At 35.6% G+C, this 72,089-nt stretch overlaps 1 protein-coding gene across 1 annotated transcript; it reads left to right on the top strand.

Annotated features, from left to right (window-relative positions):
- Positions 1-48,117: 48,117 nt before the first annotated feature.
- LOC129881598 (uncharacterized) lies at positions 48,118-53,000 on the top strand. The gene is made up of 3 exons (XM_055955758.1): positions 48,118-48,621; positions 51,052-51,385; positions 52,669-53,000. Exons 1-3 carry the CDS (start codon positions 48,179-48,181, stop codon positions 52,876-52,878), a joined length of 987 nt encoding a protein of 328 aa, XP_055811733.1. The 5' UTR covers positions 48,118-48,178; the 3' UTR covers positions 52,879-53,000.
- The last annotated feature ends 19,089 nt before the right edge of the window (positions 53,001-72,089 follow it).

Raw genomic sequence — 72,089 nt, 5'->3', positions numbered from 1 at the left:
ATAGTCCATGCTTTACATACTCGGTACATTATCCGTACTGACCCCCTTTTTTAGGGGGGCTGCATTACATACCCGCAGGTACAGACGCTCGATTTGTTGATCCACTCGCCTAGGACATCCACCCTGTTGGTTAGTAGTGCTCCTTTGTTTGGAGCCTTATTTTGGTACCAACTTTTGTGTTGTACATTTGTACATATTGGTTAAGGGTACGATGGGGCCCTGTCCCGTCATATGACTAGGCTATCGTTATGTAGAGGTCTGTAGACTTGTGATGTGGGTTATGTATATATATTTTGGGCTTTGTGTTCCATGATGGCCTTAACGGCCCTTTTGTGCTATATCTGTTCTCATGCGCTCTCTAGAGACCCTTTTTGACTCCTACTTTTGTCTATTCTGCTAACACACTAAGTGGGGCTAAGGGTACGTATGGGTGCCCAACTCGGACACCAGTCAAGACCTAAAAAGTTGGGTCATGACAAAAACTATGAAGTAAACCCTAGAAACTAAGAACAATAATTTTTAATCTATAAGACTAAGTTGTAATATTCTTCTACTAATGATTCGTAACCGTAAAAATGTCGTATATATATAATATGATCGAAATCCTAATCATAGTTGGACTATATTTTTACTGGGTCATACCAAGTTTGGTAGATAGAGGGGTCATGGTGTGGGGCCCATTAAGCAATGTTTTGGTTGGCGCATTGTCTATCTTAGACCCTTCCTTTTGTTTTAAGTCTCTGAAGTTTAGCTTGTACATGTTCAATGTGAGACTCATCTCATGGGTCTTCCTATAGCTAATTTTAGTCTGCATTACTTTGTTTTGCTTTTGAATCCATCCTATGAGTCTTTTCTTGCAGTTTTTAGACTAGAATCAACATAACTAAATTTTTTAGAGCTTGACTTAAAATATATTTCAAGGTAAATTTCTTTCATAGATGTAATATTATTCAGTTCCATTGAGCCTAAACTGAATTTTTTGGCCACTATTTTGCATACTTAATTTTACCATTTGTAATCCTTTATTTTGGCACCCTCGTGTCTCCCTAGTAGCTAATGAAAAAGAAGTATATGCTAAAATCCTATGTTTAGGGGACGAATATTGAATGAAGTGTGATGTAGGCAAAAATTTGAGTTTGGCGATTTGTGCACCAAGAAAAACAAAGAAGATTTAGCTAGAATCATGGAGCATTGTAACCTTCAAAATTTAAAATACTTAAGTAAATTAATGGATAAATGAATGAAAAGAAGAAATCTTTGCCTAGTGATTGATGATGGAATCAATTATGAGTTGTATTTCTATACAAAGTCTTTTATTTTGAGTCTTTTTGTTTTTGTTATTTTTAAGCCTTAGTGTGTAATTATACAAATCCTATCTTGGGTATGGTTGAGTGTAAATCCTGTGCTTAGTGAGTGCTTTTCTTGAAGACAAATAATTTATGTTTGGGGGTTTGATGAGTTTTGTATTCTATCAATATATTAGACTCAATTTCATATATTATTGTTATGTTTTAATGCTAATTGAGGGGATTTTAGGTCCTAGTTCTCTTGTGTGTAGACATTTTTTGAAAAAAATCAAGTTTGAAGGATTTCAAGTTTAAAATTATTAAAGCACACCATCAAAGGAATTAATCGACGTTCTGCAAGATCCAATTGGTGTCTCACCAGCTAAATGCCAACTTGAATGGAGAAAAACTACAAGAGCTAGTTGGAGTCTCAAATTTAATGAAGAGCAATTGTGTCTTTTCTCAAGTTCGGTTCAATGAACCTAGAAACAATTAGGGAAAAATTCAACCCTATAAATACCCAAGTTCTTTGAAATTCCCTCATTCACACTCATTCTTCTAAATATTTCACTAAGGCAAGGAAGCCGATTCTCTCAAAGTTTCTCTCCAAGTTCAAGCGAGGGTTCTAGATTTCTTCAAGATTTGTTCTTCAATTCTTAGTGAATTCAATCAAGGTATGTGGGGATTTATTTATGGGTTCCTTTCACCCATGAAGTTCCAAAGTTTTCCCAAAGTTTCTTTCAATTCTCAATTGATTATGAACTCTAGTTTTAATGAATTGCATTGGGCTATTTCAATTTCATTTTGAATTGTTATCAATGATTATTCTAAGTATGTGTCTACATGAGTTGTGTGATTTTAAGTTGAATTACGAATGCCCATGCATAAACCTATTTCTAAGTTATGATTATGAAGTTAAAGATGATTTCCATGAGTTGATTATAAGTTCAATGATTTTCAATGAAAGTTCTATGATTTAAAGTTGATATTTATGATTTTAAAAGATAAAGTTAAGATGATGATCAAGTTATTGTCAAAGAAGTTATTATGGTGTGATAATTCCAATTCTCATACAATCATATTAAAGATGGTGATAAGTACAATTCTCACTGAAGTTATGGATTCTTATGAGTTATTAAAGTTAATGAACTATTCCTAATATATTCTATAAAGATAGATTGATAGGTAGTTTCTATCTTTCCCTATTATGTTATGATAATGTTTTATAAGTTTTTATTGAGATATTGAGTAAGCACCGAGTTTAGTTCGGTAACACAGTTAGTTACCCAAGGGAATCCTCATAGCAACCTAAAGTCCCAAACTATGTTGCCCGTGTAAGATTGCCTTTATGGCCTAGTGGATTCACATATAACACAATTTAGTTGAGTTGAGATGAGTATTATGACGGAGTATACCCAAGAAAAGTAGCCTCCCCCTTCTTGATGAGGGTTCTATCAGATTCTATGTAATAGATCGCATGATCTTAGATGTCGGTTAAAGGTCTTATCCCATACAAGTTGAAGTTACGCTATGAGTTATATGATATGCATTGACCATGAGTTTCATATGTTTTCAAGTTTTTTAAGCCTTACTTATATTTATTATGATTAGTCATGCATCTTATGGCATATTGTTTACTTTCTTTACTTGTTCATGTATACCTCACATACTTAGTACCTTCAAACGTACTAATGCATATTTTTCCTACATTGTCTAATAATGTACGGGCGGACGACACTCACGACAATCATATTCGTGACTAGAGTTGATTAGATATCAAGAGTTGGTGAGTCCTTATCTTATTGAGGGCAATGAAATTGTTTCTTGTTTCTATTACCTGACTTCTTATTGATCGAGTGAGATAGGAGCTTGTCCTAGGTCCCCATCAAATATAAGATTAGAGGCATGTTTAGATGCTATGTGATGTAGTCTAGATTGGACATCTATTGAGCTAATTTCCCTTAGTCCTATTCTCTTGAATTGATTACTTTTGATTATATTAATATTTTTCTTTACCTTATGAATGCGATATACGCTAAGATGTCTTGGTTGCGGTCCTTCACATCCCGATCGTCGTATTGAAACTTGGCCCTAGTTTGGGTCATGATAAACTTGGTATCAGAGCACAAGGTTTAGAAGGGTCCTAGGGAGTCTAACATGCCATATTGAGTAGAGTCTTATTCATTGGTGTGAAGTGCGCCACATCCATGAATAGGAGGCTAAACATCTTAGGAAAATCTCACTTCTTTCATGATCTATGTTGTGCGGTAGAGTGGTTAAGTCTTTCCCTCTAACGCTTGTTCTTTGCGATTTTCAGAAAACACCTCTGTAAAGGTACCCCACTAGAAGGAATATTGTGGAAGAGAAGAAATAAGCTTCACATGACCACTTGAATGACCAAGTCTCCAATGCCGAGTTTTGATCGGCTTTCCAAGTACTTCCTCAAGCCGTTACGGCCTAACTTAACCTTGAAGGGGGTGCTCCCTTGAACCCAAATGTGGTTATAGCGGCGAAAGTGTTCATGATTTCATGAGGTTGAATCCTTCGAAGTTTTGGAGTTCCAAGGTGGAAGAGGATCCACAAGAGTTTATTGATAGCATACACAAGATTGTGGATATTATAGGGGTTAGCCCGGTTGTGGCCATGTACCAAATGAAGGGTGTTGCTCAAATTTGGTTTGATCAATGGAGAGGTAGTAATTCTATTTTCCAAGGTCAATCCATTTCATGCCTTAAAGCTCAAAAAATGATTTTCAAGGGTTGTATCTATCATTTTGTAAGGGTTAGGGATAAAAATTCTAAAGCCCCTACTCTAGAGTCGATCCCCATTATTAACAAATTTTTGGATGTGTTTCCCAATGATCTACCTGGTGTTCCTCCTAAAAGGGAGATTAAGTTTGGTATATACCTTCTTTCGGATACTCAACCTATTTCTATTCCTCCTTACCGAATAGCCCCAACAGAATTAAAGGAGTTAAAGGACTAATTGAAAGACTTTATAGACAAGGGTTTCATTAGATTGAGTATATCCCCATGGGGTGCCCCATTTTGTTTATTAGAAAGAAAGATGGTTCACTACGTATGTGCATTGACTACTGGAAATTAAACATAGTAACCATCATGAATAAATACCCAATTTCGAGGATAGACGACTTATTTGATTAATTGCAAGGGCAAGTTACTTCTCTAAGATTGATCTTCATTTCGGTTATCACCAATTGAGGGTGAGGAAGTGTGCTATTCCCAAAATGGTATTATGAACAAAGTATGATCATTATGAGTTCCTTGTTATGTCATTTGGTTTGACTAATACCCCCGCAAAATTCATGGACTTGATGAATAGGGTGTTCAAGCAATATTTGGACATGTTCATAATTTTGTTTATTAATGACATTTTGGTTTACTCTCGGAATGAGGAAGAGAATGCTAATCACTTAAGGATTGTGTTACAAACTCTAAGGAAAAGTAATTCTTTTCCAAGTTTAAAAAATGTGAGTTTTGGTTGATGGAGGTGGCTTTTCTTGGTCACATCGTGTCCAGTGAAGGGATTATAGTTGATCCTAAGAAAATCGAGGAGGTTAAGAATTGTCCTAGAACATTATCTCCTTCAGATATTAGAAGTTTCTTAGGACTAGCCGGATACTATAGGAGATTTGTAGAAGGATTCTCATCGATCTCGTCTCCTTTGACTAAGTTAACTCAAAAGAAGGTAAAGTTTCATTGATCGAAAGCTTGTGAAAAGAGTTGAAAGATCATCTTACTAACGCTCCTATCTTGACCTTGTCGGAAGGGTCCAATGGTTTTGTTGTATATTTTGATGCTTTAATGGTCGGACTTGGTTGTGTATTGATGCAACATGGTAAGGTAATAACCTATGTTTCTAGGCAACTTAAGGTACATGGACGGAATTATCCAACCCATGATCTTGAATTAGCGCGGTGGTATTTGCCTTGAAGATTTGGAGACACTATCTTTATGGTGTCCATATGGATGTGTTCATCGACCATAAGAGTGTAAAATATGTGTTTAAGAAAAAAGATTTGAACCTTCAGCAAAGGAGATGGATTGAATTATTGAAAGACTATGACATAAATGTGTTGTACCATCCGGGCAAAGCTAATATGGTTGTTAATACATTAAATAGATTTTCCATGAGTAGCATTACACAAGTTGAAGAAGGTAAGAAATAATTCGTTAAGAATGTTCATATATTGACACGTTTAGGTGTATGGTTGTTGACTCTGATGATGTAGGTATCCTTGTGCATAATGATTTGGAAGCATCGCTTGTGGAGGATGTAAAGGCCAAATAATACCATGATCCGATATTATTTGAGTTAAAGAAGTTAGTTGCCAAAAAAACCAAAGAAGCTTTCTCCCAAGGGGGAGATGGTGTGCTTCGTTATCAAGCCCGGATGTGTGTACCTAATGTGGATGGGTTAAGAGAGTTGATATTAAATGAGGCCCATAGTTCCCAATATTCAATTCATCTGGGTTCCACCAAGATGTATCGTGATTTGAGGGAAGTGTATTGGTGAAATTGCATGAAGAAGGACACAGTGGAATTTGTAGCTAAGTGTCCAAATTGACAACAAGTTAAAGTTGAGCATCAAAATTCAAAAGGTTTAGCCTAATATTGAAATTCCTACTTGGAAGTGGGAAGATGTTAATATGAACTTTGTAAAACAGGTTTGCCTCGTACTAAGAAGCAACATGATTCCATTTGGGTTGTGATAGATCGGATGACTAAGTTAGCTCATTTTCTACCGATTAAGACTTCTTATGGTGCTAAAGATTATGTTAAGTTGTATGTTTGTGAGTTGGTAAGACTTCATGGAGTACCTTTGTCCATCATATCAGATTGAGGTACTGAATTCACTTCACACTTTTAAAAGTCATTTCAAAAGAGTTTCGGTACAAAGGTAAAGTTAAGTACCGCTTTCCATCCTCAAACTGACGGTCAAGCCGAAAGAACGATCCAAACTCTAGAGGATATGTTAAGAGCGTGTGTGATTGATCTTAAAGGAAGTTGGGATGAACATTTGCCATTGATTGAGTTTGCCTACAATAATAGTTATTACTCTAATATCCAAATAGCTCCTTTTGAAGCCTTATATGGAAGAACATGTAGATCCCTAGCGGGATGGTTTGAAGTGGATGAGATGGCATTAATTGGTCCAAATTTGGTGATAGATGCTATGGAGAAGGTAAGACTCATAAGGGAGAGGTTGAAGATGTCAAAAAGTCATCAAAAGTCCTATTCGGATGTTAGGAAAAGAGAGCTCAAATTTAAGGTGGATGATTCGGTCTATTTGAAGGTTTCTCCCATGAAGGGTGTAATATCTTTTGGTAAGAAAGGGAAATTAAGTCTTAGATATGGTGGACCTTATAAGATATTGACACGCATTGGCAAGGTGGCTTATGAGTTAGATTTTCCACTAAAGCTAAGTATGGTTCTCTCGGTGTTTCATGTGTCTATGTTGAAAAAGTTCATAGGTGACCCAAATTCCATTGTACCATTGGAAGATGTAAGCGTTGAAGATAATTTGACATATAAAGAAGTTCTGGTGGAAATCTTAGACCGACAAGTTAAGAAGTTAAGAAACAAAGAGGTTATGCCTGTCAAGGTGTTATGGAGGAATCAACAAGTAGAAAGTGCTCTTGGGAAGCGGAGGCAAAAATGATGAAATGATACTCGTACCTCTTTTCCTTTACTCAAGTCTAATATAGTAAGTTGTTCTTATTTAAATTGATTGAACTCTTACGTATTCAGTTCCTCCTATGTCATTCATATGCATGCATGTTCATGAAAGATGATTTAAAGTTATAATTTATGTTAAGTTTGAAATTTTCATGTTCTATTCATTTTAAAATGTTATTATTATCATGTTGGGTTGCTAGTCCTCTTTCCATGTCCTTCCTATGATAATTTAATCTCATACAAGGATGACTGTTCCTAAGAGGGAGATATTATAAGACCTCGAAAGTCAAAAAGTTGGAGCCAAGTAGAAAATTCTAAAATTTATGAAATAACTCATGTTTACAAGTCCCTCTACGACTCGTAGGAATGAGTCATAGAGTGAGTCACACGAGTTCGTCCATAACCAACCTCAGGTGACACCCTTCAACTCAAAAGGATGAGGTGTAGGCGTGTCTATAAATCATATTAAACAATCATAACTCAATATTAGAGGCCATGTTTCAGAGGTGACTCAACGTCAAGTCTACAGCTTGAGAGGATGACTCGTAGGAACTTTTACGAGTCGTAGAAATGACTTATAACCAAAGTCCTGAGTCTCTCAAGTTTGAAGGTTTTGAGACCTGCAGGATGAGTCCATGTTATATCTCGAGATATGTTTATGGGTCATGACATGACCCATTTGCAATCTTCAGAGGCTTGAAAAACAAAATTAGACTTTTCTCAGACCTGCAAGACGAGTCGTCTTAACGACTCGTCCTCTCTTCTACGACTAGTAGAGTTGATCCATATGGTCGAAAGTTTAGATTTAATGAAGGAAAATTATGTCTTTTCTCAAGTTCAGTTCAATGAAACTAGACACAATTAGGGTCAACTTCAACCCTATAAATACCCAAGTTCTTTGAAATTCCCCCATTCACAAGTCATTCTTCTAAATATTTCACTAAGGCAATGAACTCAATTCACTCAAAGTTTCTCTCCAAGTTCAAGCGAGGGTTCTAGATTTCTTCAAGGTTTCTTCTTTAATTCTTAGTGAATTCAATCAAGGTATATAGGGATTTATTCATGGGTTCCTTTCACCCATGAAGTCCCAAAGTTTTTCTCAAAATTTCTTTCAATTTTTAATTGATTATGAACCCTAGTTTTGATGAATCGCATTGGGCTGTTTGAATTTTATTTTAAATTGTTATCAATGATTATTCTAAACATGTTTCTACATGAGTTGCATAATTTTAAGTTGAATTATAAATGTTCATTCATAAAGCTATTTCCAAGTTATGATTATGAAGTTAAATATGATTTTCATGAGTTGATTATGAGTTCAATGAATCTCAATGAAAGTTCTATCATTTAAAGTTGAGATTTATGATTTTAAAAGATGAAGTTAAGATGATGATAAAGTTATGATCAAGGAATTTATTATAGTGTGATAAGTCAAATTCTCACACAATCATGTTAAAGACGGTGATAAGTATAATTCTCAATGAGGTTATGGATTCTTATGAATCACTAAAGTTAATGAACTATTCTTAATGTATTTTATAAAGATGGATTGATAGGCGTTATTATCTTTCCCTATTATGTCATGATTATGTTTTATGAGTTTCCATTAGAATATTGACTGAGTACCGAGAGGTATTCTAGATGGGGTTCGATCCGGTGATGCAGTTAGTTACCCAAGAAAATCCTAGTAGCAACCTAAAATCCCAAACTACGTTGCCCATGTAGGATTGCCTTTATGACAGAGTATACCTTATCAAGGTAGCCTTCCCCTTATCGATGAGGGTTCCATAGGATTCCATGTAATAGCTCGCATGGTCTTAGATATTGGTTAAAGGTCTTATCCCACATAAGTTGAAGTTAAGCTATGAGTTATATGATGAAGTTTTATGATATGCATTGACCATGAGTTTCATATGTTTTCAAGTGTTTTAAGCCTTACTCATGTATATTATGATTGGTCATGCATCTTACGACATATTATTTACATTCCTTTACTTGTTCATGCATACCCCCACATACTTAGTACATTCAAATGTACTAATGCATATTTTTCCTACATCGTCTCATAATATAGGGTAGGACGACACTAACAACCATCTTATTTGTGGCTAGAGTTGATTAGATATCAAGAGCTGTTGAGTCCTCATCTTATCAAGGGAAATGACATTGTTTCTTGTTCTATTATTTGACTTCTTCTTATTGTTCGGGTGAGCTTATCCTAGGCCTCCATCAAATATTAGACTAGAGGTATGTTTAGATTCTATGTGATGTAGTCCAGATTGGACATCTATTGAGTTAATTTCCCTTAGTCCCATTCCCTGGAGTTGATTACTTCCGATTATATTAATATGTTTCTTTACCATATGAATGTGTGTATGATAATATGGCTTTTTTGGGGTCCTTCGCATCTTGATCCCCGTGTCACAACTTGGCCATAGTTCGGATCGTGATACCCTGAACATTGAAAAGTTGGAAAATGAGGAAAAAAGATGAAATCCCAAAAAATCACAGCTTTTGGCACCAGGTGATGACCATGAAGGCCATCACAGTCCGTGGTCCTCACCACGCATCATATTATGCCACTGTGGTAGAGTCCCAAAACCTCAGTCCTGAAAGGAAGGGACCATGACAAGGGACCATTAGCTGTGGTGCCCTCCGTTGAGACTCCTCCCTTAAGGTCCTCAAAATATTTCCTAAGATAGGGACCACGTTTGACCACCACGGGCTGTGTTGCATTCCATGAACCGTGGTGGTCGCTCCTATACTGATCCTGCACTATGCCTGTGATTCACGAATCATGAAGGTCTCCATAGAGGAAGTCCTGAAACTCTTCTCTACAACTCTAAGATTTCTCCTCCAATTAAATTACCATAGGAAACCTGCATGGACCGTAGTTCCCTTAACAGTCTGTGGTGTGTCCCGTGGTGGCACCCCACTTTCAATCTCTTTTTCAAAAAAGTTGAAGGCACTGACCACGATCACCACCACAGACTGTGGTGAGTTATACGGATCGTGGTAGTCATCTACGTGTTCTAATTTTTAGTTTTAATGATGGGTATTTTAGTCATTCTCTATGTTTTCATTAATGTATGTGGACGTTTTTGGGACTAGATTGATGTCACGACCCAAGTTGTCATGACCTAACCCCATAGGCCATGACAGGTACCCGAAATGGACACACACGTGTACCCCGGCCAACTATACATAACCTGTCTCCTGTTTATACTCAAAATATACTAATAGGTAAGAAAACATACAAGCTGACAAGGTTGTTATAACATATAGGGGTATTTCGTAATACACATATACGCAAGCTGACAAGGCCGCCACAACACAGGGAACGCCCTAAATCATAAGTCATATCAGTACAGCTATACATACACACATATACAACTCATATACCACTCATATACAACTCATATACAGCTCATATATAACTTATATACAACTCATATAAAACTCATATACAGCTTATATACAACTCATATACAACCCATGTACACACAACCCACATACATACAACCCACATCTGTATCTACAGATCTCTAAGAGTAAGAACAACAGTAACATAAGGCAGGACAGGGCCCCCGCTGTACCCGTGAGCAAAACAAATATATAAAAATATATACCTCCAGGTTTAGTACCCAAAATCAGGCTCCAGCACAATGGATCACTTCTGGACCGCTGAGTGGGACTCATATGCTGGCAGATCCCCAAACTGTGTACCTGTACCTGCGGGCATGAACACAGCCCCCCCAAGAAATGGGTTCAGTACGGTATATGTACTGAGTATGAAAAATATAACATAGCATAACTAGAACTATATTTGAAATGGAGAAGCAGGGAATAAAGTATACTATAAAAGAAGCCTCTGTACCTGTACTCTGTGAATCATAAAAGCATGCATGTTCAAATTATATCATATAGCCGGCCCTATCAGGGGTCCGGTGGATACATCTGTAAGATAATCACAACCCAGTGCCATCACCACCTTATCACGACACATTGTCATATATATATACATACGTATCCCATCCCTCTAGTGAGGGGCTCGGTGGATAATGCAATTCCCAGCCTGGGACTCAATGAAAGAAGTATTAAAGTATACACGAGTAGAGTAGTGAGTAACTATATGAAGTTTAAATCATTATTGGAGACTCGATAGTGTATGAAGGTTAAGCCAGCGTCTAAGAATCAGGGTAGTAATATAATCAGCTCAAGTACCCTCTAAAGGCAATTAAGGCTATATTAATTAGCATCTCGGGGTCCTCAGACACATACCCAAGTAGTGCCAACCATTTGAGGATTTCAGAGTATATGTATTCATATAGTCTCTCTGATTAGAAACCTGTATATTCATTATCTTCTTAATGTATAGTAAGTTCGAGGAAAGTAGTTCAACTACAGTGAGAGTTCACTATCCAGAAGAGAACAGAAGACATTTAGGAATGGAATTACTTCAGAGATTGTATTACCTTTTACTTACCTCTAAGACATGCCAAAAGAAAGAGAAAGAATAAGCTTTACACCAAAAATATGCCAAGAGAAAGCTTCACATACCTCTTATGGGTTATTCTTTATTCGTTCGCCTCGTCGTCCCGTGAACCTAGGTAACATGAAAGAAATACGAGTATCAACATCCTTATACCTTTCAGCATCTTACATTACTTACGAGTATTCAAAAAACCCATTTCCTCGCTCGCCTTCTCGACTTGTTCTTTAACTAGTTAAGGCGTTAACGGAAATCAGACAGCACCTCCCCTATAATATGTCCTATCCAAATTACCAATCACGTCCCTAATACCTAAAGATAACCAACAACATAACCAGCAGCTCATATATATATAAAACATGGAAACACTATACAATACAACCTCCGAACGACTCGCTCGAAATTATGACATCCAAAATAGGGTTTCTAGTTTCTATTTTGCGAAATCTTTAACCAGACGAAGTGGGGGGGGGGGTCGTGTGGCTACAACCAGAAGCTCCCCCACCTATTGTATGACACATTTAGTCCCTGAAACACACCACACAACCAGAAGCAGCCTCCACCCACACAATGACTCATTTCGACTATAATTTAACTACGATGACTTCAATTTCGATCATTTCTATTGTCGAGCATTTCTACAACCTTTTTTATACTTAAAAAGTATAAAAGGTATATAATACACTACATAACAACCCCATAAAGTCCAAATTTAAAGGAGAAGCCTTACCTTACCCGAAATTGGCCAAAGCTAGCCAAAATTACGCCTCGGAACTTCTTTAGTTACGCTGAAACTGCGTGGACTGTTTGTTGTCCATTTTGGATGAACCAAGCCATGTTTTATACTTATAGTACCTCCATATCATTGTGTTATACGCTGGATAATTAATTTACGGAGAGAAATCGGAACGTACCTATTTTTTTCCTCCAAGCCGTCACATTTTTCTCTCTAAGCTAGGGTTTGCTTTTCTTTTTTGTTTACTGAAGATTTTTGGATAAGGGACTAAAATTATGAGTCATTTAGCATGTATATAAGGGCTTCCTTGGAGGTGACACGTGTCATCCCCTTAGGGTTACACGTGTCCAGCCATGATTGGCCACCTTATCTATGCAGCCTCTTAGGGGATGCCACATGGAAGTGGGGCCCACCTCCCCCAAGCAGGTGGGTCACCTACTTGCTTGAGGTGACACCACGTGTCACTCCTCCATTGGCTGCCATGTGTCTTCTTTTTCTCTTCCTCGTGGGTTCGTAATATCATCTTATTTTAAGAGCCTATATAATCCATGCTACGTAAGCTTGGTATGTCCTCAAATATCTCAAGTATATAAGACTTCTAAGTTAGTAGCTTACGTAGGTAAATAGAGTCCTACGACTCATTACTTGGCCTCCAACTCCTTCCAACTTCTCTTGACCCTATTTCCAACCTTCCCTACTATGGGGTATCACATTCTCCCTTTTTAGAGTTGTTTGATAGTGTTGTACTCACATGATAACTTCTAAGTAACTTAAGGAACATTTTGAGCTCAAGAGTGTGGGATGTAACATCCTTTCCCCCTTTAGAACATTCATCCGCGAATGTTAAATAAACTTCTCTAAAGACTTTATACAGATTGAAGGGAGGTTTCTTTCTATTGCGATACACCTGTTTTCATCCAACTAATTAATATATAAGTTTCAGGAGTTAGGGTTACTTGTAGATGTCGAGAACAGGTATGGATACTTGTATTTTATGTCCTCTTCATCTTTCAGGTCATTTTTTCACGATCCCTATTCTGCTACAGCACCTTGACAGAAGCTACATCCTTAGTCCACAGTCTTCTGATTTGCCGATCCAAGATGGTGATAGGTTGCTCTTCATAGGCTAACTCCTTAGTGATCTGGATATCATCTACGGGGTGTACTCGGGATGGATCACCCACACACTTATGAAGTATTGACACATGAAATACTGGATGTACTACTTTTAGATCCGTTGGTAAGTCTATCTCGTAGGCAACTTTGCCTACTCAGCAAAGGATCAAGTAGGGGCCAATATATCTCGGACATAGCTTCCCTTTCTTACCGAACCTCATTACCCCTTTCATGGGTGATACTTTCAAGAATACCCATTCGCCCACTTTGAATTCCAAAGGTCAATGTCTATTATGTGTGTATGACTTTTGTCGACTCTGGGCAGCTAATAATCTCTCCCAAATAAGATTTACCTTTTCTATTGCCTATTAGACCATATTTGGGCCTATTAGTTGTGTTTTGCTAACATTGAACCAGCCAATAGGTGACCTACACTTCCTGTCGCATAAAGCCTCATATGGCGCCATCTAGATGCTGTAGTGATAACTGTTATTGTAAGCAAACTTGATAAGTGGTACATGATCATCCCAGTTACCCTTGAAGTCCATTATACAGGCTCGTAACATATCCTCTAGTGTCTGAATAGTGCGCTCGGCCTGTCCATCATTTTGGGGATGAAATGCCATGCTAAGGCTTACCTGTGTTCCTAAGCCTTCTTGGAATGACCGCTAAAAGTAGGCTGTAAAATGGGCTCCCTAATCCGAAATAATAGATGTGGGAACTCCGTGAAGCCTTACTATTTCCTTGATGTACAATTTTGCATAGTCCTCAATCGAGTATATGGTCTTGACTGGGAGGAAGTGGGCTGATTTTGTCAACCTGTCTATGATAACCCATATGGAATCCTACTTCCAGAGAGTACGAGGTAAGCCAATAATATAATCCATGTTAATCGCTTCCTATTTCCAAGTTGGAATCTCTATTTCCTATAGCAGCCCACTCAGTTTCTGATGTTCAACTATAACTTGCTGGCAGTTCAGGCATTGGGCTATGAACTCTGCGATATCCCTTTTCATACCGTCCCACCAATATAAACATTTGAGGTTGTGATACATCTTGGTTGACCCCGAATGAATAGAATAACGAGCATAATGTAACTCTCCCAGTACTAGCTATTGTAAACCTGCAACTTTCGGTACACAGACTCTACCTTAATATCGTAGTATCCCACCAGCCATGATTTCAAATAGAGTTTTTCCTTTTTGGAGAGTTTTATCCCTATACTGTGTTAGAACAAGGTCCTGGTACTGGCATTGTTTTACTTTTTCCATGATCGAGGATTCAGCAACTCCTTGAACAAAAACCCCATCATCACCCGAATCAGCTAAGCGGACTCCCAAATTGATGAGCTAGCAAATGTCATGAGTTATCTCTTTCTGTTCTGGTTGTACATCTCCCCAGCTACCCATTGATTTACGTTTGAGCACATCCTCCACCATATTTACCTTCCTTGGGTGGTATAAAATGTCGATGTCATAGTCCTTCAATAACTTCATCCACCTTCTCTGCCGTAGGTTTAGCTCCTTCTGATTAAAAATATACTGGAGGCTTTTGTGGTCCGTATAAACATCAATATGTACACCATATGATAGTGTCTCCATATTTTGAAGGCGTGGATCACCACTGCTAATTCCAGATCGTGTGTTGGATAATTCTTTTTATGCTTCCTAAGTTGTCGGGAGGCATAAGCTATAACTCTGTCGTTCTGCATCAGAACACATCCTAGCCCACTACTGGAGGCATCACAATAAATAATGTAGTCGTTTGGTCCATCAGGGAGAGTTAGAACATGAGTTGTATTCAATTTTTCTTTTAACAACTAGAAGCTCCATTCACAAGCATCAATCCATTGGAACTTAACCGTTTTTTGAGTCAGCCTTGTTAAAGGTGCTGAAATGGAGGCAAACTTTTCCACGAACCTCCTATAGTATCCTGCTAACCCCAAAAAGTTATGTACCTCCGTAGGGGTTGTAGGTCTTAGCCAAGCCTTTACGGACTTAATCTTCTGCGTATCAACCTGAATACCATCAATCCCAATAACATGCCCCAGGAAAGACACTAAAGTTAACCAAAATTCACATTTAGAAAACTTAACGTATAATTTCTGGTGTTGGAGTATCCCCAGTACCACCCATAAATTATCTGCGTGTTCCTTCTCTAATCGTGAATAGACCAAAATATCATCAATAAATACGATCACGAACAAATCTAGAAACGGTTTGAACACTCGGTTCATTAGATCCATAAATACTGCTGGGGCGTTTGTCAACCCAAAAGACATCACTTTGAACTCATAATGCCCATACCGGGATCTGAATGAGGTCTTTGGAATATCTGCCTCTCTTACCCACACCTGATGGTAGCCTGACCGTAGGTTTATCTTTAAAAAGCACTTAGCGCCCTATAGCTGGTCAAACAAATCATCAATCCTAGGGAGGGGATATTTATTCTTAATTGTTACCTTGTTCAGCTTTCTGTAGTTAATGCACATTTACAGCGATCCATCTTTCTTTTTAACAAATAGTATCGGCGCTCCCCATGGTGATGTGCTGGGCCTAATGAAGCCCTTTTCTAACAAGTCCTTCAGCTACTCCTTTAGCTCCTTTAACTCCCCGGGTGCCATTCTATATGGGGGAATAGAGATAGGCTGAGTATCGGATAACATGTCTATAGTGAACTCTATCTCTCATTCGGGAGAAAGGCCTGGAAGTTCATCTGAAAACACATCTGGATATTCATTAACCATGGGCACCGACTGAAGAGTTGGCACCTCTGCTTCCAGATCATGCACGCGGACTAAATGATAAATGTACCCCTTTCTGATCATTTTCCTTGCCTTAAGGTATGAAATAAACCTACCCTTCGGCGACATTGTTTTTCCTAACCACTCGACAATTGATTCATCTGGGAACTAAAACCGAACTACTTTATTTCTACAGTCTACGTTGGCATGACAAGAAGCTAACCAATCTATACCAATAATAACATCAAACTCCACCATATCTAACTCTATCAAATCAGCCAAGGTATGATGACTATATACGTTTACTGGGCAATTTCTATATACCTATTTTACCACAATAAAGTCCCCTACTAATGTAGCCACCTCGAATGATTCTATTAACTCAGTCTTAATTCCAATCTTATTAGCAGCAAAAGGAGATATATATGATAACGTAGAGCCTGGATCCATCAACGCATATATGTCCTAAGAAAAGATTGATAATATACTTGTGACCATATTCGGTGACGCTTCCTGGTCCTGTCTACTAGCTAAGGCATATACCCAGTTAGAAGGACCGCTAGAACTGGAAATTCCACCACGGACTACTGGTATCTGGATGCCCCGCCCTATCGGGTGCATAGACACAGAAGAAGAAGAACCCGCAACTGACCCAGTTGGCTGAGCCATACCACTTGGAGTACTTTTAAATGGACATTCCCTCAAAATATAGCCTTGGCGTCCACAATAAAAACAAGCACCTGTAATCCAGTGACATTCTCCAGAATGAGGTTTTTTACAATGGGGATACTAGAGTATCGGTGGTCTTGACTATCGAGAACTTTGGTTCACCTGTGTACCTGAAGTTCTGGAGCTTTGACTGGCCCCCGAATATCTGGTGCTCTCAATTCTTCCACCTAGAAACTATGGAGGTACACTCCGAGCTGGCTGGGAGGGATATCTACCAAACTGCTGGAACCGTCCACTGCGAAATTCCCCCAAATAACTAGTTGACTTAGGCCTCTTAGGTTGACTTCTCTCCAAATCTCTATCGAGCTGACGCCTTCTATGTCACTTTTCTACCCCTTGGGCATATGCTTGTACCCAGGAGATATCTATGCCGGGCTGGGAAGCCATGGCCATACAGCTATCAACCAGATAAAGATCCAAACCCATGACATACTGATGCACCCTATCTGCCATATCAGCTACAACTATGGGGGAATATCTTGCCAATGAGTCAAACTCGAGGCTATAGTCTCGAACACTCCTGTCGTTCTACTTCAACTATAAGAATTTATCAACCCTGGCTCGTTTCATCTCTAGAGGCAAAAAGTGGCTGAGAAAGGCTTCTTTAAATTCATACCATTCATCTGGAGGAGCACCCTAGCCCCTTGACAACTCCCAAGACTCATGCCAATTAGTGGCTACGTCACATAGACGATAGGAGGCCAATTCAACTAACTCAGTCTTTGAAGCCCTAATAATTCATAGTGTATGCTGAATTTGTTGAATGAATTCCTATGAATCCTCTGTAGATCTCGATCCATTAAATTCTGGAGGGTTACAGGCTAGGAAATCACAGACCCTCAAGCTATCTTATCTATTGGCATCATCTAGGCCATGCCTCTGAGCTTGTCCTACCATCAATCCAGTCAGCAACTACACTGCATCTCTCACAGCTCTTTCTTCCACCCTGTGCTGTGGGGTTGGAGGCTCCTGTACTGGAGCTTTGGGATCTGCAGCTACTGCTACTCTAAACTCTTCTGGGGGCAGCGGCATGGTAGAGCTCACCGATTAAAGTACAATCCTCAACATAGACTAGGCACGGGCCCTAGTAACTCTCGTGGTCTGACTAGTTTCCCCCGCTACTGACTTGCCCTTTTGGGTAGCGATCGCTTTCCTTGGAGGCATTACTGTAAATATATAGGTCGGTTAGTGAAGGGTCATCCTAAAAATATAGCTCTATCACATGATCTAAGATAAGAAAGAAGGTAACATCCTAAATATCCTGTAGCCTCCTGTTTATAGATGTGGTGCACAACACACCGATAAACAAGCCTCTACTAGACACGATCTATGGACACTCTAAGAAAGAACTGCTTTGATACCACTTCTATCAAGACCTAACCCCATAGGCCATGATGGGTGCCCGAACTGGACAAACACGTGTACCCCGGCCAACTATACATAACTTATCTCCTGTTTATACTCAAAATATACTAACAGGTAAGAAAACATACAAGCCGACAAGGCTGTTGTAACATATAGGGTCATTCCATAATATACATATACGCGAGCCAACAAGGCCGCCACGACACAGGGAATGCCCCAAATCATAAGTCATATCAGTACAGTTGTACATACACACATATATAACTCATTTACCACTAATATACAACTCATATACATCTCATATACCACTAATATACAACTCATATACAACTCATATATAACTCATATACAGCTCATATACAACCCACGTACACATATAACCCACATACGTACAACCCACATTCATATCCACAAACCTCTAAGAGTAAGAAGAATAGTAACATAAGGCGGGACAGGGCCCCCGCTGTACCCGTGAGCAAAACAAATATATACATCAAGGTTTAGTATCCAAAATCAGGCTCCAGCACAATGGAGCACTTCTGGACCGCTGAGTGGGACTCCTATGCTGGCGGATCCCCAAATTGTGTAACTGTACCTACGGGCATGATCGCAGCCCCCCCCTCGAGAAAGGAGGTCAGTACGGTATATGTATTGAGTATGAAAAATATAACATAGCATAACTAGAACCATATCTGAAACGGAGAAGCAGGGAATAAAGTATACTATAAAAGAAGCCTCTGTACCTGTACTCTGTGAATCATAAAAGCATACATGTTCAAATTATATCATATAGCCGGCCTTATCAGGGGTCCGATGGATACATCTGTAATATAATCACAACCCAGTGCCATCACCACCTTATCATGACATATCATCATATATATATATACATATGTATCTCGGCCCTCTAGTGAGAGGCTCGGTGGACAATGCAATGAATTATGCACTTACTATTCTCGGCCTGGGACTCAGTGAAAGAAGTGTTATAATATACACGAGTAGAGTAGTGAGTTACTATATGCAGTTTAAATCATTATTGGAGACGCGACAATATAAGAAGGTTAAGCTAGCATCTAAGAATCAGGGTAGTAATATGATCAGCACAAGTGCCCTCTAAAGGCCATTAGGATTATATTAATTAGCATCTCGGGGTCCTCAAACACATACCCAAGTAGTGCCAACCATTTAAGGATTTTAAAGTACATGTATTCATATAGTCTCTCCGATTAGAAACCTGTATATTCATTATCTTCTTAACATATAGTAAGTTCAAGGAAAGTAGTTCAACTACAGTGAGAGTTCACTATCCAGAAGAGAACAGGAGACATTTAGGAATGGAATTACTTCAAATATCGTATTACCTTTTACTTACCTCTAAGACATGCCAAAAGAAAGAGAAAGAATAGGCTTTAAACCAAACACATGCCAAGAGAAAGCATCACATACCTCTTATGGGTTATTCTTTATCCGGTCACCTCGTCGTCCCATGAACCTAGGTAATATGAAAGAAATACAAGTATCAACATACTTATACCTTTCAGCATCTTACATTACTTACGAGTATTCATAAAATCCATTTCCTCGCTCGCCTTCTCAACTAGTTCTTTAACTAGTTAAGGCGTTAACGAAAATCGGACAGCACCTCTCCTATAATGTGCCCTATCCGAATTACCAAACACGTTCCTAATACCTACAGCTAACCAACAATATAAAAATCAGCTCATATATATATAAAACATGGAAACACTATACAATACAACCTCCGAATGACTCGCTCGAAATTACGACATCCAAAATAGGGTTTCTAATTTCTATTTTGCGAAATCTTTAACCATACGAAGTGGGGGGGGGTCATGTGGCTACAACAAGAAGCTCCCCCACATCCTTTATGACACATTTAGGCCCTGCAACACACACCACACAACCAGCATCAGCCTCCACCCACACAACGAATCATTTCGACTACAATTTAACTACGACGACTTCAATTTCGATCGTTTCTATCGTCGGGCATTTCCATGACCTTTTTTATAGTTCCAAAAGTATACAAGGTATATAATACACTACATAAAAACCCCATAAAGTCCAAATTTAAAGGAGAATCCTTACCTTACCCGAAATTGGCCAATGCTAGCCAAAATTATGCCTCGAAACTTCTTTAGTCGCGCTGAAACTGCGTGGACTGTTTGCTGTCCGTTTTGGCTGAACCAAGCCATGATTTTATACTTATAATACCTCCATATCATTATGTTATACACTGTATAATTAATTTACGGAGAGAAATCGGAACGTACCTATTTTTTTCCTCCAAGCCGTCACATTTTTCTCTCTAAGCTAGGTTTTTCTTTTCTTTTTTGTTTACTGAAGATTTTTGTATAAGGGACTGAAATTATGAGTCATTTATCATGTATATAAGGGCTTCCTTGGAGGTGACATATGTCATCCCCTTAGGGTAACACGTGTCCAGCCGTGATTGGCCACCGTATCTATGCAGCCTCTTAGGGGCTGCCACATGGCAGTAGGGCCCACCTCCCCCAAGCAGGCGGGTCACCTTCTTGCTTGAGGTATTGCCATGTGTCACTCTTCTATTGGCTGCCACGTTTCTTCTTTTTCTCTTTCTCGTGGGTTCGTAATCTCATCTTATTTTAAGAGCCTATATAATCCATGCTACATAATCCTGGTATGTCCTCAAGTAGGTCAAGTATATAAGACTTTTAAGTTAGTAGCTTACATAGGTAAATCGATTCATATGACTCATTACTTAGCCTCCAACTCCTTCCGACTTCTCTTGACCCTATTTCCAACCTTCCCTACTATGGGGTATCACATTCTCCTTTTTTAGAGTTGTTTGATAGTGTTGTAGCTTAGGCGACTGACATGATAACCTCTAAGTAACTTAAGGAACATTCCGAGCTCAAGAGTGTGGGGTGTAATACAAGCCTAGGGCCTAGACATGACATGGCGAATGAGGAACCCAAAAGTACCTCAAACAAGCTTCTTAGCATTCTCTTATCCTTTCATAGGTAATGACAATAAATAAATAAATAAAAATTATAATAGTAAATCTTTAACTTACATATGTCCAACAATACCTCTAACTTTTAGATTTAACGGGTCTAAGACAAGTCTCTAGCTCACCCTCAATCATAATAGAAAGAAATAACATAGAAAGTGTCAAAAGATCCCAACATATCATAACCTAGAAAGATAAAGGAGTATTTTTCCCAAATTATTAGAACTCACCAAAAATAGTCTTCAAACAAAATCTCAACTAGCCACGTGGAGGAGAACGAGGAGGAGCACCGGTCCCTACATGGTGATATCATGTAGGCAAAAGGGCAGCGTTAGTACTTTGAATGTACTAAATATGTAAGTATGCATGAACATTGAGGAAACATTAAAATATTTATGTAAATGAAATATAATGCAATGCATGCATAATAAATCAAATAGATATCCTTGAAAACATTCATTTTATGGAAAAATGACCATAACCGACATTTAAGACCATGCGAGTTAATGAAATCCAACATACCCCCCTACGTTGGCCGGGGAGACTACTTTCTGGGTAGAACTCCGTCAACTTCATTCATTTCTTTAACTTTAATCTTTAAGGGCTTTCATGGATCCATTAGTATAAGCCTACAAGGGCTCCTATATTGGCATATAGTTAATGAGACAAGGGGTCGCTACTAGGATTCCCTTACCGAATCTCACCTCAATGCCCCATTCGGTGCTAAGTTAATCCCACAAAATAGTTTAATACTTCAAAATATTCATAGCATATAGATTGAGAATTCAAAATATTATATTAGGTAGAATAGCTCATTAAAACCTTTGGTTATTCAAATATGCAAGAATTGTCCTTATTTCATAAAGAATCCGTCATTCATATCATTTCGATCATTTTTCATTTCATAAGACTCCCTTTTGATCATAAATATTGCTTTCATAAACATTCATTTGGAGTCAAAGCTTTCAAATCAAGCTTTATTAAAAACATAGTAAAACTAGGTGGATTCAAATCACTTCAACTTGCAAACATATATGTAAATAAATATGCATAAATACTTTGAAATCCATTAATTAAAAATTATGCTTTAAACAACCCACCATGAATTTCAAGAACCTTTAAAGAGATAAATAGAGAAATTACCTGCAAATCATCAATTCATACATATGAAATCATGTTGTATCAAAATAGATTAATAATCATTAGTTTAACCATGATTCATGCTATTAAATAAAAATAAGAATTGCCCATAAGAAAATATTATTTGAAATCAAGAGATTTAATTGAAAGAGTTTTTGGACTACATGAATGGAAGAACCCATAGATAAACACCTACATAACTTAAAGTAAATCTTTAAAAAATACACATAATTTATCATATAATCAAAATACTTTAGGCATGAGAGTGGAAGGAATACTCTCATTGAAGCCTTACATACCTGGAATCTGAAGCGTTACTCATAATGGAAGGACTTAGTAAACACTCTTGAATTCTAGCATTTTCTCCTTGCTGGAGCATTTTGCAAACTACCCAGAGTATATGAATCACCGAAATAGTATTTCTACACTACTAAGAACTAAAATTATATTTTGAGAATGAGTAAAGGAGTGTATAGAGAGAAGAGTTGTTTTAGAAAGCTTGATAAACAAAATGATAAAATAAAGTGGTATTTATAGGTATGAAGAAGGAACCTAACAATAATTAAAATAATTATAAAGAAAAATCTGAGAATTTAATGAAATATTATGGTGTCATGGGTGATGTCAAATGGATCTAGATCTTTCCATGGTTGGTGAGATGAACTTTCTTTTAACGAAATACCCTTTTTCGGAGCTGCATTCAAAAAAGATAAATTCCTCATTAGTATTTGGTGTCTCCATATGAATTGTTTCTCTAGAAGTCTACTTTCATTTCATTTAAGAATCAACTGATTTGGAGCATCCTACAGTGAGATATGATTTTTCTTCTACAAATACTCCATGTCGTCACAGCACCATATCTTGCAACAATTAATTTATTTGACCTACTTAACCTCCAAAAATTAAATATGGTCACAAAAGTTGTAGGTAATGATGTTAGGATTATTCATAAATTTGAATTACCTAATTTGGACCATCCAATTAAAATTTATGTCCAAAATACAGAAGCAATATCATTTTCATTGAGAATTGGAACATCATATATAACATTTTTAGGGGGTGTTACATTATCTCCCCCTTGGGAACATTCTTACTCGAATGAGGAAAGACTTAGCTTGAGTAGAGTAGAGAGTAAACCAAAACCCATCATTAATGCAATAGTTCAATTTAAAACATCATTCGAAACATATTTCATAATTTTGCAAGCATATGAGAAGAAAAGTTGAAATGCAAGGATTTCAAGTAATTGAGCAAGGACAACTTAATACCTTAGGTTTGGATAGAGAGAAAAAGATGATGGTATCGCTTAATTATATCCGCTTCCACATCCCATGTATCACTTTCGATTTGTTGATTCCTCCAAAGGACTTTAACAGATGCAACTTCTTTTTTCCTCAATCTCTTAACTTGTCAGTCCAAAATTTTAACTAGAACTTCTTCATAGGTCAAGTTTTCTTCAACATTCACTACTCTCAAAGGAACAATTGAACTAGGATCACCCACACATTTTCTCAACATAGACACATGGAACACTGGATGAATCATTTCCATTTCCAATGGCAACTCCAACTCATATGCAACCTTGCCAACACGTCTCACTATTCTATAAGTCCCTATATACCTAGGGCTTAATTTCCCTTTCTTACCAAACCGAACCACACCCTTCATGGGTAAAACCTTCAGATATACCCAATCGTCCACATTAAACTTAAGATCCCTTCTTCTAGTGTTGAAATAGGAATTTTGACGACTTTGAGCCATCTTCAACCTTTCTCCAATGATCTTCACTTTCTCTAAAGAATCAAGTACCAAATCGGGGCCCAATAAGGTCATCTCACCTACTTCGAACCAACCAACCTGGGATCTACATCGTCTCCCATACAAAGCCTCAAACGGCACCATCTAAATACTTGAGTGGTAACTATTATTATAGGCAAACTCGATGAGCGGTAGATGATCATCCCAATTTCCTTTAAAATCCAACACATAAGCCCTTAACATATCCTATAGTGTTTGAATCATCCTTTTGATGTGCCTATCCGTTTAAGAATGTAATGCGGTGCTTAATTTTACCTTAGTATCGAGGCCCTTTTGAAATGATATCCAAAGGTGAGAAGTGAAATGGGTACTACGATCCAAAATAATGGATAACGGCATACCATGCAACTACACACACTCTTGAATATATAACTTGGCATAGTCTTTGGCACTATAGAAAGTCTTAACCGGTAGGAAGTGAGCCGACTTAGGCATTCTATCAACAATTACCCAAATCGAATTATGACGCTTCCGGGTATAAGGCAAACCCACTATAAAATCTATATTCACATCTTCCCACTTCCACATAGGAATTTCAATGTCTTGGGCTAGGCCACTCGGCCTTTAATGTTCGCCCTTCACTTTTTGGCAATTCGAACATTCGGACACGAACCTTGCTATGTCCTTCTTCATACCACTCTACCAATAGAACTCTTTTAACTATCGATACATTTTCGTCGAACCGGGATGAATGGAGTATGTAGAATTATGATCCTCCATCAAGATCAAACTCCTTAGGCCATCAACATCCAGAACACATAGCCGACCTTGGTAGTATAGAACCCCATCTCCTTCTTGGGAAAAGACCTCTATCTTCTTTTCCTTCACCAACTTCTTTAACTTGAAAAATGTCGGGTCAAGATCTTGCTTTGACTTAACATCCACCACCAAAGATGATTCAGACCTATTTTGGACAACCATACCATCATCATCAGTACCACATAAATTCACCCCTAATCTAGCCAACCGGTGAACATCTTTCACCAACTCCCTTTTCCCTTCATCCACATGGGCCACACTCCCCATAGACTCTCTACTAAGTGCATCAACAACCATATTGGCTTTACTCGAATGATAGTGCACACTCATGTCATAGTCCTTAAGGAGTTATATCCACCTCATTTGCCTTAGATTAAGGTCATTTTATGTGAACATATATTGAAGACTTTTATGATCGGTATACACATCCATATACACCCCATAGAGGTAATGCCTCCAAATCTTCATAGCAAAAACAATGGCCACCAATTAAAGTCATGGGTAGGGTAGTTACGCTCATGCACCTTTAATTGCCTAGAATCATAGGCTATGACCTTATCGTTTTGCATTAAGACACAACCTAAACCAATCTTTGAAGTATCACAAAAAACTACAAACCCTTCTAATCCTTCTGGTATAGTAAAAATAGGAGCGGAGGTAAGTTGATCTTTCAAGGTTTGGAAACTCTTCTCACACTCATCTGTCCATGTGAATTTGGCTTTCTTTTGGGTCAATTTCATCATAGGAGATGAGATAGAAGAAAACCCTTTGACTAACCTTCTATAGTACCCAACTAGACCCAAGAAGCTCCTAATGTCTGAAGGAGACAACGGTCTAGGCCAATTCTTGACTGCCTCCATTTTCATAGGATCAACCTTGATTCCATCACCGGATACTATGTGACCAAGAAATGCCACCTCCTTCAACCAAAATTCACACTTACTAAATTTTGCAAATAATTGCCTATCCCTCAATATTTGAAGCACAACTCTCAAGTGATTTTTATGCTATTCCTCACCCTGACAATAAATCAAAATACTATCAATGAAGACCATGACAAAAATACCAAATTAAGGTTTGAACACCCTATTTCAAGTCCATGAATCTCACCGGCGCATTTATCAACCCAAAACTCATCACTATAAAGTCGAAGTGACCATACCTTATTCGGAAAGCTATTTTGGGAATGTCACACTCCCTCACCCATAGTTGGTGATAGCCAGACCAAAGGTCGATCTTGGAGAAGTGACTTTCCCATTGCAATTGATCAAACAAGTCATCTATTCTAGGGAGTGGGTACTTGTTTTTAATGGTCATCTTATTTAATTATCGGTAGTCTATGCATATTTGAAGCGATCCATCCTTCTTTCTCACAAATAACACGGGAGCACCCCATGGAGAAATACTTGGTCTTATGAACCCCTTTTCTAGCAAGTCCTTTAATTATTTCTTCAAATCTTTTAATTCTGCCAGAGCCATTCGGTAAGGAAAAATAGAGATAGGTTGGGTATCGGGGAGGAGATCGATACCAAAATCAACTTCTCTTATGGGAGGGACATCGGAAAGGTTATTGGGAAAGACATCGGGGAACAAACTGACTATGGAAACCAACTCAAGAGAAAGACTTTCAGAGTCAACATCCCTAACCCTCATAATATGGTAAATACAACCCTTAGAAATCATTTTCGGGCCTTAAGATAAGAAATGAACTTATCCTTCACCATCGAATCACGACCCTCCCATTCAATAACTGACTCATTTAGAAATTGGAACTTGACTCGATGAGTCCTACAATCTATGGAAGCATAAGATGCATGTAACAAATTCATCCCAAGAATGACATCGAAATCTACCATACCAAGCTCAATGAGATCAAAAGTAATAATTTTATGCAATATAGACACGAGATAACTCCTATAGACCTTTCTAGCAATAATGACTCACCAACAGGGGTAGACACCAAATAGGGCTCTAATAATATTTAGGGTGACACATCAAACCTATTAGCAATGAATGAAGTAACAAACAATAAATTTACAACCAAATCTAATAGTGCATACACATCAAAAACAACCTTTAACATACCAGTAATGACATTGGGTGCGTTATCAACCTCTCATCTCCCATGCAAGGTGTAAAAGTGATTGGTGCATTGGACACCTCCTTGGGCTTGTTGACCATGAGTAATTTGGCCTTGAGGCCTACCACCACCATCTATATAATACCTAGCATGGTGGCCCATTTTGCCACACTTAAAGCATAGATTGGAGATGGCTAAGCATTCTTCTTTGTGAGTCCTTCCACACTTTTTGCAAACGGGGGAAGTTTGAGCAACAACATTCTCTCTTAGAACCATTGGTTTAGCACCTTTGTCCTTGTTGAACCTTGGATGAGGACTATTAGTGGAACCTTGTCCCACAAACCATTTTCTACCTTAGCCTTTGCCATTGTTACCATAATCGAACCTTTGAGGGTTAAACCCTCCACCATCCACTCTAGCCTTTTTGAAGCCCCTTGATATCTCTCTCAGATTCTCTTCTTTAATTTATTCTGCATAAGTCATTTACCGAGAGATGTCTATCTCCTTGACCAACATATCCATGTTACACTCCTTGGACACTAAGCTTGAGACACCAGAAATAAACTTGTTCATCCAAGTTCTTGGGTCGAAGACCATGAAGGGAGCATACTTTGACAACTTAGTGAATTTGAGAAAATACTCCCTCACGCTCATACTCCCTTGACAGAGGTTGATGAACTCCTGGATTTTGGCCTTTCTTAGCTCCAATGGGAAGAAATGGTCTAGAAAGGCACCACTGAACTCTTCATATCCTATCGGGCCCATTTCTTCATCTCACTCAACAACCCATTGTTCATACCATACTTGAGACACATCTTTGATTTAATAGGCCACTAGCTTGGACTTCTTATTCGGTAGCATTCCTATGATAGCCATAATCTGGTACACCTCATCAATGAACTCCATAGGGTCCTCATCTAGTTTAGAACCATCGAACTCGGGCGAATTCATCCTTTGGAAATCCCAAATCCTAGAAGCCAGATTTTACATTTGGGAAGGAAGAACACCTTGATGGCCTTGGCTGGCTATGACTTGAGTCAACATCGTAATGATATTGCAAAACTCGGCATGGGTTATCCTTTTCTTATGATGTGGGGCATTGAGAACCGGAGGAGCTTAATCCTTATCATCAACCCTTGTTCTTAGAGGTTCTTTTCCATGAGTCATTATCTAGAGAACACGAAATAGGTCATTAGTTAAAGAAAAGGTTAGGACACTCTAAGGCACAACATGAATTTGAAAGAAGTGAAAACTTTCCTAAACGTCCCATAGTCTCCTATTCATAGTTATGACGCACTTCACAAACATGAACAAGATCCTATTTGATATGGTATGTTGGACTCCGAGGACCATTCAAAACCTCAGGATCTAAAACCAAGTTTGTCACGACCCAAGCCTATGTCCTAGATATGACATGACGAATGAGGAACCTGAAAATACCATAAACAAGCCTCTTAGCATTCTTTTAGCCTTTCATAGGTAATGACAATAAATAAATAAGTAGAAATCATAATAGTAAATATTTAACTTACATATGTCCAATAATACCTCTAACTTTTAGATTTAATGGGTCTAAGACAAGTCTCTAGCTCACCCTCAATTATAATAGAAAGAAATGACATAGTAAGTGTCAAAAGATCCCAACATATCATAATGAGGAGGAGCACCGGTCCCTACATGGTGATATCATGTAGGCAAAAGGGTATGCGTTAGTAATTTGAATGTACTAACTATGTAAGAATATATGAACATTAAGGAAATATATAAACATTTATTTAATATGAAATATAATGCAATGTATGCATAATCAATCAAATAGATATCCTTTAAAACATTCATTTTGAGGAAAAATAACCATAACCGATATTTAAGACCATGCGAGTAATTGCATGGAATCTAACATAACCCCCTACATTGGCCGGGGAGACTACTTTTCGGGTAGAATTCCATCAACTTTATTCATTTATTTAACTTTAATCTTTAAGGGCTTTCATGGATCCATTAGTCTAAGCCTACAAGGGCTCCTATGTTGGCATATAGTTAATAAGACAAGGGGTCGCTACTAGAATTCCCTTACCGAATTCCACCTCAATGCCCCATTCGGTGCTAAGTTAATCCCATAAAATAGTTTAATACTTCAAAATATTCATAGCATATAGATTGAGAATTCAAACTATTTTGTAATTCAAAATATTCTAGCAGAAATGCAAGGTAAGGCTGCGTACAATAGACCCTTGTGGTCGGACCCTTTCCCGAACCCTGCACATAGCAGGAGCTTTAGTGCACCGGGCTGCCCTTTTTAATCATTAGTTTAACCACAATTTATGCTATTAATTAAAAATAATAATTACCCATATAAAAATATTATTTGAAATCAAGAGATTTAGTTGAAAGAGCTTTTGGACTACATGGGTGGAAGAACCCATGGATAAACACCCACATAACTTAGAGCATAGCTTAAAGAAAATACACATAATTTATCATATAATAAAAATACTTTAGGCATGAGAGTGGAAGAATACTCTCATTGAATCCTTATATGCCTGGTATCCAAAGCATTACTCATAATCAAAGGACTTAATAAACACTCTTGAATTCTAGCATTTTCTCCTCGCTGGAGCATTTTACGTACTGCCTGGAGTATATGAATCACTGAAATAGTATTTTTACACTACTAAGAACTAAAACTATATTTTGAGAATGAGATAAGGAGTGTATAGAGAGAACTTGAAAAAGCTTGATGAACAAAATGATGAAATAAGGTAGGTATTTATAGGTGTGAAGGAGGGAACTAACAATAATTAAAAATAATTATAAAGAAAAAATTGAGAATTTAATGAAAGATTGTGATGTCATGGATGATGTCAAATGGAGGACTATTGATATCATGGGTAATGTCAAATGGATCTAGATCTCTCCATGGTTGGTGATATGAACCTTCTTTGTGTCCCAATGGTTTCTTCAAAGATCTCCTTAAACTTCTTTGGTTTCTAACCCTAATTTTGATTAATTTCATTGGGCTATTTCAATTGTTATCAGTGATCATTATGAGTATGATTCTACATTAATTGCATGTTTTTAAGTTGAATTATGAATGCCTATGCATGAAGCTACTTGACAGTATGATTATGAAGTTCAATGATGATTTACATGAGTTTTGATTATGAGTTCAATGATTTTCAAAATAAAGCTCTATAAATGAAGTTAAGATTGATGATTAAATGATGAAATTTATGATAATCAATTATGATCCACAAAAGTTATTATGGTGTGATAAGTACAATCCGCACAGAATTTGTGATTTAAGATGGTGATAAGGACAATTCTCACCAAAGTTTATAGATTCTTATGAATCACTAAACTTAATGAGATACTGTTATGATTATTTTCATAATGAAGTTAATGATAATGCTTCTTTGTTTTAACGAGTTTTGTTGGAATATTGACTAAGAACCGAGAGTCCTTATAGGTGGGGTTCAGTCTGATAACTAAGTTAGTTACCCAAGGAAATCCTAGTAGCAACCTAAAATATCAAACTATGTCATCCCCGTAGGTTGCCTTCATATCTTAGCTAGTGGATCCACATATAGCTCACAAAGTTAAAGTTATTCTCACAGATTCTACCTAGGCAAGTGGCCTCTTTCTTCTTTATGTGGAAGTTACATCGAATTTCATGTTATATCTATCATGGTCGTAAGATGTCGGTTAAAGGTCTTATCCCATATAGTTTCAGTTGAGTTATGAGTGTTTATGATTAATATGAGATTCTTTTGATGCATTGACTAGTGTGATTTTGTTTTAATGTTCTCATGATTTTATATATGCTTTAAAAGTTATTGTCCTTGCATCTCATGATGCATATTGACTATGTCCTATATTTAATTTTCATGCATATCTCACATACTTATTACCTTCTATGTACTAATGCATATTTTGCCTACATTATCTCATAATATAGGGGTGGACGACATTGATCCTATTCGTGGCTAGAGTTGACATAGCATTGATGAGTTGTCATTGATGAGTCCTCATTTTGTCAAGGATGGGACTTTTTTTTATAATGATTACTTTGACTTTTCTCTTATGATTCAGGTGAGCTAGGAGTTTTTCCTAAATCCCCTGTCAAGTATAGATTTAGAGGCATGTTTAGACTTTGTAAGCGGAGTAGTCCATTTTGGACATCAATTTAAATACTACCCTTTTCGTAGACTTTCATTGTTGAGTTATCTCTTCTGCTTCATTAAATACTGATTTAAAAGGATAACACATGCAATCAAATGTGGGGTTGTGCTTCAAACCATTTCTTACTTTCCCTTTCTCCACTAATGATGAATTCACTCCATGATTCTCCAACTGAAATTTAAAGATAGAATACTTAAAACACCTGATGCAACAAACACTATCAAATAGGCATATTCAGCGGGTGTTAGGATTATTGATATAGTAAGAATATGAAGAAAACGCATCGGAGGTCTATAAGCTAAGTATTCTGCCAAATTTAAACCATTCTAATAATTAGTAGTCATCAAAAACTTAAAAGCAATGTATCGTTTAATACATCATTGAAATATATGAGTTTAAGTTATATACATTATCGGTGTATTCTTTTTACACTATCAGCCTGCAGGTCATCTAGAATGTATCTACTGATAAGTATCTTTAAAATGTGAGATTTATAATCTTGAAAAAAAAAAGATTAATTACATACTACTACGACAGATAAATGTTTGTGAGATGTGACCTCATGAGCTGATGATGTAAAAAATTGTTACAAAGACTCTTGAAATCAATTGAATATGACTAATATATATATATATATATTGCTTAATGATGATAAATTGATAAAATTAATGTAAATGCCAAGTAAATTTGGATGACTTGGAGAAAATAAAATATGTGGTGTTATTTAATTAGATTTTTTTTTATCTAATTAAATATGTGGTGTTCTTAGAGGTTCTTTTCCATGAGTCATTATCTAGAGAACACGAAATAGGTCATTAGTTAAAGAAAAGGTTAGGACACTCTAAGGCACAACATGAATTTGAAAGAAGTGAAAACTTTCCTAAACGTCCCATAGTCTCCTATTCATAGTTATGACGCACTTCACAAACATGAACAAGATCCTATTTGATATGGTATGTTGGACTCCGAGGACCATTCAAAACCTCAGGATCTAAAACCAAGTTTGTCACGACCCAAGCCTATGTCCTAGATATGACATGACGAATGAGGAACCTGAAAATACCATAAACAAGCCTCTTAGCATTCTTTTAGCCTTTCATAGGTAATGACAATAAATAAATAAGTAGAAATCATAATAGTAAATATTTAACTTACATATGTCCAATAATACCTCTAACTTTTAGATTTAATGGGTCTAAGACAAGTCTCTAGCTCACCCTCAATTATAATAGAAAGAAATGACATAGTAAGTGTCAAAAGATCCCAACATATCATAATGAGGAGGAGCACCGGTCCCTACATGGTGATATCATGTAGGCAAAAGGGTATGCGTTAGTAATTTGAATGTACTAACTATGTAAGAATATATGAACATTAAGGAAATATATAAACATTTATTTAATATGAAATATAATGCAATGTATGCATAATCAATCAAATAGATATCCTTTAAAACATTCATTTTGAGGAAAAATAACCATAACCGATATTTAAGACCATGCGAGTAATTGCATGGAATCTAACATAACCCCCTACATTGGCCGGGGAGACTACTTTTCGGGTAGAATTCCATCAACTTTATTCATTTATTTAACTTTAATCTTTAAGGGCTTTCATGGATCCATTAGTCTAAGCCTACAAGGGCTCCTATGTTGGCATATAGTTAATAAGACAAGGGGTCGCTACTAGAATTCCCTTACCGAATTCCACCTCAATGCCCCATTCGGTGCTAAGTTAATCCCATAAAATAGTTTAATACTTCAAAATATTCATAGCATATAGATTGAGAATTCAAACTATTTTGTAATTCAAAATATTCTAGCAGAAATGCAAGGTAAGGCTGCGTACAATAGACCCTTGTGGTCGGACCCTTTCCCGAACCCTGCACATAGCAGGAGCTTTAGTGCACCGGGCTGCCCTTTTTAATCATTAGTTTAACCACAATTTATGCTATTAATTAAAAATAATAATTACCCATATAAAAATATTATTTGAAATCAAGAGATTTAGTTGAAAGAGCTTTTGGACTACATGGGTGGAAGAACCCATGGATAAACACCCACATAACTTAGAGCATAGCTTAAAGAAAATACACATAATTTATCATATAATAAAAATACTTTAGGCATGAGAGTGGAAGAATACTCTCATTGAATCCTTATATGCCTGGTATCCAAAGCATTACTCATAATCAAAGGACTTAATAAACACTCTTGAATTCTAGCATTTTCTCCTCGCTGGAGCATTTTACGTACTGCCTGGAGTATATGAATCACTGAAATAGTATTTTTACACTACTAAGAACTAAAACTATATTTTGAGAATGAGATAAGGAGTGTATAGAGAGAACTTGAAAAAGCTTGATGAACAAAATGATGAAATAAGGTAGGTATTTATAGGTGTGAAGGAGGGAACTAACAATAATTAAAAATAATTATAAAGAAAAAATTGAGAATTTAATGAAAGATTGTGATGTCATGGATGATGTCAAATGGAGGACTATTGATATCATGGGTAATGTCAAATGGATCTAGATCTCTCCATGGTTGGTGATATGAACCTTCTTTGTGTCCCAATGGTTTCTTCAAAGATCTCCTTAAACTTCTTTGGTTTCTAACCCTAATTTTGATTAATTTCATTGGGCTATTTCAATTGTTATCAGTGATCATTATGAGTATGATTCTACATTAATTGCATGTTTTTAAGTTGAATTATGAATGCCTATGCATGAAGCTACTTGACAGTATGATTATGAAGTTCAATGATGATTTACATGAGTTTTGATTATGAGTTCAATGATTTTCAAAATAAAGCTCTATAAATGAAGTTAAGATTGATGATTAAATGATGAAATTTATGATAATCAATTATGATCCACAAAAGTTATTATGGTGTGATAAGTACAATCCGCACAGAATTTGTGATTTAAGATGGTGATAAGGACAATTCTCACCAAAGTTTATAGATTCTTATGAATCACTAAACTTAATGAGATACTGTTATGATTATTTTCATAATGAAGTTAATGATAATGCTTCTTTGTTTTAACGAGTTTTGTTGGAATATTGACTAAGAACCGAGAGTCCTTATAGGTGGGGTTCAGTCTGATAACTAAGTTAGTTACCCAAGGAAATCCTAGTAGCAACCTAAAATATCAAACTATGTCATCCCCGTAGGTTGCCTTCATATCTTAGCTAGTGGATCCACATATAGCTCACAAAGTTAAAGTTATTCTCACAGATTCTACCTAGGCAAGTGGCCTCTTTCTTCTTTATGTGGAAGTTACATCGAATTTCATGTTATATCTATCATGGTCGTAAGATGTCGGTTAAAGGTCTTATCCCATATAGTTTCAGTTGAGTTATGAGTGTTTATGATTAATATGAGATTCTTTTGATGCATTGACTAGTGTGATTTTGTTTTAATGTTCTCATGATTTTATATATGCTTTAAAAGTTATTGTCCTTGCATCTCATGATGCATATTGACTATGTCCTATATTTAATTTTCATGCATATCTCACATACTTATTACCTTCTATGTACTAATGCATATTTTGCCTACATTATCTCATAATATAGGGGTGGACGACATTGATCCTATTCGTGGCTAGAGTTGACATAGCATTGATGAGTTGTCATTGATGAGTCCTCATTTTGTCAAGGATGGGACTTTTTTTTATAATGATTACTTTGACTTTTCTCTTATGATTCAGGTGAGCTAGGAGTTTTTCCTAAATCCCCTGTCAAGTATAGATTTAGAGGCATGTTTAGACTTTGTAAGCGGAGTAGTCCATTTTGGACATCAATTTAAATACTACCCTTTTCGTAGACTTTCATTGTTGAGTTATCTCTTCTGCTTCATTTTATTATGTTTAAATTGCCTTATGTATACTAGGTATGCTAAGATGTCTTGGTTGGTATCCTTCAAATTTTTGATCTTCATATTACGACTAAGCCCTAGGTCGGGTCGTGACAAACTTGGTATCATAGCACAAAGTTTAAGTGTCTTAAAGAGTTTAACATGCCGTGTCGAGTAGAGTCTTGTTCATGGTGTGAAGAGAGCTACATCTATGAATAAGAGGCTATAAGGCATCTTAGGAAATACTTCACTTCTTTCTTGATCTCATCGTGTTATAGAGTTGAACTCTAAGGTTCCTTCTATTAACGTTTTCTCTTTGTGATTACAAAATCATGCCTCCATGAAGTGCTCCCATTCGAAGGAATGTTGAACAGGAGCCACAAGCTCTAAATGATCCCTTTAATGACCAAGTGACTAATGCTGAATTCTGAGTGGCTTTTCAAGTACTTGCTCAAGCCATGACTGCCCAAGTAAATCGTGAGGTGGTAGCTTTCGTAAATCCAAATGTGGGTATGGTGGCAACAAAATTTCATGACTTCATGAGGATAAATCATTAGAAGTTTTGGGGTTCCCAAGTGGATGGGGATCTACAAGAATTTATTGAAAGTTTTCATATGATTGTGGAAATAATGGGGATTAGCCCAGTTGACAGGGCCGATTTGGCTACTTATCAATTGAAAGGTGTTTCTAGGATTTGGTTTGACTAATGGAAGAGTGAGAGGCCTAGACAGGCAGATCCCGTGACTTGGGAAGAATTGAAAAGAGTGTTTTTTGATCTCTTTTTCACATTGGAGTTGAGGGAGGCTAAGATACAAGAGTTCATCAATCTTAAGCAAAGAGGTATGAGTGTGAGGGAGTATGCCCTCAGGTTCACCCAATTGTCAAAGTATGCTCCATTCATAGTTGCTGACCCAAGAGATCGTATGAGAAAGTTTATGTTGGGTGTGTCGTATTTGGTTTCTAAGGAATGGAAGATGGCCATATTGATTTGAAAAATGTACATCTCTAGATTTATGACCTATATAGAAAAAATAGAGGATGCGAAGCTAAAGGAGAAAGCTAGGGATCCAAAAGGGCAAGGACAGATGTTGGTGATTCCTATCATGCTAGGTCCAGAAATAGTAGGTGTCCTCATTTTCATCAAAGGTATTCCGGTCAAGGTTCTTCAAATGCTATTACTCCAAGGTTTGACAAAGATAGGGTGCCCAACCCTAAGCCTCAAGGAGGTGCCCCGATTGGTCAAGTTACCCCCGCATGCAAGAAGTGTGGGAAGAACCACAAGGAAGAATGTCTGGTGAGTTTGAATGTGTGCTACCAATGTGGCAAGTCGGGTCATCATCCTAAGGAATGTAGGGTAAAGGATGGTCGTCCTCAAATCCAAGTTGATCATGGAGGCCAAGTTCAATAAGGTGCCCAAGATCAACCAAAAGGTAATCAACGCAACAATTGGTTCTATGCTCTCCATGGTAGGCAAGAGGTGGAGAAGACTCCTGATGCTGTTACCAGTATGTTATGGGTCTTTCACTATGATATTTATTCCTTACTTGATCCAGGTGCAAATTTGTATTTCGTTACTCCTTATATGGACATGATATTTGATGTTAGCCCCAAAATATTGACGGAGCCTTTTTTTGTTTATACTCCCGTAGTTGAATCTGTTATGGCAAAAAGAGTCTATAGAAATTGTCCAGTTTCAGTTCTCCATAAAGTCACCTCTGTTGATCTAGTAGAGCTTGATATGATCAACTTTGATACTACTCTTGGTATGGATTGGCTTCATGCATGTTATGTCTTTATACGTTGTAGAACCCGTATGATTAAGTTTTAATTTTTGAAAGAGCTAGTCCTAGAATGGAAAGGTAGTAATTCTGTGTTTAAGGATCAATTCATGTCATACCTTAAATCTTGGAAAATAATTTCCTAAGGTTGTATCTACCATCTAGTTTGAGTTAGAGATACTAACTCCAAGACTACTACTCTTTAGTCAGTTTCAGTTGTTAATGAGTTTCCTAAAGTTTTTCCCGAAGATCTCCCAAGTATTCCTCCCGAAAGGGAAATAGACTTCGATATTAATCTCTTACACAATACACAGCCTATCTCAATTCCTCCTCACCGAATACCACCGGCAGAATTGAAAGAGTTAAAGAATCAGTTGAAGGATTTAGTAGATAAGAGTTTTATTATACCGATTATCTCTCCATGGGGTGCTCTGATTCTCTTTGTCACGAAGGAGGATGGTTCTCTTCGAATGTCTATTGATTATCGGCAGTTGAATAAGGTCACAATTAAGAATAAGTATCACATTTCAAGAATTAATGAATTGTTCGATTAACTTCAAGGAGCAAGTTACTTTTCAAAGATTAATCTTCGATTGGGTTGTCATCAACTCCTAGTGAGGGAATCTGACATTCCAAAGATAACCTTTAGAACTCGGTATGGTCACTTCAAATTTTTGGCTATGTCTTTTGGAATAAGGAATGTCCCTTCAGTTTTTATGGATTTGATGAACAGGGTGTTCAAGCAATATTTGGACATATATGTGATCATCTTCATTGATGACATCTCAATTTACTCATAGAGTAAGGAAGAGCATGCAGATCATTTGAGGATTGTGTTGCAAATTCTCAAGGACCGTCAATTATATGCATAGTTTAGCAAATGTGAATTTTAGTTAAGGTCGATTGCGTTCCTTGGTCATATTTTTTCCTAAGAAGGAATTATAATTTATCAAAAGAAGACCAAGGCGGTTAAAAAATTAGCCTAGACTATTAACTCCTTCAGATATTCAGAGTTTCTTGGGTTAGCTGGTTATTATAGATGGTTTATGGAAGATTTCTCTTCTATTTTATCACCCTTAACTACTTTGACCCAACAGAAGCTGAAGTTCCAATGGTCCGAGGCATATGATAAGAGCTTCCAAGAATTGAAGGATAGGCTTACCTGTACTCCGATGTTGACTTTACTAGAGGGTTTTGATGGGTTTGTTGTGTATTGTAATACTTCACGAGTTGGTTTTGGTTGTATTCTAATGCAAAATAGTAAAGTGATAGCTTATTCTTTAAGGCAACTCAGGACACATGAGAAGAATTACTCGACTCATGGCTTGGAGTTGGCAATGGTGGTATTTGCCTTAAAGTGGAGGAAGACACTATCTGTATAATTTCCATGTGGATGTTTTCACCGATCATAAGAGTTTGTAATATGTGTTCACTTAAAAGGACATGAACCTTCGAAAAAAAGATGGCTTGAACTATTGAAGAAATATGATATGAGTGTGCTATACCACCAGGGGTAAGCCAAATATGGTTGCCGACACTCTTACTAGATTATCCATGAACAGTGTTGCTTATGTTGATGATGAGAAGAAATAGTTAGTTCAGGATGATCATAGATTAGCCCATTTGGGTATTCGATTGGTTGATTCCAAAGATGGTGGTGTTATTGTATAGAATGGTTCTGAATCATCTATTGTGGAGGATGTAAAATCAAAGCAAGATAGTGATGTCACTTTGGTTGAGTGGTTGCTAAAAATGCCATTAAGGCTTTCTCCCAAGGGGAAGATAATGCTTTGAGATATCAAGGCCGATTATGTGTTCTGAATATTGATGGCTTGAAAGAAATGATATTGTCTGAAGCTCATAGTTCGCGTCAACCCGGTTCTACAAAGACGTATCAAGACTTGAGGGAAGTGTATTGGTGGAATGGCATAAAAATGGATATTATAGAATTCGTGTCCAAGTGTCCTAATTGTCAACAAGTGAAAGTTGAGCATCAAAAATTGGGAGGTTTGGCTCAAGATATTGAGATTCCTACTTGAAAGTGGGAAGACTTGAATATGGACTTAGTTACAGGTCTGCCTCATACTCGTAGGAAATATGACTCTATTTGGGTGGTTGTTGATCGAATGACTAAGTAGGCTTATTTTCTCCTAGTTAATACTTCATATTTAGTCAAGGACTATGCTAGGTTGTATATTCGAGAGTTGGTTAAGCTTCATGGTGTTCCATTTTTCATCATTTCTGATCGAGGTACTTATTTTACATTTTCAAAAGGGTATTGGTACCTAAGTAAAGCTTAGTATAACTTTTCACCTACAAATGGATGGTCCCGAAGATTGCACCATTCAGACATTAGAGGATATGTTGAGAGAATGTGTTATTGATTTAAAAGGAAATTGGGATGACCATTTGCCATTGATAGAGTTTGCTTATAATAATAGTTATCTTTCTAGCATTGAGATGACTCTATTTGAGGCTTTGCATGGTAGGCAGTGTAGATCCCCTATCGATTGGTTTGAGGTATGTATAGTTGCTTTAATAGGACCCGAGTTGATATTTAAGGCTATGAAGAAGGTTAGGTTTATCAGAGAAAGACTGAAAATGGCCCAAAGTCGATAAAAGTTTTATTCAGATGTGACAAGGAGGGAGTTTGAATTTTAGGTTAATGATTGGGTTTATTTAAAAATTTCACTCATGAAGGGTGTGATGCATTTTGATGAGAAAAAGAAGCTAAGTCCCCGCTATGTTGGTCCATATCAAATTTTGAGTCACATTGGTAAGGTGACTTATGAGTTGGATTTGCCTTCAGATTTGGCATCAGTGCATTAGGTGTTCCATGTGTCATTATTGAGGAAGGCCGTTGGTGATCCTAGATCCAATGTACCATTGGACAACATTGAGGTTAAAGAGTGTCTTTCTTATGAAGAGGTTCTGGTTGAAGTCTTGGACCGGCAGGTTAGAAAGTTGAGAAAACAAAGAAATAGCTTTAGTTAAAGTGTTATGAAGGAACCAAGAGGTTGAGGGTGCTACATGGGAAGCGGAAGACTATATGATGTCCCGATATCCTTATCTTTTTCCATCCGTGTCTTATTGAAGTATTTAGTTCCTTTATGATCCAACCATCCCAAATCATGTATTTCAGTTATTTTCATGATTTCATATGCATTCATGTTCATGAAATAAGTTTTATAGTTATGTTTTAGCTTGAGATTAAATATTTCATGTTTTATGCATTATTGAGATGTTTTGCATTCATGTTGGGCTGTTATGTTCCTTTCCTATTTCACCCATGCTAACTTGAGTACCATTCGAGGATGGATTTTCCCAAAGGGGAGATATTATAAGACCCCGAAAGTTAGAAAGTCGGAAAATGAGGAACAAAAGATCAAATCCTAGAAACTTTTAGCTTTTGGCACTAGGTGATGACCACCAAAGTCATCATGGGTCATGGTCCTCACCACACCTCATGGTGTGACACCGTGGAGGAGTACATGAACCTCAGTCCTGCAGGTAAGGGACCTAAAAAAGGGACCACGAGCCGTGGTGCCCTCCGTGTTGACCCCTCCCCTAAGGCCCTCAGAAAATTTCAAAAGGCAGGGACCACACTTGACCACCACGGGTCATGTTACCCTTCATGGCCAGTGGTGGGTTCTATGGTGATCGCTTCTATAGACCCTTCTATATATCCTGAACCACGCCCATGATTCACAGACCGTGATGACCTCCACGGACTGTGAAGGTCTCCGTGGAGGAAGTTTTGAAACTCTTCCCTACAACCCTAAGATTTCTCCTCTAAGTCAATTAGCATGGGAGACCACCATGGACAGTGGTGCCCTTAATGGGTCGTGGTGTGTTCTAATGTGGCATTCCTATTTCAATCCCTTTTTCCAAAAGGTTAAAGGCACTGACCACGATCACCACCACAGACCGTTGTAAGTTACACGGACCATGGTGGGTCCTCTGTGCAGTCCCAGTTTCCATTTTTAATGAAGGCTATTTTAGTCATTTCCTACATTTTTAATAATGTATGTGGACGTTTTTTGGACTAGATTTATTATGTAATTATCCTAAATACTCCTAAGTCTATTTTGTTTCCTCATTAACTCCCAAACAACTTTAAGACTTCTCTCTCAAGGTTTTTCCAAGAGATCATCTTCTTCATCTAGGTTTTTTGCTAGGATTTCTTCAAGAACAAGTCTTCTTTCATAATTCAAGTTCAAATTCATTCAAAGTATGTGGGAATTGATCCATGGGTCCTTTTCACCCATGGAGTCCCAATATTTTCTTCAAAGATCTCCTTAAACTTCATTGATTTCTGACCCTAATTTTGATGAATTGCATTGGGCTATTTCAATTATGTTTTCAATTGTTATCAATGATTATTATAAGGATGATTCTACATTAATATCATATTTTCAAGTTGAATTATGAATGCCCATGCATGAAGCTACTTTCAAATATAATTATGATGTTCGATGATAATTTACATGAGTTTTGATTTGAGTTGAATGATTTTCAAAAGAAAACTCTATAAACGAAGTTAAGATTAATGATTGAATGATGAAAGTTATGATAATGATCAATTATGATCCACAAAAGTTATTATGGTATGATAAGTATAATTCTCACATAATTCATGATTTAAGATGGTGATAAGGACAATTCTCACCAAAGTTTTTAAAGTTACTGACCTACTCTTATGATTATTTTCATGATGCAGTTAATGATGATGCTTTTATTTTTTAACGAGTTCTATTGGGATATTGCCTAAGCACTGAGATGACTTATAGGTGGGGTTTGGTCCAGTAACGTAGTTAGTTACCCAAGGGAATCCTATTAGCAACCTAAAGTCCCAAACTTCATCACCCCTATCAGTTGACTTTATGGCATAGCTAGTGGATCCACATATAGCTCATAAAGTTGAAATTATTCTCACGGAGTCTACCTTGGCAAGCAGTCTCTCTCTTCTTGATGTGGGAGTTACATTGGATTTCATGTTATGGCTCGCATAGTCTTAAGATGTCGGTTAAAAGTCTTATCCCACATAATTTTTATTGAGTTATGAATTCTTATGATGAATATGAGATTCTTTTGATGCATTGACAAATGAGATATATGTTTTAATGTTTTCATGATTTTATACATGATTTAAAAGATATTGGTCTTGCATCCCATGATTCATATTGACTATGTCCTATGTTTATTTTTCATGTATATCTCACATACTTAGTTCCTTTTATGTACTAACACATATTTTGCCTGCATTATCTCATAATCTAGGGGTAGACAACGTTCATCCTATTCGTGGCTAGAGTTGACATAGCATTCACGAGTTGTCATTGATGAGTCCTCAATTTATCGAGGATGGAAATTTCTTTTATATTGATTACTTTGACTTTTCTCTTATGATTCAGGTGAAATAGGAGCTTTTCCTAAAGCCCCCATCAAGTATAGACTTAGAGGCATATTTTGACGTTATAAACGATGTAGTCTATTTTGGACATCGATTTGAGTATTAACCTTTTCGTAGACTTTTATTATTCAGTTGTCTCTTCCACTTTATTTCATAATATTTATATTTCCTTATGTATTCTAGGCATGATAAGATGGCTTGGTTGGAATCCTTTGAATTTTCGATCTGTGTATTCCGGGTAGGCCCTAGGTTGGATTGTGACAGATTGGATATTTCTTGAGTTTGGGCATAGCTTTGTGAGCAAGTTTTCACAATAAACACCATTAGAGTGAAGATTTAATGCTTAATTTGTAACTATTTTTCATCATTTCTTCAACTGTTTACTTTGTAATGCTTAAATTCTAGGTGTAGTCGTTAATTGGTGATTTGGATCTTTTTGTTAGAGATTAACAATTTATGGGTTATTGATATTCATCGTGTGCTTTTATAATTAGTTGAATATTTTCTCATTTATGAAATGGGTTTTTGATTATCTAATCAATTTCATGCTTTAAATGTTTTTTATGGATTTGATCACTCCTTGGGCTTATCCATTTACTTGATTGAACTTGAGAGAGTCAATTGAGGTTGGAAAAGTTGGTTGATGCATAATTTGAGGTGTAACAACTCATGTATCAAATTTTAGCTAGAAATAGTGAATCCATGCAATGTCTATAATTGAATTAATTGTGTTGTCACTTAACTAGATTCAAGAAAATTAATTGAGAAATGTTTGCCTATATTCGAGTGAAATAGGTATATAAATTAGATTCTAAGGCATATATGATTTTTTCATGATTAATTGAGATTTTATGAAACTAATATGCAATGGATCGTACAGTGCTGATTGAATTCCATTCTCAAATCACATTGGTATCTTTGCTTGAAAAAGCTTGGTCCTTGTTCTCTTCTACCCCCATCCTAAATTGTTACAGACATCTTCATATTATAATTGTATCTTTCATTTCGGGTTCGAAATAGTAGATTGTAATTCTTTATTTATTCAATAGCCTACATATTATTCCATGTGAAATTTGATCCCGACTCTACATTAGGTTTATATTACTAGCGACCGCCTACACTTTGATTCATAAGAGTGTAGTTGAGCATTGTCAGTTATTCAAGTAATAATGATATTGATGTTATTACATGACATGCAAGATTAGTTCATATAGGGCAAGATCGAATGAATAGGTTGGTAAAAGAAGGATATTAGTTTCTTTTTCTGAAATTGATATGTCAACTTATGAAAATTGTCATGCTAAAAATATTACAGTAAAATATTTGGTAAGGCTAAAAGAGCTAAGTTCCCACTTCAATTAATCCATTCTTATACTTGTGGTCCAATGAATCTGAGGGCAAGGTCTGGTGCCACATATTTCATTATATTTATTAATGATTTCACACGCTTTAGTCATGTCTATTTGATTTCTCATAAATCTGAAGCACTTGAGTGCTTTAAAAGATATATGAATGAAGTTGAAAATTAATTAAATAAAAGTATAAAGGCTTTAAGAACCGATAAAAAACGTGAATATTTGTCAAAACAAATTCAAAAAATTATGTACTAAAAATGGCATTATCAGACAGTTAACTACTCCTTATACACCTCAGCAAAATGATGTAGTTGAAAGAAGAAATAGAACATTGTTGGACATGACAAGATCAATGATGGCGCAGAATTTTTTTATCTATCTCTTTCTGGGGAAATGCATTATTGATTGCGGCCTGCATATTGAATAAAGTGTCTTCTAAATCAGTACATTCCACTCCTTATGAACTATGGTTTGGTCATAAAATAAATATAAATGATCTACGATCTTGGGGTTGTGTTGCATATATTAAAAATCATTTTGGTGAGTTTGGTAAACTAAGTCCAAAAGAAAATAAATATATCTTTATAAGATACTCTAAATACTCAAAAGGGTATGTGTTCACTAATGAATTAGAGGATGGAAGTATTAATGAAACTGTATCACGAGATATAGAATTTCTGAAAAGTAATCTTCCCAAAATAGTAAAATAAATTAAGGTGAGCCTCCCTATGAATTATTGAATTCAGAAGATCAAATAATATCATCGAACATAGGTGATAAATGAACGGATCAAGAAATAGTTCATGGGCCAAGTGGGAGTTTCGAATCCCAAAATTCTATACAAGAATCTGAATTTGAATTACGTAAAAGTACCAGAAAAGGTGTAACTAAATGATCTTATGAGATTAATGATTATTTTTTCTTGGTATCTCCCACATAAATGAACCTAATTATGTAAATGAGGCTTTAAAGAGCCCCAAAAAGGATGAAAGAAGAATTCGAGTCCATGAAAACCAACAAAGTCTCGAATCTAGTTGACCTTCCTCAGGGACGTATGTATATTAGGAGTAAATTGATTCTCAAAGGTAAATGCAATCATTTGGATTAATAGAAAGATACAAAGAACAATTGGTGGCAAAAGGCTTTACTTAAGAAGTTGTGATAGATTATGAGAACGTTTTCACTAGTTGTGAAGTTTAACTCTATACGATTATTTTTTGCTATTGTTGCATGTTTAGATATAGAATTATACCAAATGGATGTGAGGGTCGCTTTTCTCAATTGAGAACTAAGCAAGGAAATCTACATGAAACAATATGTAGGTTTCGTTGTTAACAGTCAAGAAAAGAAAGTTTGGAAAGTGAAAAGATCAATTTATGGCCTAAAGTAATCTTCAAGGCAGTGGTACCTGAGATTTCATAAGAAAGTGATTTCATTTGATTTCACCATGATCGAAGACCATTGCATTGATGTGAAAAAGTCCAATGAAAAGTTTATAATTCTTTTCCCTTACATAGATGATATTTATTACTTGAAAATAATTTAGAGTATGTAAAAATTATCAAGTCATGACTTTCAAAATCATTTGTTATGAAAGATATGGGTGAAGCATACTATGTATTGGGTGCTAAGATCCAAAGATGTTATTTCAAGAAAGTTTTGTTTTTTTCTAAAGAAACATATATAAAGAAAATATTGAAACGCTTTTGAGTGAATAATTTTAAATTTATAGATACTCCTGTGGCAAGAGGTGAAATTTTAAGTCTTGAAATGTGTCCAAAAAATAAACAAGGGAGACATGTCTTGAGTTTCATATTTTAGTGTTGTCGAGAGTTTGATGTATGTTTGATGTGTACTCACTCAAACATTTGTTATTCTGTAGGTCTGGTTGGCAGGTATAAATCCAATGCTAGAAGAGATCATTGGAAAGCAGTGAAGAAAATATTTTGATACCTGAAGGGAACTGTAGATTATTCACTATGCTATAGTTGATCTGATTTATTTATAAGAGGTTACACAAATGCTGATTGAGTTGGTGTTCAGTGTAATAGAAAATTGACCTCCGATTATGTTTTCTTACTTAATGGTGGTGTTATTTCTTTAAAAAGTAAAAAATAATTTTTCACAGCGTTTTAAATCATGGAATCTGAATTCATAGTTTGTGCATCTACATTACAAGAAGTTGGTCTGTTAAAAGAGATTCTTTGAGCATTTAAATATTGCAAAGAATTATAAGGGTCCCATGATTTTATATTGCACAGCCAGACATCTATCACATATACAAAGGATCCTAGTATCACAACAAAATTAAACACATTGAGATCAAGTATAACTTTGTGAGAGACATAGTAGCAAGTGGAGAAATAAAATTACAATACATTCCTACTTGTAAAATGATAGCTGATCCGTTTACAAAGGCAATATCTAGAGACATGTTATAGAAATATGTTGAGGCTCTAAATTTGTATAGGATATAATATTATTTATGTGTTATGAAACAACTTGGTTGTTATAATATTCTCATCAATTTAAGACTATTGATTTTATATTCACATTTCATATGAATGTGATAATGTTTTAAAAATAAAGAGTGTTGGATAAGTTATGAGATTGACTCTCTCACACAAGTAATCGTCTCTTACATCGAAAAACATAAAGATATGATTTTAACTATCATAATATGACTTATTTTATAAGACAGACAAAAGTCTCTCTAAGAAGATGAGTTAAAGGATCATTGAAGGGAGAAACTCGAGTTAGACATCTAGAGATTTGTAGACCAAGGTCTATATGATGTTGGATAATTAAAAGAATGAGACACATGCACCAGTATAAGGGTGAAAATATCATAGCACATGTTTCATATCATCTATGTTAAATGAGTTAATGAAAGAATATTTCCCTACTTCTTCATTATGTGAGACCTCGAAAAGTTAAATTAACTTTTTATTGAAATACCCTTTGACCTTTTACTATTTCTTGAAGTTTCCACCAATGTTGCTACTTTATCATGTCATTAATATCCATGAATGATTCGACTGCAATGCATGTCTAGAAAAATAATTGAACTGGAACAGATAGATTCAAGAAGAAAGGAAAGATGATTAAATTAAAAATAATATAACTTGTATACACAAGACGGCTATTACACTAATCATATAGGTATCAAGTGTAATTGTGTATATAAAGTTAAGCATGAGCTCGAGTTCACCTCTTTAAATAAATGAGGTATCGAATAAGTGACTACTGAAGTAGAGAATGAAGTCTGGGGTATTGTGAGTAATAATATTCTCAAATAAGTTGTGAATACCTTCCACATGTGATACAATTCCTATGTTGGGCTTGTAAAACCTTAAAGATAAGCCCTTGATGCTCATAGGTCGCAGAACTATTTATCGTCCATTTTGCTTCTACTAGAGTTGACCATTTGCCTAGAGTATCCTCTGATCACTCTCCTCTAGTAATCTTCTCCATCCTTTTTTTCATTATTAATGAAATATCCTTCACTATTTTTGTGTATCTAGTTGATGTCGTATTGGCATGGGTCTTGTCTACCATGTGGAAAGTGGATGATGTAAGTTTTGAGTCATGGGTCATCCATATGGACCGACTCGACGCAATCCGATTTTACCCGACTCAATACATTTTTTCCTGAAAAGAGGATTATATCAAGATAATCCATTTTTTGAAAAGAAGAGGGAACAATTACTAAGTAACTGCTCAACCTCTCATTTTTAAAATAGTTCTTCTCCTCAGTTGGAAAGCACCTGACTATCAACCAAAAGAGGACAAAAAAAGAAAAACAAAGGTGGCAGATCTTTTTATGAGATTTACATCCACACACAAATAAAGACATTTAGTTTGTGATATTGTACTCTATTTCTTTGAGAGACTAGGTCGATTTGGGGCAATTTTGAGTTGGTAGCAAATTCAACATCATCGGCTGCAAGTTTAAGGTACACATACTGTTGTTTTTTGCTCCAAATATCTAACAAATTCACATGTATCTAGGATACACAAACACTCTCTCTCTCTCTCTCTCTCTCTCTCTCGCCTCCCTCCTATCTCGTTCTCCCCTCTCCCTCTCTCTCTCTCTCGCCTCTCTTCCTATATATTTATATTTCAGAGTGTATATAGGTATATTTAACTTGAAATTTGGTATGAAATTATAGATTAGTAAGACAATATATAATTATTTAAAAACTATAGGAAGAATTAGATAATAGGATAGAAATGTTTGTGTAATTAGGTAGTTTTTTCCTTCAATAAATAGGGAATGTATACTAAAGGCCTCTAATAATGGGGCAAAGCCTATGCGCATCACACTAAGGGCTTCTAATAATTTGGGGCAAAGCCTATGCGAAATTTTCTCTATTAGTAATTACTAATAAGATTTGAAGGCATTTTTGTTTCTTGCTGACTTTATGAAAAAGGAAGACGTGCTTACTACTACTATTCTTCTTTGAATTAGGACCAAACCACAAAGGCCCCATGCACTTTCTGAACCAAACTAAAATTTTCTCCAAATCTTTACTTTCATTTTCTCATTTCATCAATCTACCTTGATTCCTAGAATCAATTGTTATTTCATCAAAACATTTGATCATCAATTGATGAATTTGAGAAAACGTTTGTCCTCTTCCTATGCAGCACCACCACCATCTCCGATCCCCACTGGGAAAGGATTGCGCTCGGCTGTCAATTCAATGTTGGGGGAGTACATTGATCAATCCGTAAATATTCCTCACTTGACTCTCCCGCAAACTACACATCATCGTTGGGTGCTTGATGAAATCCATTACCAATCACTTTTGCAAAGGGAAAATGATGCGATATGTAGGTTATTGAGTTCTGCTGCTGAATTTGGAGTGGTTCGGATTATTGGTCATGGGATATCCGCCGAGGACTTGAGAACATTGCTGATTAAAAATGAATGGTTGTTTCGATTATGTGAAAAGTATGCTAATTATGACAAGTTCCTTTGGGATTGGTCTGATAATGCAATGGTGCAAAAGGCCAAGATTGCCTTAGGGGATGGAAATTTTATAATATTCAGGTAAGTTCTATAACATAGATTTGCTGGTTTTATAACCCGAATAAATTAGTTTTTCTTATTATGTTCTTGTAGATAATTTGTGAATTTTCAATACTTGTATTGCGGATGGAAAGTTAAATGTAACTTTATAAAAGTTATTTTGACTTTTTTAAAGAAAAAGTAAAATTCACCATAAATTATAATTTGCAAGTTACCATGATTTAAGTACACTATGTTTGAATTGAAAGGACTTAATTGCGTATTCAAAATTTTAGTTTTCTTATTTATATATGTTTCTCATTTTTGTTCTGATCAAGAATTAGATCGAATCATATAACATAATTGATTCGATGAGTATGCATTGCTTATAAATCAAAAATACTGTAAACCAAATCGAATTAACCCGAAAACGGATTGAATGTGCACCCTAATTTGAGGAAAATCACTAGTGATAAGTTTAAATTAAAATAATGGCCCCTACAATAATTAAATTATGGATCCGCGACCATTGATGTCATGCTGCACTTGTGGTTAATTCTGGTTAAATTGGAGCTTCTATATGAAAAATTCTTTTCTATTCCTATGAAATAAAAGAAATATACTTTATTCTAATCCCTTTATGGAGTGTTTTGGTAATTAACCCGTTAATTTTGTACCAAAAAGTTAGGGTTAATTTCTCATACCATTCAACTAATATTTATTATTTGAGAAAGTCATCATTTTTCTTGGTTTTAATTTTTTTTTAAAAAATATAATTTTTTAAAATAATAACTATTAATTAAGTGATCTTTTAAAAAATCAATTCCAATATATTAAATTTTGTGATTTTAAATTAAATATATATTATAATTATACCAAAGATATCTTATGTTATTTCTATAAGAAAGTGCTATTAAAGGTAAAATAGAATATTTTAATTAAAAAGTATATTAAATGCATAAAAGGTATCATTTTCTTTGATTCTAAACTTTCCAAACAATTATATTGTAATTACTAGTGATAAGTTTAAATTAAAGACAATGGCACCCACAATATAATTTTTAAATTTTAAAGCAACAATATATATAAGGGAAAATGCATAAATTCTCCCGTAAAATTGTATCGAAAAATCAGTTACACATTTGAACTATCATGGCGACCTATTACACACCTAAACTATCTAAAAGTGAAACTATTACCCCTACAACTGACGTGGAAAAAAAGGAGCAGCGTGTCAAATTCTGTAAATTAAAAAAAAAATCACCCCACCCCACATTTTTTCTTCTTCACACCCACCTACCCTTTTCTTCTTTAAACTCACCTCCATTAACTCCCATTTTCAATCTTGATTTTTATTCTTTCAAAACTCATTAAAGTAAAAAAATTAAAAAAACAAAATCTCCCCCACCCCACTTCCTTTCTTCTTCACCCCTACCTACCCTCTTTTTCTTTACACCCACCTCTATTTACTCCTCATTTTAAATTTTGATTTTTTTCTTTCAAAATCCATTAAGAAGAAGAAGAAGAATTCTTCTCCCCATTTTGGTGGAGAAGACGATTAGGGTTTGGGGGGGTCGGATGGGTGGTTAATAATTAATTAGAATTTAATTAGTATAAAATATAGTTAATAAAAGAAAAGTTAATTAATAAAGAAAAGAAAAAAAATCGAATGAGTAGTTAATAACTAATTAGGATTTAATTAGCATAAAATATAGTTTATAAAAAAATTAATTAATAAAAAAAGAAGAGAAAAGAAATATATAAAAAATCGGATGAGTGATTAATAATTAATTAGAATTTAATATAGTTAATAAAAGAAAAGTTAATTAATAAAGAAAAGACAAGAAAAAAATATAAAAAATTTGATGAATAGTTAATAATTAATTAAGAATTAATTAATATAAAATATAATTAATAAAAGAAAAGTTAATTATTAAAGAAAAGAAAAGAAACAAATATATAAAAAAAAATATTATTTCTGACGTGACGATGACGTGGCACTAACGTGGCACCACGTGGCAGCGAGTGTAATACACCACATATTATGAGAGTGGTGTTATGCATTCAGATGTGTAATGGTTTTACTTTTAAATAATTTAGGCATGCAATAGATCGTCATGATAGTTTAAATATGTAATTGACTTTTCGATACCACGTCAAGCAAAAAATTTAGGTATTTTCCGTATATATAATGTTATTACTGCATAGCTCATTGTTAGATACAACTTGTTCACCACTAGCCCACTCACTTTTCTCTCCACGTGCCTCTTTTCTATCCTCCTACTGCTTTGTCATTATTTTTTCCCTCTTTGTAGCTGGTTGTTTTCTCTAATCTCACTCACCAGTAAACGCTCTAAACTAGTGAAATTTTCTCTATTAATTTGAAGCCATTTTTGGTTCTTGTAATCTTGACCAACGCTATACTCAATTTTTATCTTCTTTATTTGAATGGTAATTTTACTTTTGGTGCAGGCAAAAGTTGGAAGAGGTATTGAACAAACTAAAAGTAATAGCAAAAGAAGTGGATGAAATAATCACATTGAGTCATAGTGAGCAATGTTGGAAGAAAATTGAATCAGAAGAAGTGAAAATGTACATATACAGATGCACTAAAAATCAATCGAGTAACGTGGACCAAACATGGCTTCCACCCCACAATGCAACACTTGAAGATTCATTTAAATATGCTTTGAATCTGTTCCTCCCACTGGAACCAATTGAATTCTCTATGCATTCAAAACGTGGTCGTTTGCCCTTTAAGACCAGCCCAGACACAATCATTGTAACTATTGGAGATCAACTTGAGGTACTTTTTCTAAAAATAAATATAAATACTTATATAAATAAGGCTAATTTATGAGTGCAAAGACCTTACAAGTACTCACTCTATCTCAAACTATTTGAAAATTAACATTGTCGTGAACTTATTAATTAAAATTAATTTGACAAAAGTATTTTTAAATACGGAAAAAGGCCTAAAATATCTTTGAACTATTGAAAGTGGTACAAAAATATCCTTCATCCATCTATTGCGACTAAAATGTCCTTGACATCCTTCTTTAGATCCAAAAATAACTTTTTCTTTAATGAAAAAAAGCTTGGGGGACATTTTTGTACCATTTCCAATAGTTCGAGGGCATTTTAGGCCCTTTTCCGTAATAAAAATTCTGATAAATAATTTTTAATTTATAATTAATTTTAAATGATTAAATTGTAACCGATAGATGACCACCATGTGTTTAAAAAATAATTTAAATTATTTAATTAAAATTATGTTAAATAAATTTTAAATAATTAAATTATAACCAATAGATGGCCGCCACGTGTTTAAAAAAATTATTTAAATTATTTAATTAAAATTGTGTTAAAGAAAATGTCATTTTTGGACATAAATGTAGATGACAAGTGCATTAATTTTCAGAATTTTATATGATAATCATCCACCTTTAGTTCCAAAAATGACATTTTCTTTAACATAATTTTAATTAAATAATTTAAATAATTTTTTAAACACGTGGCGGCCATCTATTGGCTACAATTTAATTATTTAAAATTAATAATAAATTAAAATTGATTTAACTGAATTTTAATTAAATAATTTGAATAATTTTTTTAAACAAATGACGGTCATCTATTAGTTACAATTTAATTATTTAAAATTAATTATAAATCAAAATTTATTTAATAGAGTTTTAATTACGGAAAAGGGCATAAAATGTCCTCGAACTATTGGAAATGCTACAAAAATGTCCCTCATGCCCTTTTCCGTTAAAGAAAATGTCATTTTTGGACCTAAAGGTGGATATCAAGAGAATTTTAGGCCATATAGATGGATAATGGACATTTTTGTACCATTTTCAATAGTTCAAACGCATTTTAAGCCCTTTTCCGTTTTAAATATCGGGATAGATTATTAGACACAGAGGAAGTAAATAATATGGAAAAAGGGGGGCGGGGGGAAGTAAACTAAGATCAGCCAATGATTGAATACCAATTTATGAATGACAATAAATTTGTATAAGAAAGAGTTTTGCTCGATTTGAAATTCAATGCTGATGTGATTCATCTCAAATCGTTCCTTGTTAATAGGAATGGAGTGATGGAAAATTCAGGTCTGCAGATGGAGAAGTTGCATTGAAGCCAAAGCTTCACATAGACCAAGCATTATTATCATTGGAGCTCAAGTGGTCTTTTACTAACCTCAATAAAACAGAAAAGATGATTACCCTATCTGATCAGGTTCTAATTCTAGTTATATTAATATTAGTATACAAATTGTTTGATTATATAATTAATTGAATTGTACGCCTTCGAAACACACGATGACAAATAATGTGGTCTCATTTTTGGGATATCATTTTGGTCTTTGTTGCTTATTATTCTGTTATGTGAGAGATGTAAAGGGTCGTTTAATTTTCCTTCGACGAAATGGATGTACTTTAAACAGGGATTTGTAACACATAAAATGCTAAAACCTGTGGTGTGCGCTTCTCTTGCTTTCTAGTTTTGATTCAATACACATTTTATTGTTGACTTATTACTCGGAATTTTGTTGAATATGTACGTACTTGGAAGTTAGCTTCATAGGAGTACATAGATTAAATGTAACTTTTGGACCTCCCATACCAACTATATGTGTTTGTTGGCATTGTCGCCATAGGAGTGATTGCAAATACTGTTAAACAATGCATAAGATAGTTTTAGCAACAATTCGACATAGCGTACGTGTTTTGTTTTGATTTTACCTTGTTTTGTTTCTTTCAGTCACAAATGACTAAATTTATATGGCAACAAAGCAAATGAGGCATAAATATGAAATAGAAATGGTCCCCACGATGATAGATGTAAGTGAAAGAGGGAGTGAATTGTACTCCTTTTAAATTTTCTCACTTAAGTCGACTATATAGATGAGTAGTCAACTAAATATGGAATAGTTATAGGCAAACAATGGAGACTCTGAGTAAAATGCAATAAAGTACTTTCCTCTTTCTAGGCGCATGTTAGCATTACTAACACCCTTGATTTTGGCCATAGTTAGAGGAAGGGGAAGGGGCGAGGACAGAAACAACCAATGAGACCAATAGGTGCAGGAGAAACATCATCATCGACTTCTATGACCAAACGGAAAACAAGCAATTGCAATGACCCCTCCAATGGAACAGTGCTCTATGACTAATATGAGTCTATGGAAAGTACAACAATGTTATATACAGGAGTGGCTAGGAACCTCAATCTGATGAATACCACACCCCAATCCTCCACCCATGTTGAGATGGGTAGGTATGATAATAAATAATGAAAATAAATTGGACACGAGAATTTTAAATGAAAACCCCTCAAATAGATAGAGGGGAAAAACCACGGGGTAGAAGGATCTTACTATGATAATATGAGAGTACATTGCTCTCAAATACAAGGAGAAAACAACAATTAACACTTCTCTCTTGTAAAATAAACAAATACTAAAGAGTACACTCAAGACTACAATATTTATCTTGGTGTATAACTTTCTTTGTATTTTTACTCTTTTTTTTTCCTAAATGAATCAAATGAGGGCACGAGGCCCTCTATTTATAGGAGGATGAAAACACATAAAAAATTTACGCGTTAATTTCCTTGCCAAAGTTTTTCTGTCAAAAAGGGGCGCCAACTTTTTCAAAAGTTGCTGCCAACTTTTCAAAAGTTGCTTGGACGGTGCCTCCTTTCTTTGACTTTCTTGCATTCTCCCACTTGAAGATTTAATTGAGAATCAATTAAGTCTTCACACCATCCTTTCTACCCAATTACTGCAATATTACGTTTCTGCTAGGCCAACAGAAGATCGAGACCATATAAACTTGTTACTGTTGATCATCTTTGTAAACATATCTGCTAAGTTGTCATTAGTGTGAATTTTCTGAATATCCACACTGCCTTCTTCCACCTTCTCACGAACAAAGTGATACTAAACTCGTATGTGCTTTGTCCTTGAATAAAATGTTGGATTCTTTGCAAGATGCAAAACGCTCTGACTGTCACAAAATAGAGCAACCTTCACTTGTTTGTGCCCGAGCTCCTCCAGTAACATTTGCATCCATATTGCCTCTTTGCTAGCTTGTGTAGCTGCTACATATTCTACTTTCATCGTAGATGTAGCCACGATAGATTGCAGTTTTAAAATCCAGCTTACAGCTCCTCCAGCAAGAGTAAACACATAACCTGTGGTGGACTTGCTTTTATCAAGATCACCTGCATAATCTGAATCAACATAACCTTTAACAGTAAAGTCTGATCCTCCATAACACATTGCAATATTTGAGGTACCCTTGACATATCTCAGGATCCTCTTAACAGTATTCCAATGCTCTTTACCAGGATTAACCATGTATCAACTAACATCTCCCACTGCTTGTGCAATGTCAGGTCTTGTACATACCATGGCGAACATTAAACATCTCACTATTGATGCATATGGTACTCGAGACATCTCCATCCTCTCTGCTTCATTGCTAGGGCACATACTTGAGGATAATTTGAAATTAATAGGAAGTGGGGTAGAAATTGACTTACAGTCTTGCATCTTGAAGCGTCGCAAGATTTTCTTCAAGTAGTTCTTTTGAGAAAGCCAAATCTTCCTATTATTTCTGTCTCGGTGAATTTGCATTCCTAGAATCTTATTTGTTTGTCCCAAGTCCGTCATTTCAAACTCCCTAGCCAACTGTGCCTTTAAATTTATTTGACGATCTTTGTTGGGGCCTGCTACCAATATGTCATCAACATACAACAGCAAAATTATAAAATCTTCACCACCAAATCTCTTGTAATAAACACAAGGATCTAAACTTTGTCTGTTGTATCCAAGCCTTATAATGAAGGAATCAAATCTCTTATACCAATACCTCGACGCCTGTTTGAGACCATATAGATATTTGTTCAACCTGCAAACCAAGTTCTCTTTTTCCTGTTCTTCAAAACCTTCTGGTTGGAGCATGTAAATTTCCTCTTCAAGTTCTCCATGAAGAAATGCAATTTTGAAATCTAACTGCTCCAAGTACAAGTCAAATGTAGCACACATCGCTAGGACCACACGAATTATTTTGAGTCGAACCACTAGAGAAAATATCTCATTGAAGTCTATACCTTCTTTCTGAGTGAATCCTTTCACCACCAATCTTGCACGATATTTCTCCACTTGATCATTACCATTGCATTTGATCTTGTAGACCCATTTGTTTCCAATGACCTTTCTTCCTTGTGGTAATTGAACAAGATTCCATATTTTATTTTTATGAAAAGCTTCAATTTCTTCTTGCATTACTGCCATCCAAAGAGATGATTCTTGACCTTTCAAAGCCTCGTGAAAAGTTGAAGGCTCTCCATCTTCTGTTAATAGATGTATGCAACATTGCCCTCCATAGAATAATTTGAGTGCCAAGCTGGTTCTCTTATCTCCCTAGTTGATCGTCGAACTTGTAGAGTTTTGATCTCATCTTGCTTTTGTTCTTTGTGCTTTGGTGTTACTTCAGAAGAACCTGGAACTTCTTTTATTTCTTCAACCATAGTAGTCTCTGATTTTTCTTTTGAAGTGTTATCTTCTTTTGCTTATATCTTATTTTCAATAAATACAACATCCCTGCTGATTACCACCTTGCGGGCAGTGGGATCCCACAAGCGATACCCCTTGACTCCACAGTATACCCTAACAAAATGCATTCCCTGACTTTTAGATTCAACTTCAATTTTTCTTGGGTGTTGTACATAACATAAGTAGGACCTCTAAATATATATAAGCGAGAATAATCAGCTGGTTTTTCTGTCCACATCTCCATTGGCATTTTCAGATCAATTATGATTGATGGTGACCGATTGATCACATAACAAGCAGTTTTGACTACTTTTGCCCAGAATGGTTTTTCCAACCCTGCAATTGCCAACATATCTCTTGTCTGTTCCAACAAGGTTCTGTTCATCCGCTCTGCTATTCCATTTTGTTGTGGAGTATATGCCATCGTGTATTGCCGTTTAATACCTTCTTATTTATAGAAGTTATCAAATTCATCATCAGTGTATTCTCCTCCATTATCTGTTCTCAAACACTTGATCTTTTTCTCAGATTCAAGTTCCACCTGCGCTTTGAATTCTTTTAAAATTGGAAAAACATCTATCTTTCTCTTAATTGGATACACCCAACTTCTTCTGGAGTAATTATCGATAATGACATGAAATATTTTTCTCCTCCTAGGGACTTCACTGGTGCTTGCCAGACATTAGAGTGGACCAGATCTAATATTTCCTTTTTTTTAATAAAGGAACTGCTAAACATTAGTCTATGTTGCTTACTGGTAACACAATGCTCACAAAAGGGTAGTGAAACCTTTTTGAGCCAAGTTTATGATGTCATATCATCATTGATTCTTCAAATAAACTTGCTGTCGCGGTTGATGCTTCTCCTTCTTGGTGTGTTTCACCTTTAAGAACATATAGATTTGCAGCAAGTTTCTCTGCTTTCATCACTACAAGCACTTCTTTGGATATTTTCATGACTCCACCATGAGTCTTATATGAACATCCATTATCATCTAATTATCCCAAAGACAATAAATTCTCTCAAGTCTTTTACATGTCGTACCTTCTAGATAGTGTGTATCGTGCCATCATACATCTTTATTTTGATGGACCCAATACCAATAACATCCAAAGCATAATCATCTCCCATGAACACAGACCCTCCTAAGATAGGATTATATTGATGGAACCATTATCTATGGAAAGTCATATGCTACGTTGCTCTTGTGTCCATGATCCAGACATTAGTGAAACATTTTCTGCCTTCATTATTTTATATTGCTTCACTACATAAAATATCTCCATCATCCAAGGTACTTGCAATATTCCCTTGAGCATTTGATGACTCAGGTTGTTCACTATTCTTCTTGAACCGACAATCTTTCTTGAAGTGCCCTTTCTTGCCACAGTTGTAACACTTGATATTCCTCTTACCTTTAGATTGAGATCTACCATGATTGTGACTATCACTGGGGCCACGCTCCATTGATCTTCCTCTCACCATCATCAAAGCTTCAGCTTGCTGCGAACTTGCTTGTATGTCTTCCTTATTTTTGTGCCGATTTTCTTCTTCTAAGATGGCAGCTACAATTTCTTTGAAAACTAGACTGTTTGTATTGTTCGTCAGGTTGATGATGAGTTAATCATAATAGTCAGGCTGACTTTGAAGTAGAAGTTTCGCACGTTCAGTCACCTCTATTTTACAACCCATTATTGTAAGTTGCGAAAATAGAGTATTCAAAGTATTGATGTGTTCAGTAACTAACATGGATTCTGTCATTCGAAGAGTATACAATCTTCTTTTTAAGAAGATTTTATTATAAAAAGACTTGGCCTCATATAATCCCGTAAGAGTATCTAATATTTTCTTCACAGTTTGTTTTTCAGCCACACTTGATCAGCTAGTACCAAGTGTAGATCAACAACTGCATTACTGTCTATGTCATTCCACTTTCTATCATCAGTGAAGTCTGTGGGTCTGCCTTCAATTGCAGCTAAGCAATTGTAATTTCTCAATATCGCTTTTATTTTTATTTTCCACAATGAGAAATTAATCACATTGAATTTCTCAACATCAAACTTTATTGTACTCGACATTGTTGTTTTCTTCACACCTTTATAGATCATTTTTGAATATTTTTTTGAACAATCATGACAAAATATATCATCACCAAAATTTACTATTCATATAAATAGTACTTTTCACTGAATTTTACTATTCATAAAAAGTTATTATTTACAGATAGTACCTTTGCATAAAATAGATAGAATAACCGATGGCTCTAATACTACTATTGGGGAAGGAAGCACCACAACTAAAATTTAATACAATAATAAATAATGAAAATAAATTGGACACGAGAATTTTACGTGGAAACCCCTCAAACAGATAAAAGAGAAAAATCACGGGGTTGAAGGATCTTACTATGATAATATGGGAGTACACTGCTCTCAAATACAAGGAGAAAACAACAATTAACACTTCTCTCTTGTAAAAGGAACAACTACTAAAGAGGACACTCAAGCCTACAATATTTATGTTAGTGTATAACTCTCTTTGTATATTTACTCTCTCTTTTTATGAATGAATCAAATGAGAGAACGAGGCCCTCTATTTATAGGAGGAAGAAAATGCGTAAAAATTTTACGCGTTAATTTTTCTACACGTCAATTTCCTTGCCAAAGTTTTTCTGTCAAAAAGGGGCAACAACTTTTTCAAAAGTTGCTTGGACGGTGCCTCCTTTCTTTGACTTTCTTGCAGGATTTTGCAACAAGCCCTTCCATATATATATGAAGATGAACCAACCATGCCAACGACGGGAGTTAAGAACAGTTTGAGGGTATAAAGGCTTCTACTAATCTTTTTGCAGGTAATCAAAATGTTGAGAATGGTATGACTCTTTCCTACATCCCACCTGATCTAGTGAATGGAACATTAATGGTCAATTTCGAGCTAGGTAAGGTAAAGAAGAAAATAGATCGATGGAGTAGTGTTTTGATTGTCTATGTAGAAGGAGATACTCTTAGATATGATTATATGAAAAGATCCATTAAATCAATTTGGGTAGACATTAACAAACCTGAGTTATTTTATCATGAGAAAGGTTACTATATCACTAGATTCCAGTCGGAGGAGGAAAAGAATAAGGTCTTCCATGCTGATCCATACTTTATTAATAATAGACCTTCGATCCCCAAACCATGGACTCTTGAGTTTGATCTTAATGTAGAATTTCTCTCTGAGATCCCTCTATGGGTCACTGATAACTCTCAATTATATTCCCATAATGAAATGTAGGTTGTCGTATGTAAAACAATACCCAACGTATGAGGTCATGATCAAATTCCACAAGGATCGGTGATGAAGATCACACTCTAATTGATTTATCAACCCAACATAAACTAGCACTAGGTGTTCTCAAATAAGTATATTTATAAAAATAAGGGGTGGATCAGCAAATACTAAATCAATCAATTGCAAATATCAATAGTAAAAAGTCAACATAAATGAGTTTTTTCCAAGGTAGAAAACGACTAGGGGTGTTTGCATTTGCGATGGGGTTTCAACATAATAAGTAAAGATTGATCAAATCCAAATCGGTCAATACATGGATAGTGTTTGGTCTAGACTATATTTGATATTCTCTTGAACTATCAAACATATATCTATTGGATTCTCTCAAACTCCAAGACCATAACAATCAAAATACCAAACATTGCTTGAGTGGGTAGACTATCTCTAACTCTACCCTTAAATGAGAAATTAGTCGGATTAAACTATCTTTTGATATAATCCAACAACTAATTTCACAAGTCTTCACTAATAAAGTCTTACTCAACTTTATTTTGATTTTTTAAGCTAAAATAATATTACAGAGTTCAACAAATATTTGCAACAATTGATTTTTAGATTAAAACTTCAAGACAACAGTAGATCCATGCATAACAACCAATTTTAGAGCTAATCAATCAATACATATTGGGTTTTAGACCCACATCTTTCACACACCATTACAATTCGAGACTACCCCCTAGTCGTAACATGGTACTTAGAGTCATAAGTGATCCCAAGTTAACCCATGATAGTGGCGTAAGTCATGAACAACTAAATAGGAATATGTATAAGAGTTATTATGAAATAGACTGATCAAATACATTACTGGACAAAATGTTCTTTACAACAACTATAATCTGAAAGAAATTGGAACTAAGAAGATTGAATAATGCAACTCTAATTGACTGTCGATGAACCCTCTACTAGTACTGACTATAGGTAGCTAGGACATGACCCTCTGCTTTCCTTATTTAATACGTATGAACCTATATAAAATACATGAACTATAAATGAATTGAGTCCTAGAAATAAGAGAACTCATCCGTTGTTGGTTGGAAGATATGATCTTCCCAACTAGGATTCCGATAGTAAGCACCTAAATCTACATTATATGAAAAATGTAGGTAGAAGAGGTATGTAATCACTATTTTGAATGTACTAAGTATGTGAGCTATGCATGATAATATGTAAAGTTGAACATGATGAATTTGAGATGCTAAACTGAGTATGGAACTAAAACATATGAACTGATGCAATGACCAAGTAGTAAAATATGAAATTGATAAATATTGAAACTGAAATAACTTAATACAAGGTCAATCCAATAATTTGAAACTTAACTGTGGAAGATACTATTAATCGTTGTATAACCATTTGAGCAAAATATAGAGTTCAATGTATAATCCCCATAAAAAGGGCCCAATATAACTTTTTAGGGTATAAAGGCTAATCTTAGCTAATTTGGTATCACTAAGTTTATGGCCATAAAGGACTGAGAAGTTAGTTCTGGTTTGATGGGTGATGCTTAAATATCCTATGGTGGCATATGGTTCTAGGACTTAGGAATTGCTACTAAAGTTCTTAGTCATAAACGGACAAGTGAACCTTCATCCCTAAATCCACTCTATGCTAAGCAATACTCTCAACTAAATTTATAATGATAACTAATAAATACTGATAATACTGAATAACTCATGAATTTTGATAATAACTGATAATATTGATTGACACTTTATTTGAAAGCATCCATAATCATGAAAGACTTATAATATATGACATGCCAATTTAAAATAACATGGTTTTGAGATATGAAATATCTATATACTGAGGGTTCATGAAAATACTATCAAGAAGTACTGAATTTATAGATGAAATCATATAAAAAAAACCATCAATGAAAAATGAATGAACAAAACTGTAGAAATTATGTTTTTCATAAATCCTAACTTTTGTAAACATATATATATATATATATATATATATATATATTTGAAAGGATACCATTGATAAAATTCTACATATTTGAAAGGAAAAACTTTGATAGAATTATTGAACTTGAAGCTTGAAGGTGAAGAACCCTAGATTTGATCTTACTAACTGAAACTGTTAATATAGCGAATGAGGAAGATCTAAGTTTCTCACTATAATAGCCTTACATACTTTGAAATCTTCACAAATCTTGAAGAACAACCCTAACTTGATGAAGAATGATCTAGAAATCCTTTATTGAAATTTTTATATTCGTTTCTTGAAAATTCTATGTTTTGATGGTAGATTATTGCTTAGGGTGCATAATTATTTGTTAGAATCATGTGAAAATTTTAAGATTATACTTACCTTGGCATGGAAGGAAGAAGTCTTGATGGACTTGCTCAAAAATTGTCATGAACCCTAGAACTGAGTTCCTGATTTCACTAGAGATAGGAAGAGGATTTGTTGTTAAAATCTTGTAGAAGTTCTAGGAATTATGCTGTAAAATTATGGAAAATACTTACAAGACTTAGTAGGATTGAAGAGATATTTTGGGAGTTGTTAGGATCTACCAAGGGGTGAAAAGCGACAAACAAACTCAAAATAGTATTTTTATGAAATCTGAAAAGGTTGATATACATCTAATTTTATATATGAGTAACATACATGATTTACGAATCCTTTTACGACCCATAAATGATCCACAACTCGTGGATTGATTTTGTGGAATTCAGAAAAGAATTTTGAGCCTTGATCCAATTCCACAAGCATGAACCACGACCCATAGTTGGCAGTTCGTGGATATTGGACAAAATTCTAAGATTGAAGTATTTGTGGTAAAACGATCATAACCTTTTAATCTAAATTCAGATTGATGCGCATTTGGTGGATTTGGAAATAAGTCTCAGACCTTTAATTTTGTAGGTCATGGACCACCTAACTCTTCATATTCTAAAATATATGATCTTTTGAAGTTGATCCTTGCATGATTTGATGCAAAAACTTAGCGAGTTCGGTTTAGTGCTAGAGGTCCATAATGACCCTTAATCATTGACAATACATTTTCTATTCTTGGAAATGAACCTTAACACATAGTAATAATTAGAAATAATTCGGTGTGATCCTACATACATACAAACTATGGTTTAGATTTTATCTTAGAATTTTTTTTCTTTTTCTGGTGTTACGATTTTTCCCCTTTGAAAATATTCATTCTCAAATAAAGTCTAAATAAGCTTAAAAGAGTAGGGAAAGAGTTGTAATTGCAAACACTGAATTTTAAAAGTTGAATACTGATATAGTAATTGATGTAATTACTGAACTGATTATAAAATCCTTTCTCCCAAGTTTCCTCTCAAGAGTCTTCTTCTTCCCCAAGCAATTTCAAAGGATTTTGTCAAGGTCAAGCTTTAGTTCACTTCATTCTAGGGCTCCAAAAGGTTAAGGTATGTGGGACTTCATTCATGGGCACCTTTCACCCATGAAATTCGAAAGTTTTCTATCTAATTTCTTGATCATTCTTCAATCAAAAAGCCCTAATTTCATGATTTGCATTGAATCTTCTTAATTATGATATATTTCAATGCTATTAGCCTTCTTATTCATAATTCACATCATATTGCATGATTTTGAGCTGAATTTCAATGATTCATGATATATGCTAGTTTCAATTATGATTTATGAGTGATGATCATGATTTTTTAAGTTATGTTCAATGAAAGCTTTATTGAATGTTCTTTGAGGTTTACGAATGATTTATGAAAGGTTTTGAATAATGATTCTACGATGTTTCAAGAAAGTTATTGAAAAAGGTGACTTAAGATGCTTAAGGAATAAGGTAACTTAAGACCCTAATGATATTTATTTTTATAAAAAGAATTCATAATGATGAAAGGCCTAAACCCACATTACATGAGTCACATGATAATGAGTTATTCCTTTGAACAAGTTTATGAAGTATGATTATGAAAGGTTTATGATTTATGGCAAGTATGATTTATGGTTATGATATGATATGTATTATGTGGGATATTAACTTAGCACCGAGAGAACTTTGAGGTGGAGGCTCGACCTAAGCCCTAGTAGCAACCTCTAGTCCCTTAAACTATGTTGTCGCCATAGATTTGTCAATATGGTCTAACTAGTGGATCCATATATAGTACATGATAATGATGATGATTGGACAGAGCCTACCTTGGCAAGTAGCCGCCCCCTTCTCGATGTGGGGATCATCAAATTTTATGTAATAGCTCGCATGTTCTTATTGTCGGTTACAGTTATCTCCCACATATGTATGTTTTCTATGATGATGATATTTTGATGCATTGACTAATGATTATGATCTTTTAAGGTTTTCATGGTTTACTCATGTTTTCAGATATTGGTCTTGCATCTCATGATTTATATTGATTATGTCGTATGTTCATTTTTCATGCATACCTCTTACATACATTATATATTTCATGTACTAACACATATTTTTTCCTATATTGTATCATAATGTAGGGTCCGACGGTCATGATCATCCTCTCGTTCATGGCTAGAGCTTGTTATAGTTGTACTTTAGTGGTGAGTCCTCATATTTTGAGAATATGACACTTTACTTTTATTTTGTCATTCTACTAAGTTATTACTCTTGTTTTGTCATGGGTGAGCTAGGAGCTTGTCTTATGCCCCATCGAGTTAGTAGATGCATGTTAGATATTCATGGAATCTATGTTGTCACTTTTTCTCCTTTGAGCCTTATGTTTATTTTTATCGAGACTTTATTTCCGTATCTTGATTTAGTTTTATTTACTTTGCTTACCTTATGTATGCTAATGAATGATATGCTAATAGGCTTGGTTGGATCCCTCAGGATTCTAATCGTTGTTTCACGACTAGGCCCTAGTTCAAGTCGTGATAAACTTGGTATCAGAGCACAAGGTTTAAGTGTCCTAGGGAGTTTAACATGCCACATCAATTAGAGTTATATTCATTGGTGTGAAGCATGCTACATCTATGAATAGGAGGCTATGAGGCATCTTAAAAAAAATCACTTCTTTCATGATCACATCGTGCTATAGAGTTGAACTCTAAGGTTTCCTCCTCTAATGCTTTCTCTTTGTGATTACAGAATTATTCCTCCACAAAGAGATCCTATTCGAAGAAATATTGAAGAGGAGCAACAAGCTCTGAATGACCCTTTGAATGAACAAGTGACTAATGTAGAGTTTCGAGCTGCTTTTCAGATGCTAGCCCAAGTCGTGAATACTAAAGTGAACTGAGAGGTAGTTTTCCTTCCAAATGTACCTACTTCGGCTTCAATGGTTAGAGACTTCATAAGGATGAACCCTCTCGAGTTTCATGAGTTCAAGGTTGATGAGGATCCCTAAGACTTTGTGGATGATTTGTACAAGATTGTTGATATTATGAAAGTGTCTTTGGAGGAGAAGGCAGAATTGGTGGATTACCAACTCAAAGGTTTTGTTCAAGTGTGGTACAATCAATGGAAGATCTAAAGGGTTGAAGAGGGTCTCATTAGTTGGGAGAATGTCAAAGCTATGTTTCTTGACCATTCTTCCCACTTGAGTTAAGGGATGCAAAAGTGTTGGAGTTTATCAACCTCAAGCAAGAAAATATGAGTGTGAGGGAAAATTCCCTCAAGTTCACAAATTTGTCTAAATCTGCTCCTTCTTTGGTGGCCGACCCTTGTACCAGCATGAGTAAGTTTATTTTAAGTGTGTCAAACTTAGTGATGAAAGAATGCTGAAACCTATGCTCATCAAGGAGATGGATATTTCTAAGCTCATGACTTATGTCGAACAAATTAAGGGGGAGAAGCTTAAGGAGAAGAAATTAAGGGAGTCCAAAAGGGCTCGGTATGAAAATGAGTTTTCTCAATCAAAATTGGGTGATGGTAATGGCCGTTTCCAACAAGGCCAAAAGTTTCAAGGCCAAGGTTCTTCACAAGCTCAAGATAGGGCCTCCAACCCTAAGGCCCAAAGTGGTAATGCTAAAGGACATACTCTTCTTAAGTGTACTGAGTGTGGAAGAAACCATGGGGGTATATGTTTGGTTGGAACGGGTGCATGCTTTGGATGTGATAATATGGGGCACAAAGTCTTTGAATGCCCTAATAAGGAGAGAGAAGGGCATCCCCAAGGTCAAAATACTCAAGGTGGATGAGCTCCACAAGGTGGAGGCCCACGGTAAAATAAGTTTTATGCCCTCCAAGCTAGGCAAGATGTGAAGAAATCTCCGAATGTGGTCACAAGTATGTTGAAAGTATTCAATTTTGATGTATATACATTGTTAGATTCGGATGCTACATTATCATTTATTACTCCTTATCTTACTATGAGATTTATTGTTAGTCCTGAGATGTTACTAGAGCCTTTTTCAGTCTATACTTTTGTTGGTGATTTAGTTGTGGCTAAAAAAGTCTATAAAAATTGTCCAGTCTCAATTTTTCATAAAATCACCTTAGTTGATCTTGTAGAGCTTGATATGACTGATTTTGATGTTATTCTCAGTATGGATTGTCTTCATGCATGTTATACCACTAAGGACCCGTGTGGTCAAGTTTTAGTTTTTAAATGATCCAGTCCTAGTATGGAAGGGTAGTAATTCTGTTTTTAAAGGCAAACTCATCTCATTCCTTAAAGCATAGAAAATGATTTTCAAATGTTGCATCTATCATCTAATTCGGGTTAGAGATACTAATTATGAAACTCTTACTCTTGAGTTAGTTTTCATTGTTATTGAGTTTTCAAAAGTTTTTCTCGATGATCTCTCAAGCATTCCTTCCTAAAGGAAAATATACTTTGGTATCGATCTCCTCCCGATACTCAACCTATATCTATTCCTCCTTATCGAATGGCTTTGACGGAATTGAAGGAGTTGAAGGATTTGCTAGATAAAGGTTTTATTAGACTGAGTATCTCTCTATGTGGTGCTCCAATTCTCTTTGTCAAAAAGAAGGATGGTTCCCTTTAAATGTGTATTGATTATGAGTAATTAAACAAGGTCACAATCAAGAATAAGTTTCCATTCCCAGGATTGACGACTTGTTTGACCAACTTTAAGGAGCAAGTTCTATTTCAAAGGTTGATCTTCAATCGGGTTATCATCAACTCCAAGTAAGGAAATGTGATATTCTGAAGATGAGTTTTAGAACTCGATATGGTCACTTTGAATTCTTGGTTATGTCCTTTGGACTAACGAATGCTCTTGTAGATTTTATGGATTTAATGAACAGGATGTTTAAATAATACTTGGATATGTTTTTTATTGTATTTATTGATGATATTTTAATTTACTCTCGGACTAAGGAAGAGCATGCCAATCATTTGGGGATTGTGTTGCAAATTCTCAAGGACCGTTAGTTGTATGCAAAGTTTAGTAAGTGTGAATTTTGGTTAAGGTTATTTGTTTTCCTTGGCCATATTGTCTCCATTAAAGGAATCATGGTTGATCCTAAGAAGATCGAAATGGTTAAGAATTGACCTAGACCGTTGTCTCCTTCTGATATTCGGAGTTTCCTAGGCTTAGATGGTTATTAAGGTTTCTCTTCCATTGAATCTCCCCTCACTACTTTGACTCAAAAGAAATTAAAATTCCAATGGTATGAGGCATGTGAGAAAATCTTTCAAAATTTGAAGGATAAACTTACTTCCGCTCCAGTGTTGACTTTATCGGAAAATTCCAATGGGTTCGTTGTGTATTGTGATGCTTCACGAGTTGGTCTTGGTTGAGTTCTAATGAAAAATGGTAAAGTGATAGCTTATGCTTCAAGGGAACTCAAGGTTCATGAAAAGAATTACTCAACCCATGACTTGGAGTTAGCGGTAGTAGTATTTTCTTTAAAGTTATGGAGACACTACTTGTATGGCTTCCATGTAGATATTTTCACCGATCAAAAGTTTTTATAATATGTTTTCACTCAAGATGACTTTAACCTCCACCAAAGAAGATGACTTGAGTTATTGAAGGATTTTGATATGAGTGTGCTATACCATCCGAGAAAGGCAAATATGTTTGCCGATGCTCTTAGTAGATTATCCATGAATAACGTTGTCATATTGAGGAAGAGAAGAAAGAGCTAGTTCAGAATGTGCGTGGATTATCCCATTTGGGTATTCGATTAGTTGATTCCAAAGATGGTGGTGTAATTGTGCAAAATAGTTCTGAATCATGTCTTGTGGCAGATGTTAAGGCAAAACAAGATAGGGATCCTTCTTTGGTTGAATTGAAGAAGGCGATTGCCAAAAAAGCCATTGATTCTTTCTCCCAAGGGGGAGATGGTGTTTTGAGATATCAAGGCCGATTATGTGTTCCCAATGTTGATAGCTTGAGAGATATGATATTGTCCAAGGCTCATAGTTTGTGATATTCTATTCATCCGAGTTCCACAAAGATGTATCAAGATTTAAATATGTATCAAGATTTGAGGGAAGTGTATTGGTGGAATGACATGAAAAGAGATGTTGAGAAATTTGTGTCCAAGTGTCCAAGTTGTCAACAAGTGAAAGTTGAGCATAAACAATAGGGAGTTTTGGCTCAAGATATTGAGATTTCTACTTGGAAGTGGGAAGCCCTAAACATAGACTTCATTACTGGTTTGCCTCGTACTCATAGGCAACATGACTCTATTTGAGTGATTGTTGATCGAATGACTAAGTCGGCTCATCTTTTACCTGTTAAGACTTCATATTCAGCCAAGGGCTATGATAGATTGTATATTCGAGAGTTGGTTAAGCTTCATGGTGTAACATGGTCTATTATCTCGGACCGAGGTACTCAATTTACATCTCAATTTTGGAGATCTTTCTAAAAGGGTCTTCGTACTCAAGTGAAACTTAATACAACTTTTTACCCATAGACGGATGGTCAGGTCGAGCGTATAATTCAGAAATTAGAGGATATGTTGAGAGCATTGTTATCAATTTTAAAGGTAATTTGGATGATCATTCTCCATTAATAGAATTTTCCTATAATAACAGTTATTACTCTAGCATAGAGATAGCTCCATTTGAGGCTTTGTATGGTAGGAGATGTAGATCTCTTATCAGTTGGTTCGAGATTTATAAAGTTTCTTTGATAGGACCTGAGTTGGTATTTGAGGCTATGGAGAAGGTCAGACTCATTAGAGAGAAATTGAAGACAGCCCAAAGCCGGCAAAAGTCCTATCTGGATATAAGAAGAAGAGAACTTGAATTTGAGGTTAATGATTGAGTTTACTTAAAATTTTCACCCATAAAGGGTGTGATGCATTTTGGTAATAAAGGAAAGCTATGTCCTCTCTATGTTGACCCATATCAGATTTTGAGGCGAATTAGTAAGGTGGCTTGTGAGTTGGATTTATTTTATGATTTGGCATCGATGCATCCGGTGTCCCATGTGTCCTTATTGATGAAGTTTGTTAGTGATCCTAGTTTCATTGTGCCATTGAACATCATTCAGGTAAGAGAGAGTCTCTCATATGAGGAGGTCCGGTTGACATCTTAGATCGGCAAGTCAGAAAGTTGAGGAACAAGGAAATAACTTCAGTTGAGGAATAGGGAAATAACTTCAGTTAAAGTGTTATGAAGGAACCAAGAGGTTAAGGGTTCTACATGGGAAGTTGAAGCCGATATGATGTCACGATATCCCCATCTCTTTCCTTCCATGGCAAGTTGAGGTATTCAGTTTCTTTATGATCGAAATCATGTGTTTCAATGGTTTTCATGGTTTCATATGCATTCACCTTCATGAAATATTTTTTAAAGTCATGTTTTATCTTGAGATTAAAGATTTCATGTTTTATGCATTTTTGAGATGTTTTGCATTCATGTTTGGCTGCTATGTTCCTTTCCTTATTCTATTCATGCTAGTTTGAGTTCCATTCGAGGACAAATTTTTCTAAGTGGGAGATATTGTAAGACCCTGGAAGTTGGAAAAGAATAAAATGAGGATCAAAACATTAATCCCTAGAAATCACAGTTTTTTGGCATCATGTGATGAAACAAAGGCCATCACGGGCCATATTCCTCACCACGTCCCATGGTGAGCTACTATGGTTAATGTCTTGACACTCAGGCCTGCAGGGAAGGGACCATGATAGGGGACCATGGCCTGTGGTGAACACCATAAGCCATGGTGCCTCCCGCGGTGGATCCTCCTACAAACCCTATTGACCCCCCACCCCATTACGTCTCTACCACCAAGAGTTGTATTGCCCATCACGGGCCATGATGAGTCTATGGAGGAAAGCCCTTGCAAAGGCTCTTGTCCATAAGTTAAGTCTACCACCATAGACGACCATTACGGGTTGTAGTTCCTATAATGAACCTTGGTGTATCTTATGGTGGGAACCCCCATTTCATGATCCCTTTTTAGAGATTAATTCCCACACCACATTGATGACCATAGACCATATTGCCTATCACGGTCTATGGTGAGGTCCAGTCCAAGTGCCCAGTTCCAGTTTTTAGTGAGGGTTATTTTTTTGCTGAATACAAAAACCCAAATTCTAAAACAATAAATTAACTACATAAGCACCCCCTCCTAGAAGTATGGGGTTTAGCTATACATTGAGAAATTAAAGAGAGTTTTACCAAAGTAATTATCCTCCATTCAATTCAGCAAAATATGAACTCTAAATTCCAAAGCCCAATTCTCAATTCCTCCAAAAACCAAGTCAAAACCCTAAGCTAATAGTAAGGTTCTTTTCTCAGGTTCTAAGCAGTCCAAAAATGTGCTCGCATTTGCCTTTGAAAATCCATTTATACTTGTGCAAAACACAGGCGAAAGGTGTTTGGTTGGGACTACTTCGGCAACATTAGTCGCGCTCACTGAAGTGGTCTGCAAGTCACTCCTTGCTCATTCTCCTCGCCTTCCAATGCATTCCTTCCCCAGTTCATATTCCATCCATTCGGTGATAGCGATCTTGCTCGCCGACAGATTCAGCGAGCCGCCCTTTTTGCCTTTAGCCTGGATCTTCAGCCGCCCTCTTTTCCTGAAGCTCTAATCATTTGGCGAGCTCTTCTAATCTCATCTTACTGATCGTCGGATCGCCCATTGCTTTCCTTACTTGCCTTTTTGGTCTTTAGTTGAAACAATCTCCTAGAAGGCAACTTTGAAATTTATTGTTTTTTTATCCACCACAGAGGCTAAATATATGGCAATTACAGAAGAAGTGAAAGAGGCTATATAGTTGTAACATCCCCTAAAAACGTTGTATACGATATTTCAATTTTTGCCTAAACATGATACAGCCTCTGTATTTTGGTCATACCTTTTCATAGGAATATCCAAATTGGGTAATTCAAATTTCTGAATAACCACAAGATCATTACCTACAACTTTTATGAAGACCATATTTTAAGATTCGGAGGTTAAGTAGGTCAAATAAATTAATCTTTGTAAGGTAGGATGCTGTGACGGAAATGAGTGTTTATAGAAGAAAAATCATATCTCACTGTAGGTTTATCCAAATTGGTTGATTCTTGAACGATATGAAACTAGACTTCCATATCTACAATTATTATGAAGACACCAAATCCTAATAAGGAATTTATCTTATTCAAACGTAGCTCCCAAAAAGAGTATTCTGTCAAGGATAACTCATTTCACCTACCATAGAAAGATCTAGATACATTTGACATCACTCATGACATAAATTGTCCTCCATTTAACATCATCCATGACATCAATATATTCCACTAAATTTTTAGATTTTTATTTATAATTATTTTATTTATTGTTAGGTCCTCTTTCCCACCTATAAATACCCACCTTATTTCCTCATTTTATTCATCAAGCTTTCTCAAGCAAATCTTCTCTCTATACACTTCTTTACACATTCTCAAATATAGTTTTAGTTCTTAGTAGTGAAGAAATACTATTCCGGTAATTCATATATTCCGGGTAGTACACAAAACGTTCCGGCAAGGAGAGAAGCTAGGACTCAAGAGTGGTCATTAAGTCTTCCGGTACCAACTAAAGCTTCGGTTTCCAGGTATGTAAGGCTTCAATGAGAGTATTCCTTCCACTCTCATGTCTAAATTATTTTGATTATATGATAAATTATATTTATTTTCTTTAAGCTTTACTCTAACTTATGTGGTGTTTATCCATGAATTCTTTCATCCATATAGTCCAAAAACTCTTTCAATTAAGTCTCTTGATTTCAAGTAATATTTTTTTATGGTAAATTCTTATTTTTACTTAATAGTATGAATCATGATTAAACTAATGATTATTGGTCTATTTTGATGCAACATAATTTTATATGTATGAATTGATGGTTTACAAGTAATTTCTCTATTTATCTATTTAAAGGTTCTTGAAATTCATGGTGGGTTGTTTAAAGTATGATTTTTAATTAATGGATTTCAAAGTATTTATGTATATTTATTTACATACATATTTGCAAGTTGAAGTGATTTGAACCCACCTAGTTTACTATATTTTTAATAAAGTTTGACTTGAAAGCTTTGACTCCAAATAAATGTTTATGAAAGTAATATCTATGATCAAAAAGGAAGTCTTATGAAATGAAAGAATGATGAAATGATATATGGATTCTTTATGCAATAAGGACAATTCTTGCATATTTGAATTATCAAATGTTTTAATGAGCTATTCTACCGAATATGATGTTTGAATTCTCAAGTTATATGCTATGAATATTTTAAAG

This window comes from Solanum dulcamara, chromosome 3 (genome assembly GCF_947179165.1).
Source record: "Solanum dulcamara chromosome 3, daSolDulc1.2, whole genome shotgun sequence".
In the NCBI taxonomy this organism is placed as follows: Eukaryota; Viridiplantae; Streptophyta; class Magnoliopsida; order Solanales; family Solanaceae; genus Solanum; species Solanum dulcamara.
The sequence above is the reverse complement of the archived record's forward strand: the minus strand, read 5'-3'. Positions and strand labels throughout refer to the sequence as shown.

Excerpts from the sequence above, each read along its gene's own strand:
- LOC129881598 (XM_055955758.1), top strand. The coding sequence starts at position 48,179 with ATGAATTTGAGAAAACGTTTGTCCTCTTCCTATGCAGCACCACCACCA. Across the intron at positions 48,622-51,051 it reads GGAAATTTTATAATATTCAG|GCAAAAGTTGGAAGAGGTAT; the intron begins GTAAGTTCTATA and ends CTTTTGGTGCAG. Across the intron at positions 51,386-52,668 it reads CTATTGGAGATCAACTTGAG|GAATGGAGTGATGGAAAATT; the intron begins GTACTTTTTCTA and ends CCTTGTTAATAG.